This window comes from Oryzias latipes, chromosome 7 (assembly GCF_002234675.1).
Source record: "Oryzias latipes chromosome 7, ASM223467v1".
Lineage (NCBI taxonomy): Eukaryota > Metazoa > Chordata > Actinopteri > Beloniformes > Adrianichthyidae > Oryzias > Oryzias latipes.
Genome location: NC_019865.2, coordinates 30,414,610 through 30,485,308, shown reverse-complemented (window position 1 = coordinate 30,485,308; position 70,699 = coordinate 30,414,610). Strand labels below are relative to the sequence as shown.

Below are 70,699 nucleotides of genomic sequence, written 5' to 3'. Positions count from 1 at the left end.
GTGCTGTACTGTATCAAAAGCTTTTTGCAGATATTTAACAGCAGTGGTAGGGGGTGGGTCAAAGCAGTAAATAATTGTGTCATCGGCATAGAAATGCATATTTGCATGAGACACATTTTGATCTATATTATTTATATACATGAAAAATAGGAGGGGTCCTAATACAGAACCCTGTGGCACCCCCTTGTGTACATTTAAGAATTCAGAACACAAACCGTCCTGTCTAACACATTGGGTTCTGTTCTTCATGTAATTTGTGAGCCAGGAGACTGCATGATCTGAAAGGCCAAAACTGATAAGTCTTTGTTTTAACACAATGTGATCCACAGTGTCAAATGCTTTTGATAAATCAATAAAGAGTGCAGCACAGTACTGTTTATTGTCAAGAGCAACAAGAATGTCATTTATCACTTTTGTAGCAGCAGTAATTGTACTGTGCTTTTTCCTGAAACCCGACTGTAATGTTGAGAGAAGCTCATTTGAGTATAAAAACTCTTTGAGTTGCTCGCACACAAGAGATTAAAGAATTTTTGACGAGACACACAAATTGGAGATTGGCCTGTAGTTGGTTAAAACTGCTGGGTCACCTCCTTTTAAGTGGGGAGTAACAAAAGCTGACTTCCAAATGGAAGGAATTTCTTGAGTTTCAATTGACAGAATAAAAAGTGTTGTAAGAGGCTGAGCAATAAAATCAGCAGCCATTTTTAAAAAGAAAGGCTCTATCAGATCTGCCCCGGGAGGTTTTCTGTGGTTCAGAGTTTTAAGAGCTTTATGAACTTGATTTACAGTAAAAGGTACAAATGTAAAGGGTTCACCAGAAAGCATAGAAGAGTTTACACTGTGGGGCACTGAGGCAGCTCCTTTGTAGTCAGAGCAGGAGCCAGATGAAATAAATGATTATTGAAACAATTTAAAACCTCAGTTCGGTCATAAACTGGGACTGAGTTTTTTAAAACAAACGAAGGAAGATCATGTGAACTTTGGTTCACAGAGATGGATTTTATCACCTTCCAAAATTTCTGCGGATTGTTGAGATGCTCAGCTGTGACAGATAGATAATATTCTGATTAAGCTTTTTTAATGAATGAAGTGCATTTGTTTCTCAGTCTAAAGGTGGACCAGTCCCTGGCTAAGTCTGTTTTTCTGGCTTTGGCCCAAGCCCTATTCCGAAGGTGAATGATGTCCGATGTAGCTTTCGGGTGAAACAAGGATTATCTCGTCCTTTCACTCTAAATTTCTTTATTGGAGCATGTTTATTTATAATCTTTTCAAAGTTGCCCTTAAAAAATGACCAAGCTAACTCAACATTGGGCGTTAGGCCTATGCGCTCCCAGTTAACCAAGGATAAATCATGACGTTAGGCTTGTTCATTAAATGTCTTGAAATTTCTCCTAAAGACGATGCGTGGTTTACATTTGGGGATTTTTGCGTCTCTGCATGCAGCAACAACACAGTGATCACTCAAATCATTACAGAAAACACCCGCAGATGAAAATTTGTGTGGAGCATTTGTTAGAATTAAATCAATCAAAGTAGACTTTTCTGGACATTTAGTATTTGTCCTAGTTGGCTGACTAATCAACTGGCTAAGATTTATAGAGTCACAGAGGGATTTAAATTCTTCAGAGGCCGTACTTGACCAGTCCCAGTTGAGATCTCCGACCATTAACAGTTCACCATAATCTATTCTGGAGAGAAGATCTTTTAAAGATGATAGTGCCTCCTTGGTGGCAGATGGGGGCCTATAGCATCCCACTACTGTTATGGACAGGGATTTGGCTAATTTCACATTCAAGACTAAAAGCTCCAACTGTTTAGGGATGGACTTGGACATGACTGTTGATGCTTCAAATCTAGATTTAACATAGATGGCTACACCACCACCTTTTATTGGCCTGTCTGTTCGATACACATTGTATCCATTTACATTTATGTCTTCATTTGTGATAGATTTAGTCAGCCACGTCTCAGAGATAATCACAATGTCCGCCTCAGTTGATGTAAACCAAATTTTAACCATGTCCATTTTGGGAGCCAAGCTGCGCACATTAAGATGAATAATTTTGAGACCAGATATCAACTTTAAATCAGTAGGTGTCTGAATACATTGCACTTCAGGCCCTGGATTTGGCTGCACATTTCCAGATAAAAGTAAAAGTAGAATTATCACCAATCTTTGTCTTACATTACATTTCAAGACAGTATTATTATATGTTGAGGCCAGGTCATACAAAGTAAGAACATTTTGGAGTTTAGGTAACACTGTAGATTTATCTGTCCAAAAGTTTTGGTCCATGACCAGATGAGGCTGTGGTAGCCCATACACAGCATTAGAAGTGCCGCTATTGAAAGAGTCCCAGAACCACATTCTGTTGTTATGGGTACTCACCCAGGGAGAATTGTTAGGCCTCAAGTCCCAGACTCCCAACAAACATATCAAGATAATGACGAGTGCCATTTTGTCCACTTGCAGTGCAGATTTGCAGTTTAGGTCAGACTGCACCTGGAGGTAAGCATTGACAGCCGAGCTGGAGCTGGAGATTGGCCGTGTAGGCCTAGCTGGAGCTGTTTTATGGAACAACAGATTTATAACTGTAAACAAGAAATCCTTGTTTATGTCTGAATGGTATGATAATGGTGTGTGTTTTGTTCATGACTTGATGCGTACTGATGGAAGGCTGTTATCATACAATGAGTTTGTAGCTAAATACAAAATTAAGGATTCTAGTAACTGTTATAACAAAGCAATTCCCATCCCTTACTTAATCTTATTCATAACATACTACAATACAATGAAATCAAACCACAATTTTCAGAGCTGAAAATTAACAATATTCCCCTAGAAGATAAAAAAAATGCAACAATAAATTAGTAACTCTAACCTTTAAACAAATAATTTTCTGCAAATTTAGTATAAACAATAGACGTGATTTAGAAACCTCCCAAATTAACAAATCTTTTTCTTTACACACAAAGTACCCACTTCCACCTAAGATGAAAGAAACTCATTTTAAAATAATATCTTAAATTTACCCTGTTGGAGATTTTTTACATAAAAGATTGAAATTTGAATCGGAACCATGCATATTCTGTTCATCTGAAACTGAAACATTAGAACATATCTTTTACAGTTGCAACCAGGTTAAAATATTTTGGACTGATATTCATAATTGGTTGTCACTCAAAGTTTTAAATATTCCCATTTTTTCCTTATGTGATGTTCTTTTCTATATGGAAAATCTGGACCCGGGAATTTCTGATGTCATTAATTCATTCATTTTTCATTCATTCATTTTCTTAACCGTTTTTCCCTTTCGGGGTCACGGGGTTGCTGGAGCCTATCCCGGCCACTTCTGGGCAAAGGCAGGGGACAGCCTGGACAGGTTGCCAGTCTGTCGCAGGGTAGAATGTCCACAAACACACACCCATTCACTCACACTCACACCTAGGGACAATTTAGAGTTGCTAATTAACCCATGAAGCATGTTTTTGGACGGTGGGAGGAAGCCAGAGATCCCGGAGAAAACCCACGCATGCACGGGGAGAACATGCAAACTCCACGCAGAAAGGTCCCCATTGATGTTGTTTTTCATGTCCCCCAGCCAAGAAGGAGGCCTCCTTGCTGTGAGGCAAGAGCGCTAACCACTGCGCCACCATGCAAACATTTCGTTTATTTATGTAAGGGGAAAAATACATGCCTTTTGCTTAGTATATTTTTGAATTATTTTTCTGATTATTATAAGTATCTTAAATACATTCCAAACAAAAACAAGAAAACTACAGTAATTTATCAAAATATATCAAAAGTATTGTTATTTTGAATTGTTTTTGCCTTGCCTTTGCCTATTATTCTAATTTTATTTTTTTTTTTTTATATGTGCATTTATTACATTTGTTCACCCTAACTTGGTTTGTATATGAGCAATTAAAAAAATAAATAAATAGAGGTACACACATTATTAAAAATATTACTGTTTTTGTTTTTTTCGGTCTTATATGTGTGTTTGATATTAACAATTGTTTATTGTGCAAGTGACTGAATTTCTGTAAATTGAAAAATGTACAATAAAGTTTGTTGGAGGAAAAAAAAACAGCTGTTAGCTCACGTCTGCCCCCTGCTGGCCTGGCGAAGCTCGCCTCACCAGCAGCTTTTTCTCCGCCCTCCGCAGCTTTCTGACGGCACACAGTAGCGGTTTTAGGCACGGGCCATACGGGCGATCGCCCGGGGCGGAAAAATGACGGAGGGGCGGCGCCAGCGGCTCAGCCCTTGTAAAATACTTTATGCACCACTATTGGTTTTTTTATATCACAGAGTTTGTAACAGCCTGAAACCTGGCGGCGCCCCCGCCCCGCCCTGCGCTCCCTCCTGTCTTTGAGAAGTACACGCAAATGTGTGTGAGAAGGAGAAGGGAGGGGGCGCGGGGTGAAGAGGGAGAAGGGAGGGGGCGCGGGGTGAAGAAGGAGAAGGGAGGGGGCGCGGGGTGAAGAAGGAGAAGGGAGGGGGCGCGGGGTGAAGGGTGCAGGTTGAGAGGCGAGCAGGGAGCGCAAAACCTGGCTGGATCTTCTTCCAGGGGTGCGACGGTCACAGGCCAGGGCTCAGTGCTTGCTGAAAACATAAAAACTGCGCCGCCATGTAGCGAATTGGTGCCCCTGGGTGCAGCTGCACGCGCTCCTGCTGGAAATGTGTGACGAAGGGGGGGGGGGGGGGGGCTTCGGGTATAAAAAAGGTATAAAAAAATCATGCTTTTTTGGTTATTTTTGTGTGAAATGCCCAAATAAAAATGGGAAAACAAAACAATGTTTTCACTAAGATGACAGTTGGTTTAGTCGACAGACTTGATACCTATGTCAGGACATTTATGCTAAATGCAGAAACATCTGAAATATGGAGAAAAAAAGGTCAAAGCTGGTGCCCAATTTAGAAAGAAAAGAGAAGAAGAGGAGAAAAGAGACAAAGAAAAGGGTATTATCACATAGCTAGATGCACGTTTTCTAAATTCGAATGCTACCTGCCCTCCAACAACAACAACGTTGCAGAGGAAAAATCTCTTGTTTGGTCTATCATGACCAAAACTGAAGTAGGCCCACATATTGTAAATAACGTCATTTTTAAGATTTTCTTCTTAAGTGTTTGCTCTGCCTTAACTTGTAACATTAGTTATGATTCGTGTGTCTGTCTGCTCTGCTTATCAAAGTTTTTGTTGTGTTTTACTGTTGTATATTAGTTCATAATGTTAAATAAGCTGTGATGGTAGCATGCTGCTGCTGCTGCAGCTGCTGCTGCAGCTGCTGCTGCTGCTGCTGCTGCTGCTGCTGCTGCTGCTGCTGCTGCTGCTGCTGCTGCTGCTGCTGCTGCTGCTGCTGCTGCTGCTGTTAGCTTTTCAAAACTCCAGTTGATCAAGTCATACCTGAGGTCACCAAAGTCTCAGGAGCAACTCACTAACCTGCTGTTGTTAGTATCAATCATTCAGGGGGGGAGCAGATTTCATATGATGACGTTATTGACAAGCTTGCATCAGGAAGGCCACAAAGGTTAGGTTTTAGTTAGTGTTTTCTGTTCTTAGTGCTGCAGTTACATTTATTCTAGTGTATTATTAGTGTGATTTGTAGTTTATAATATTTATTTTAGATTATTTATTTGTGTTTGATTAAATATTTCCTAACTGTATTTTTGCCATGCTGGTAGCCTTTTTTTTTTATTTTTATGTTCCGATAACTGTTATAATGCAGTGCAGAATTCTGATAAACATCTTTTTTTTATATCAATTTCTTAGTTTCAGTTACAATAAACGGACAAAGTGACTTTATTGGGGGGGGGGGGGGGGGGGAGAGGAGGGTCTCGCCCGGGGAGTAATTCAGGGTAGAACCGCCACTGACGGCACATCACTGTTACAATAGAGTCCTGCAGTCAGACATGAGGTGAAGCACTCCAGAGCCTCACCCGGAGTTTCCGCTCCCTGTGTGATCGCGCAACACTCAAATTCGGCAATTGTAATCTCAAGAACTGTGGAAAATGTGTCCAGTCAACTGAAAATGTATCTTTAACACAGATCAGTGGAACATAATATTTACTTAATGTGCTTTTTTTCTATTTTATTACAATGACCTCACTTGACCGTCACGTCACTGGTACAGGGGCTAAAAACATGACTCGGGATCATACCATCAACCCTGAACGTTCTGACAATGATGTAACACTAACTGATCATGAAACATTTCTATTTTTTCTTTCTCTATCTTCTGTTCTTTCCACAAGGAATTCTGAAACCAACCCATACGAGTTCTGCAGAAGCGTTGTATGTAAGAGCGGTTGCATCTCAAGAGGAGTGCAGGTGTGTCTTTCAGTTCTCATGGACGCCCATAGGATGTCTATACAAACTACCCTCTGATTGTCTAGCACAGTGTTTTTCAACCAGTGTGCCGCAGCACATTAGTGTGCCATGGGAGATGGTCAGGTGTACCTTGGGAAATTCACTGATCTAAAAGCATTTTCCATCTCCAAGATATCAGCTCTGTGTTCATCCAAACAGGCCCAGATAAAACAATGAGTAGTTAGGAATATGAAAGATCCTAAAATACTTTTTTCTTTGTGTTTATTTAATTCTTTTAAAGACACACACACAAGAATGACGGTACCGTGATTTAGCTGCAGCTTCAGCTCTGTTTTTGGAATAGTCCCGCCCTTTAACTGTCTCCTCCAATCATTCTTGGAGGTTTAATCATGCCTCATCAGTCTGACCAATCAGAAGTGGTTAAAGTCTTCACTTCCTTGTTCTGATTCTGCTCATAGAGTCTCTCAGTTCCAACATAAATACCAGCTAAAGCTCGTCTTTAGTGGTGTAGCTTTTCACAGAATCCGGTGTCAGACCGTGGAACAAGTGAACAAAACCATGAAGCTCAGAGAAGAGAGTCTGTCTGCGATATGCGGCCATTTTCGCACTACATCTCCCATGATGCATTGTGTTAAAGTGACAGCATCTCTGTGCTACAATGAGTCTTCCCTGTTAAACGTCTTGAAACCTCAACGAACACACATCCAACAGTTTTCCAATCTTCTTGATGAAATCAGAAATCAACAGTTTATTTCTCCTTCAAGGTTTGTGTTTCTTAACAGCCAAACATCCCAGAGTTTGGTCCAAGTCATCTTTACAACTGAAACACTTTTCTAATAACGTCTGGATTATTTTATATGTTAAACTAAAGAAGAAATAAAAACAACATTTAAGAAACAGGATTAAGATGAAGTGGCCAACAGACACAATTAAACTAAATTGAAACAATTTAATCATCTAAAAGAAATAAAACATTTTTGTTAAAGTGTTCAAAGACTTGATCTTTGATTAAGACAAAAGAAAAACTAATAAAACTTCATCATGTTTACTTTTTGTGTAGCTACAGAAAATATAAATATGTTAGTCTTCTTGTATAAAATGTATCAAACATATTGTGATATATTGTTCAAAAATTACAGTTGACTTTGCACCAACATTGAAAAATAACTTAAAAAAATAAATCACTATTTAGAAAGAATATATTTGGATTTTTTGAGGTTACATAAAATTGCATGTTAATAAACTGGAGGGAAAAACAAATAACAGGGTAAAATGTCAAATAATTTAGTTGAAAATTATTACTGAAAACTAACTTACCTTTTATGACATCTTTTAGAAAAAACAGCTGCAACTTCCAGCTTTTTCTGCCACAATTATCACAAAATCCACGTGAGATCATGGAGGGACTGTACATCAATACAGAATATGAGTTTCTCATTTTTGAATTTTTTGATGCTGGTGTGCCGCAGGATTTTTTGTCAAGGATAAAGTGTGCCTTGGCTCAAACAAGGTTGAAAAACGCTGGTGTAGCTTACTGGTGTAACGTACTTCCCCTTATATTTGGTTTAACCCTTGTGCTATCTTAGATGACCCCCCCCTTCCATTGACGTGTTCTCCCTACCATGACAAAGGTGGATAAAGGTGGAAAGATTTCATGTAATCCATGGACACCAGTGAAGATCACAAATCACTGAAGAAAAAAGGTTCAGAGCACTGTCTAGTGGGTCTAGATGACCCAACTCCCAATGTTAAAGTGCCTAGGATAGCACAAGGGTTAAAGTAGTGGCAAAAAGGTGTGTCCAAACAAAAAGGTAGAGATGGGGAGACACTAACACGAGCCAGTGCTATAAATACAAGTTTGGATTTTTATTAACAGGATCAACCATTGAGTCACCCGATTTCAGAAGCAGTTCAGACTGGTATAAAAAACATGGAGATGGGCTCTGGGTTTGATTTGTATATGACTTCCATGGAATCCAAGGCGACCCACAACCTCACTCTGACTGGTTGGAGCTGAAAATCTTGCACAACAGCGACACGTTTGACTGGCTCTTCTGCTGAATGAGCTGCACTTTTTCCCGATTCTTCTGGTTAACGTAGTCATTGTGCTTCTTCTTCTTCTTATTCTGGATCTCCTCCTCTGTCTGACGCTGTGTAAACTCCCACAGCTTAGTGTCCACCTGACAAGAAAAACATTTTGAAGAAGGCTGTTTCCACCAGCGCCGAACGCCCCTCTGTGTCCCCTGTACCTGTTCTGCTTGGCTCCGCCTCTTCCGTCCCCTGTCATCCATGCGAGTGCTCTTCTCCACGTTGTTCAGGTAGAAGTTGGTCTCCCTCTTCGCCTGAGAAACTTCTGTCCTCAGTCGCTGCTGCAACACTGTCTGCTCATAGGCCAATCGCTCGCTCAGGTGAGTCCACTGAAACCTGTGCAAGTACTGCAAACACAGACAGGGGGGGGGGTTACCTTGACCACATGCTTGGTTGATTCCCGCATAAACTAAAAGAAAGGAGGAGCTGAGGTAAACGCTGCACACCTGGGCCAGCCCAGAATGCGACACAACCTTCATCAGGAAATATAACACCAACAGGTGAATACGATGGAGGCAAGAGAAGGCGACCAACATCACAAGTCATGGAGGACATACGGAGTAAACACACTTCTCTGCTGGAAAACACAAACACCTGTTTATGCTGCTCTGCAGACAGAAACATCCACAAATGGTTGTGTAGCTGTTTGACAGGTGAGTGTCTTTGTCTGTTCTACATTTTCCTTTGTTGTGTTTTGCGTGAACAACTGACTTACTAGCAATTTTTATGCTAGGTTCACAAGCTATGTTCAAGAACGCGCTAAACCCGGGTTCTTGAACATACATTAAGCATATGGTGTTCACGCTGGACAAGCAGGATGGGGCGAATTTGATCATTTTGATGACTGGGATGGAGCCGCAGAGAAAGACAGACAAGAAGATAAAAAGGGGGAGATGAGACACAAAGAAGTGACACTGGAAGAAGGGAACTCTTTAGAGCAGTGTTTTTTAACCAGAGTGCCGCAGCACACTAGTGTGCCGTGGGAGATGGTCAAGTGTGCCGTAGGAAATTGCCATCATTAACTGATCTAAAAACATTTCCCATCTCCAGGATTTCAGCTCTCTGTTCATCCAAACAGGCCCTGATAAAACACTGAGGAGTTAGGAATATAAAAGATCGTAAAATACTTTTTCTTTGCGTTTATTTTATTTTATTAAAGACATTTTGATAAGAATGACGGTACCACGATTTAGCTGCACCTTGGGCTGTATTTTGAAAAAGTCCCGTCCCTTTAACTGTCTCCACCAATCATTCCTGGAGTCTTAATCACATGTCATCAGTCTGACCAATCAGAAGTGCTTAAAGTCTTCACTTCCTTGTCCCGATTTAGCTCGTACAGTCGCTCAGTTCTAACAAAAATACTAGCTAAAGCTCGTCTTTAGCGGTGTAGCTTTCCACAGAATCTGGTGTCAGACCGTGGAACAAGTGAACAAAACAATGAAGCTCCGAAAAGCGATCTTCGGCCGTTTTATGCACTACATCTCCCATGATGCATTGGGTTGTGAGAGTGACAGCGCACAAGGAGATCTGTTGTTAAACGTCTTGAAACTAACAAACACACATCGAACTGTTTTTAAATCTTCTAACTTAACTTTTATTGCATCTTTTAGAGAGAAAAACAGCTGCAGTTTCCAGCTTTTTCTGTAACAATTATCTCAAAAATGCATGTGAGATTGTGGAGGGGCTGTAGATCAATACAGACCATGAGTTTCTCCTTTTTTTTTAATTTTTGGATGCTGGTTTGCCGCGGGATTTTTTTTAAGGTTAAAGTGTGCCGTGGCTCAGAAAAGGTTGAAAAACACTGCTTTAGAGGTTGACAAGGACGAGGTATACACAAAGAAAATCACGAAAATGGCCTCCGCTTCGCGTCGGATGGTTCAGGCTTCCACGTCGTTAATTACTGATAATGCATATTTGTCGGCCATTAAGACCTTACATAATGCACACCTAAAAAAGTAGTTCTGGTCACATCGCTATAATGTTCTGTATCACTGTGCTGGCTTCCTTAAAACAAACTTTAGCTTTATCATCAGGACAAAAACAAGCAGTAAGAGGTGAACTTTCTCTTTGAACTGATGCTTTACTAAATGTATTGTGACGATCAGCATATATATCGCTTTCCTTTGCTGCTGCAGTCGAGGTTGGTGCCAGGTCAGCCATTACCATGACAATGGGCCACACCTAGGGCTGGGCGATGTGGCCCAATTTATTGTGAATAATAAATGAATAATAAATAAATAAACACACTCTTGGAATCAAAGTCCCAGCTGTGTTTTCTGTCACACTTTGTAGTCTAGACTAAAAGGAGACAAACATTCACCTGAGAGTAGCAGCATTTTCTAAAGGATTAACAATACAGCTCATATCTGGGGTCTAAGGTTTCAATTCAATCAATAAACCCCGTTTTCTCCACGGTATACATGGGTACCATGTCTCTGACTATTTGCAAAGCGACCACTTCTGTGATTGTTCTCCACCGTGCCCCTTTCCTAGGGATGGGTACCGAGCCCCGGTATTGAACGAGCCCCAGGGCAACATTCAAGGCACCAGTATCCGTAAGATCTGACCTAAACGGCTCTGCTATCGGTACTGGAGAAGTTGCATTTTCTGTGTCCCACAAAATATAAACCAGAGCTGTGACGGTGTGGGATTTTTGATCCCTGCGCTGATGAAGCAGCAGGAGTCGCGGTTTGTATTGATCATATGGAACATACACGACTGAAAGGATTCGGGCGAGAGACTATGAAGAGAGAGAGCTATGCGCCTCTCTGCCACTGGAAGGAGGAAGAAGAAGACAGCGTTCGAAATAAGCGGTTATCCTGTTGTCCGAGACAACCAGAGTTCACGGAGGACAACCAAAAATGATCCTGATGGTTGTCCTGGTCTTTTATTCAACATTTTGGTATTTTTCGACTATTTTTTAAAGTTTTTGGGAAACCGACGTCCGACTTTTTAAGATAAAACTGAGTGTACCCGAACAATTTCACGTGACTTCCGAACGAACCGAGTACGCCTGAAGACATCGCAGAATTGTAACCGAAAGTAAAGACAAGGCTGTTTTGACGCGCACTTCAATATTTAGTAAAACGTTTGTTTTTAATATTAAAAGGTTTTTTAAATGTCCACCATAAGAGGCAGTTGATATTAGATGTATAGAAGAAATAAAGATGTAAGTACTGACATCTGAGTAGGTTTTGTTGCTGTTGAATATTGGTATCGAAGGACAACCAAAAATTGGGGAGGACAACCAAATATTATTTGCCAGGTTGTCCAGAGGTCAACCATTTTCTTCCCCTTATTTCTAACGCTGGAGGACCTTACCTTGATACACCACAGGTCTGAGGAGAAGCGCTGGCGTTTTCTGGTTCCCATCGGCGTGTTGTGAAGAGACGCCGCCACCCTTTTAGCCACTCGTTTGTCCCTGAACTCCACCCAGCCTTCAGTGAAGTCACACCTTCGCAGCCCAGACTTCTTCTTCTTCCTCCTCACTTGGTGGTCTTTGGGAGCACAAAGCAATGCAACAAAGATTACACATTTGCCCCCATGTTCCTCACCCTTCCCTCCATACTAGAGAAGTGGCCATGTCAGTGGAGTTCAGGGGCTTCAGGCAGACGTGCATCACCTTCATTCAACGGCTCCCAATGAAGTACGGAGAACAGAACTTTCATGACATGTTGCTCGACTTTTCTGATCCAAGTCCAGAAAAGTCCAGCCTCATATGTTTGTCCGTTTCCTGAAGGAAGTGTTTCATCCAGCAGATTTTGGGACGGATGACACTGCTCTACCTTCACGTCAGCCCTCAGACCAGTTCTGGTTATGAGGGCTCACCTGAAATCTTCTGACACGCCCCTCATGTGCGAGTCTTCACAGCCTCACGGCTCCACCTGTGTGTGAAGATCCTACCCATTGTCTCATCGTCTTTGATCTTCCACTGTTGCTCAAAGATGCAGCTCTGTGGGGTTTTACTCAGGCTGTGGGCTTGATACCAACTTATACTTGTGTGTGAACAAGTGCTCATGTGTGTCCATGTTTGTGTGCAAGAGCATGTGTGTGTCATTTGTGTGTTTGTACCTTCAGGCTGCAGGAAGATCCGTCCGATCTCTCCGTACACGGACAGCATGTTCCTCAGGTGTTTGGGGCGGAGCCTTGGCGGGATGTGACCCAGGTAAACAATACCTGGAACGCACTTCCTGCCCTGACAGGAAGTTGTGGTTTTCTTTACTGCAGCCTTTTCTTCTGAAGCCTGATCTCTGGAGGCGTCATCCTCGACCAGATCTGAGCTCATCCTGTCCTCCTCCACCATCATCTCACTACACAGAAACAAGCTCAGGTCAGAAACTCGCCTCCTGCACTAACCTGTGAGGAGCTTCATGAGAACAAGGAGACAACACTCCCACAGCTTCTGAGGACATAGGCAGCACTGGAATACGACACCCCTCCCCAAAAAGCTTCACCCGCCCATCGGCATGTGTAAGGGCTAATGCCGGACGAGTTGTGCATTCTCAGAAATTAATGGACGATGCGGCATTAAATCATACTAACCCACACATACAGGCCGATGCATTGGTTTATGCAAACACTGCTTTCTAAAAAAAAAAAAGCTGTAGTTTAAGAGAGACTGCGGTTGGTGTTAAGTTCTGATGTTCTTTCTAGAATGAACATCACAACAGAAAGGGATCGAAGGCTGAACTTTCTGGCAGTGAAAGCCGCTCGTACCTCTGTGTCTGTGGCTCTGCAGAGCTGACGATGACCTCATCTGCATCCATGATGTGCTGAAGCGGTTCTCCCCTCGCCCTGCAGACCACAGAAGCTGGCTCACACACTGGACTCTGTTCCTGCAGCGGCACTGCACAAAAACAGACAACCTGAAAAGCTTGAATGGTTTTCCTAAACCCGGTTCTGATCAGATTTTTGACTGGAGTCAGTCTCCTCGTCATGCAGAGATCATGATATTTACATATGAAACGCTGTGCTGGTGGTGCAACACATAAAAGACTTGCAGACGGTGCAGTGATGCCTTTACTCTGACTGTTTGTTAACATGACGAAGATAGTCAATTCAGCGCTTGAAAAAAATAACCCTCCGTACCTGAAATATAATCCAGGTGAGATGACACACGCGGACTCCGCCCTCCACAGACCCTTCTGTGTTTGTCTCATAAACCGGTTTAGACCCAAAAAGACACGTACGCGCACTAAACACAACTCGTGTGATTTAGCTGAGACCTCCGGCTCCCCATGCTTCAATCTGTCGCCGTTGAATGACGCTCATGGACGTCATCAAACAAAGCCCAAGGGTACTTTCAAAATAAAATTGATTCTATGCTTAAAAAAACGACAGTACGCGATAATGTATTTGTTTACGTAAACTAAATCGTTAGTTTTCTCTATTTTTCGTACCTCGTTATATTACTTTTGCTCTTTTTGTTGTTAGTAAATGGAAAACAGGTCTCAATCATGAATCAAATTCATTTATTTTATGCTAACTAGAAATAATAATAAACTGGACTGAATTATTTTTTTACAAATATAAAATATTTATAAATTTACAGGTCAGGCACAGTCCCCCCCCTCCCCCCTCGGAAGTTCGCCCAAGTGAAAGGCATTGTGGGAGTTCCGTTTCACAGCGCTGTCACGGCGGGAAGTTGGAAGCTTCTGGTTCTGTCCGAGTCTAGTTTTAACTGCACCGAGGGTCCAATAGCTCTGTCTGTCCCGCTCCGGTTCTAAATCGGTCCCGCACTGGGGCCTGCACGGCGCGGATTAGACCGGACCCAGGCAGGTGAGGATAACTTTAAAAATGAAAAACTTTATTAACAACTAGAAGAACAAATTATGCATGACAAGAACAAGAAAAGTCATAACAATGAGAATGGCGGGGGATGGTTCATGTATTACAAAATAAGAATTTCATTTTTTGTTTAAGCTATAATGTTCAAATAAGATTGTAATTCTTTAATTAGGGAAAAATAGTTGTGATGAAGAAATTTTGATTTGTGAATATGAAACTTACCAAGTATTATTATTAGATTAATTGCCAATTTTATGTTTGTTTTTATTTTATTTTTGTGTCGGCCTAATATGATATATTCAAATTTCCTCTGAAATTGTGAGTATAATTTGTGATTTATAAAACGTGTACATTCTTTCCAAAAATTTTAGTAGTGTTACAATTCCAAAATAGGTGACTGATAGTTTGTGGGTGTTCTTTACATCTCTCTTCTTGTTATTAAGTAGTAATTTCTGATGCAGGATCCAAATATTTTTCCAGGGCAAGTCGAAAAAATGTTGTTTAAAAAAAAGGGGAAGCTGTGATGGAGAAGCTACAATCGGTGAGCCACAAGCTCTGCTCCATTCTGATCATCCACCGTCAGACAAATAGATCCATGAACGTCTTTATTTTCCTCATCTGAGCTGGGATCTGGATCTAAACTGAACGACTGGATAGCTCTGAAATTGCTCACCATTTTTGTTGCACTGCTAATGTTAGGTTTGTGTTTGTGAGGGTCTGCAAGCTAGCGGGAGAGAGTGGAAACAATGGGATGATGGGAAGTAGGGGCGTGCTTACCACGTGCCAACAGTTCACTCAGGGGTGAATTTCTGATAAACTTCTGCTCTGCAGAAACTGTCACAAGTTTTTTTTATTTTTGTCCAAAAACGACATCATATAATTAAAAGACCACTGGGAAGGATTGTCCCATAAATCAAAGGACGATCGGAGTGGGACTAAATGCAACTTATTTATTTTCAAAGTAGGAAAACTTGAGAAGTTTTGCTTGTGCACACATAGAAGAGCTGCATAGTCTGACTTCACTGGACATGTGCATTGTTGTTGCAGAGGCTGTTTGTAAACAGTAGGTGGCGCTGGAGGCTGCAAACCATGAAGCAGGTGAAGCTGTCACGGCTCTTGAGCTCCTCCAGCGGGAGAGAGAGTGTGGAAGCATCACAACCTTCTCCTCACAGCTGGACCACGCCCTTAAAGGAGGACTCCCTGTGGGGAAGGTGACAGAAATCTGTGGAGCTCCAGGAGTCGGGAAAACACATCTGTGGTGAGGACAGCATGACAAAAAAGAAACACAATGCACAGGTTTCCGTGTGGTCAACAACAATGTGAGTGACAACATATGACAAAACCCAGATACAATGACATCACAGGGTTACACACAGACTCACAAACAGGACAAGTGAGCCGCAGTGATGCAGCAGCTGTCATCTTTCTCTTGCAAGACAGTTCAAGATAGAACAGTGTGAGCACACAGCGTGTGTACTTTGTGTTTGTGTGTGAAATGCTAAATCCACTGTTTTACTGCTCTGGCTCATGGGAACTAAGGCTGTGTTCAGACTGGACACATCAGTGACACTCAGAGTTTGTTTCCCCCTATTATAATCTTGAGCAAATTTTCAGTCTGAATACCCCCAAACAGACTCTGGTCTGGGACCAGGAACCATCTCGGACCCATCTTTAAAGGTGGTCTTGGTTCGTTTCCAATGGGGCTGAACTTCGGTTCGCTCTGAGTTTCCTCAGTCTGAATACGATCCGTTCCCGGGGCAGAACAACTGAACCAAAACAGCCGACGTAAACAGAGTAGGAATGTAGCAACAGTTGAGCGGCGGACAAATGTAAAGGAACTATTGTGGTGTTATCAAACAGAAAAAAGGGTCCAACTGTTTATTTGTTAGAATGCTTATTTTACCTCCGCTAAATCACTTCTTACATGCTTTCTGTGTCTCGCTCGACAGGTGCTGTTGTGATGTCGTCCTAAAAGCTACATTGTAATTCATAAACAGAATTCTCTTATAATAATACTATTACACCACAACAATGAGACACAGCGATCATTGAAATTTGATCGGATGAATTTGGGCTCATTAAAACAAATTTTAATGTGATCCACATTTCTTTTCACCGTTTTCCCAACAATCTATATGTCATAAAAACGTATCAGCGTACCTTAATACCAGACATCTCCTCATCACTGCAGTTGCTAGCACTCTCTGAGTTAAAGCTCACACGCCGCGTCACCTGTCAGTAACCAAAGTAACAAGTAAAAAGTTTGAATAAGTTAACTCTCACGATAAAGATTGTAAAGTGCAGCACGTCCGTCTTTCTCTCGATGTTTATGGCCAATGACTGAAGTCGTGGTTTTTCACAGGATTTTATTTAGTCTGAATCGCCTAACATAAAAGTGAGCCTGATCACAGTAATTAGGAAAAGCAGCATTTAAAATCAGACCGTAAAGCTTCTGATGATCTGAACTTTTATCAATTGGTGCAGCCAGTCAAGCCGAATAACCGGTGGGCCAGCTCCAGCAGAAAGGCAGAGAGGGTAACGGTTTGCTCCAGGTGTGTAAACACTGCCTTCAGGTCTGGCGATAGGGTTCTTTACAGCTCAACCCGAGCCAACCTGTAGAGAGGCATCAGGAAGGCCAAAATGGATTACAACAGGAGGATTGAAGGCTGGTTGGACAGCAACAACAGCAGGGAGGTGTGGAAAGGGGTCCAGCATCTTACCAACTACAGGACCACCCTTCGTGCTGCCGAAGCTGACTCCTCGCTGGCAGAGGAGCTGAATCTCTTCTTCACTCGCTTCGAGGTAGAAAACTCTGACACACCCACACACCCTCACCCAGTGGCACACAGCAGCCTCAGCTTCACCGTGAAGGAGCAAGAGGTGAGAAGCATACTGAGGACCGTCAACCCCAGGAAAGCTGCTGGACCCGATGGTGTCTCTGGACGCGTTCTGAAGGACTGCGCGGACCAGCTGGCTGGAGTCCTACCAGGATTTTCAACCAGTCTCTTGCCCAGTCTACTGTCCCACCATGCCTGAAGTCCTCCATTATAGTCCCCCTGCCCAAGAAGACACACATCACCAGTCTCAATGACTACCGGCCAGTTGCACTCACCCCAGTGGTGATGAAGTGCTTCGAAAAACTGGTACGGAGTCACATGACATCACCACTTCCAACATCCCTGGACCCACACCAGTTTGCGTACAGGGCAAAGAGATCCACAGAGGACGCCATAGTCACAGCCCTCCACACTGCATTGTCCCACCTGGAGAAACAGGGAAGCTATGTGCGGATGCTCTTTGTGGATTACAGCTCGGCGTTTAATACCATTCTCCCTCACAAACTGGTAAATAAACTGATGGAACTAGGACTTCCACACTCCACCTGCTCTTGGATCAAGAGCTTTCTTACTGATCGCAGTCAGAGAGTGAGAGTGGGCCCACACACATCCAAGGCCCTCACACTCAGCACTGGCTCCCCACAGGGCTGCGTGCTAAGCCCCCTGCTCTACAACCTGTACACCCATGACTGCATTCCTGCTCACCACAGCAACACCACTGTCAAATTCGCAGACGATACGACAGTGGTGGGACTCATTTCGGGGGGAGATGAGTCTGCTTATAGAGACGAGGTGGATCAGCTGACGATGTGGAGTAGGGAGAACAATCTGCTCCTCAATACCACAAAGACCAAGGAGGTCATTATTGACTTCAGGAGGAAGAAAACTGCTGTTTCTCCACTGTTCATCAGCGGGGTCTGTGTGGAGAGAGTGCCAGACTTCCGCTTCTTGGGGGTCCACATAGAGGAGGATCTAACCTGGGGAGTAAACACCTCTGAGCTGCTAAAAAAGGCCCAGCAGAGACTGCACTTCCTAAGGGTGCTCAGGAAGAACAACATCTCCCAGAGACTGCTGGTGTCCTTTTATCGATGCTCTATTGAGAGCATCCTCACGTACTGTGTCTGTGTGTGGTTCAGCAGATGCACAGTGGCTCAGAGGAAAGCTCTTCAGAGGGTCATTAACACGGCACAGAAGATCACTGGCTGCCCTCTCCCCCCTCTGGAAGAACTCCACAACTCGTGCTGCCTCAAAAAAGCCCAGGACATTCTTAAGGACATTTCACACCCTGGACACTCCCTCTTTGAACTGTTGCCATCAGGGAGAAGGTTCAGGTCAATCAAAACAAGGACTGACAGATTCAAGGAAAGTTTTTATCCCGTAGCAATAACTACATTAAACGCTGTAAAGAACAAGTCATAAATGGAAAAATGACAGAATGTTCACGCGTGTGTGGGTTATGTCTGCTGTATTTTATATTGTTTTTATACTATTTATTGTGATTTTATTTTTTACTATTTTTACTATTTGACTATTTTTGCACCTTAATCTCGTTGTACAATGTTGCAATGACAATAAAGACTATCTATATCTATCTATCTATATCTAACCGAGTTGAAGGTGTCCTCAGATCATTACTCTGTACTTGTAAACAGACGGATAGCCTTGCAAAGGGTGTTTGGGGTGGCCCCTGCACCCGTGACCTCTGGGCAAATCTCTTGGGCGAGCGGGTCTTAACGTTGGCGGGTCACTAAGTGTGCATTTCTTGAACTTGCGGTTGACCTGTTGATCGTCTGACCTTTTGTTTTTTACTCTCAGCCTGCAGCTGTCTGTGGACATCCAGATCCCTCGGAGCTTCGGGGGTCTGGAGGCTCAGGTGATCTTCATGGACACAGAGGGAAGCTTTGTTCTTCAGAGAGTTGTGGACATTGCAGCTGCCGTTGTCAGACATTTCTCGCTTTTGGCTGTGGACGGCGAGCAGAAAGACACCATGCAGACCTTCAACATGGAGTCCATTTTGTCCAACATTTTCCTGGTATGAACATGGGTGACCTGTAGTGATCATGACAATAAGCAGATTAGGAAGATTGCTGACTCATGCTGTGTCATCTCCCTCAGGTGCGTTGCCATGATTACGTGGAGCTGCAGGCTGAGCTCCTCCTGCTGCCAGACTTCCTGCGAGACAAGCCAAGGGTACGTCTCCTTGTCATTGACAGCGTGGCCTTCCCCTTCCGGCAGCACCTTGATGACTTGTCGCAAAGGACACGGCTACTCCAAGGTCTTGCCCAGCAGGTCATCTCCATGGCAACACGTCACAACATCGCTGTGGTAATCACCAATCAGATGACAACCAGGCTGCAGGACAGCCAATCACATCTGGTACCAGCCCTTGGGGAGATCTGGGGCCATGCCTCCACCACCAGGATCATTCTGCAGTGGGAGGGGTCACAGCAAGTGGCGGCCATTGTTAAATCTCCCTGTTGCATCGACACGGCCATTCAATACCAGATCACCTCTGAGGGTTTCAGAGACGCGAACCAACCAGAGATCACTCTGACCAACCGAAGATAACTCTGATCAACCAGAGATCACTCTGACCAACCGAAGATAACTCTGATCAACCAGAGATCACTCTGATCAACCAGAGATCACTCTGATCAACCAGAGATCACTCTGATCAACCAGAGATCACTCTGATCAACCAGAGATCACTCTGATCAACCAGAGATCACTCTGATCAACCAGAGATCACTCTGACCAACCGAAGATAACTCTGATCAACCAGAGATCACTCTGATCAACCAGAGATCACTCTGATCAACCAGAGATCACTCTGATCAACCAGAGATCACTCTGACCAACCAGAGATCACTCTGACCAACCAGAGATCACTCTGACCAACCAGAGATCACTCTGACCAACCAAAGATCACTCTGACCAACCAGAGATCACTCTGACCAACCAGAGATCCCTCTGATCAACCAGAGATCACTCTGATGATCACATCCTTAAACCACACAGACTATCCATCAGGCTCAGAAAGTCTGTAGTCAATCAGAAGTTGGTCTTTCAAATTTCTGTTGTTGCATTGACCTGCTGAAGCTTCACAGGGTGCTAACGTGATCTCAGGTGTGTCTCAGGTGTTCTCTGTTGTTGGTCAAATGTGTCAGAAATATGGGTCAGTCACAATCAAACCTGTAAAAATGTTGGACTTTGGTGGATTTCCTAAATAAAAAGCTTCTGCCTTCAGTTTGGGGTCTGGAATTTTTCAGTAGGCCTTCAGCCGTTCTCAGATTTATTTTTTGAGAAAAATCCTGTTCTGTTTGGACTCACCTGGTTCAGGTAACAAGTGGACAGCCCACTGGACAGGTGAGCCCATAGAAAAGCCAGCGGGCGTGGGGTCGCCTCGGCCGGGCAGAGAGAATTTCTGACAGAGATGATCCACTCAGACAATAAAAGCCTCATTAACTTAATGAATTCTGTCACATTAACCTGATTCCCAGGGAAGGCTCAGAGGCACACGGGAAGCCCATGGAACTGGTCCTCACAGAGACACAAACCTGTGCAGATGTGCAGCAGAGTATGCTCAATTAAACACAGAGGTGGGATGAAGCCGTCAGTCCCCCATGGAGCATAAGCAGTAGGTGAAGCAGAGTTTTTCCTGGAACAGCACACGTCTATCAGCAGGTCTGTAAACCAACAGAAACGGGAAGAACCAGGTCGACTTTGGTGAGTTCTGACCAGTTTATTCAGAATATCTGTTTAGTTTTACTCTAAAAAACAGTGAGGAAAAAAGATTTGATGAATATACGTGTTTTCTGTGTTAAAACTTAGGTTTATGGATAAGGTCAAAGTCTGGAGCCGTAGCTTTAGCAGAAATGTTTGGGAATGTAAAATCCTAAAACCAAATGAATCCATCTGGAGTTCAGAATTTTCTGTGCTGCTTCCTCTCACATTCTTCACCAGAAAGACTCTATAATGACACACAGAAGCAAAAAAAAAAAAAAGGAAATATTCTAAATATATTTAGGGAAAATAAAAGTCACCATTTATTGTCTGATCTGTGACATAAATGCCGTTTCTGTGAGATCAAGAGAATTCGAAACATTTTTTCGCTTAAACTTGTTGAATTTGCATATTTCCCAAACTAAAGATAGAAACTCCAGGTAAAGCTTAAACATTCTTTGTGTGTCTGTGAGTGTGTGCTAGTGTGTGCATGTATGTGTCCAGTACAGACCAAAAGTTTGGACACACCTTCCCATTCATTTGAATGAGACAGTCTGTCCAAACTTTAGGTCTTTACTGTATGTGTGTTGAAGTGTGTGTGTTTTTGTATGCACCCATGTGTAGTTCTGTGGGAATTTATTGATGCATGTTTCTGTGTGTGTGTGTACGTGACAATGTGTGCTAGACTGATTAATGTAGACCACAATGCATTTGAACAATTTGTCATTTGAAAAAATTTATGACAATTTGTTTTTTATAAACTATGCAACTTTTCATCGTAGGAACATAGTGAAGGCTTTGTATTTATTAGGTTTTTACTTTGGGGAAATGGGTGATGTCATATTTGCTGTTAAAACAAAGGAGTGGACATGTGTAGGAAAAGCATTGAAATCGAGGGATAGTCCCGCACTATATCGTATTTTAGGGGTTAGGCAGTAAATTTAGACACAGCCACTGAGTTTAATGTCTGTGTTATGCACCCTATGCCTAGGGGTGTGGGGCATAACATAAAGAAGAATAAAATAAGAAAAATGACCCAAAATACAAAAAGTAAGCCCTCAAAACTCACCTAATTTAATAAAGCTGCCAAAACCAATTTCTGTACAAATGAGGGTTTATTGTCCCAAATGTAATGGTGAGAGAAGGAAAGAAAAAGAAGCATCAAACTTCAGGGTGAACCCAGGCCAAAATAATAAACAAAACAGAACTAACTCAAATGTCAAATGTCTACCCGACCTTCCAGAAACCAAAGTAAAAATAAATGACAGAGTCTGACCCGTTTCCCTGAACCTCAACCAAAACAGGAGAAAACAGTCAAACAAAATGGCAGTTCACCCCTACTGCTCTACAAACAACAAAAATCCTAACACAAGTTACCAAGAATCTAAGCTTTACAAAGGAGTTTACACAGCCAAAAGGCCTCACACAAACATGTACGGTTTGTCAATGGGGGGACGGACGGACGGACAGAAACTTCTTCCCCCATGGAGCAGTGGAGATGCCAGGTTTTTAAAGTCCCATCCTCCAATCACGTGCAGCCATCAATCTTCCTCCCTCCAATCCTGAGCACCAGCACCAGTCACTCATCTTCCAATCCTGGGCAGCCACAAGGCCTTAGTGCAGCAATCCAGGTCACCTGAAAAAAAGAACAGAACCTACACACATACAAAAGTACTTTCACCCCCCTACACAAACACTCAATATACAAAAGATTAAATACGAAAAAAAAAAACATACACAAATACGACGAGGGTCGTAACAGTCTGATAGAAACTGTAATTAATTCCTGTTAAGCTAATGAATGTCAGCAAACAGATGATGGAACTATTCATGAAAAATTAATGGGCTGTGATTCACTGAATAGCCAGAGTTTCAATTACAAATCAGTGGTTTACAGCATCTAGCTGTAGAAACCGTTGACTGTATAAGAGAACTGGACAGAGCGGCTGTGACGTCACCTGTAGAAAATGCCTTACCTCTGGCTCCAGTGAAATGAAGCCGATTACGATTTTTACGTAATACGGACATGTCGCCATTTGGAGCCAGTTGACACTGATTGGTCCGAGTCGGTCTGAGTCAACATCAAGCTTGTTCGAAGTCCACACCTCCTCCACTGTCGATCAAATGTTTAAGGTGGGGGCCATATTATTTACTGAGGTCAGTTTATAACTTGAATAACTTGCGATAAAGAAAAAAATGAGGATTATCAAGAACTTGTTTAAAAGGTACCAGATCCAGAATGGTTATCCTGACCAATAGAATGACTGAGTAACCACTGTTTATTTCTCTGTAGACGTCTATGGGATTTTGGGATTCTTGAAGCCAGCAGGTACTTCCTGTTTGGAACGCCAAGGGGGAGGAGTCACTCTTTCCAGTTCTCATATACAGTCAGTGGTCATTCAAGACTGAGCTCATACACTGTACATGCAGATCATATAAATGTATGTGGTCAGCCAATCCTTCAAAGCTTTAACTGCATGTACGTAACTGACCACACATTTAGATGTTAGTGACCTGTTTTCATGGTAGCCACCAATGTTGAACACTGACTGCATGGGGGATGGGTGTGATACCTGTAGTAATTCATCTTCTTCTTACAATTGCTGTAGTGATGGTCAAATGTGAGCTTAGGAATGTGACCACCTTTTACAAATCAGGAGCAAAAGGACAATTAAACTGCAATCAAGAGGTTCTGGCCCAGACTTTGGCATGCCTTCAGATCCTGGGCTGTGAGGTCCTTCTGACCTTCTTTGTTCTTTTCCTGAATCATCTTTAAAGCAAATATTGCATCTTTGGTTTCACGCAGAACCAAATGTTCTCTTTTGTCCTCAGTCTAACTTCCTCTACTCTTTCTAATAACTTTATTGTGGTTCATCATCTTTATTTTTCTGTAGTTTCCACATCTCTGCATGTCTATCTTCTTTAGAAGTCTTCTTCTTCAATATCTTCCTCACTTCATTCCCCATGATTTATGCTACATCCTGCTCCACAACAGCCACCTCTTCCACGCTCTCTAACATTTCCAGATGTTCAGAGTTCTGCTTATAGCTGGTTTGATAACTGATAATCACATTGATCTATCCTGTCTGACAATAACCTGGTTGCAGAGGGACGATTACGTTAGCACCTCCTTAATCTCCATAATCCTCTGATTATCAAGCATCTTCTCCCAGTTATTTGAATCTTAACAATCCCAGAAACTGTCAGAGGAAGGTTGCAGCTGTTTATCTCTCAGATCTCCTCCTCCTCCTCAGAGCAGCTTTAGGTGAATTGAATGACTGACATTCGGTGTTTCTCAAAGTGTCAATAACTTTTGTTGTTGTGTTTCATCTTCTTGGATTTCTGTGTGAATTCTCTGATTTTTATCAGATGTTTGAAAAACACAGATAAAATCATTGAACTGGATGAATTTAATATTCATGTAGATGTTGACAGCATAAACAAAACCATTACGGTACTTTCGTTTTAGACTCACTGGGATTTTCTTATAAGTGTATTGACCTGCTCATCCACAGCATGTGCTTGGTTTATTTTTGACATCTTATGCAGAGAAACAGAAAGTTTGTTTGATCATCTGTTTTTTTAACTTGTCCTGCCCAGCAGCTGAGCAAACAGATGAGAGCTGAAGGCTTCTTGTGTTGAAAAAATTTTACGGTCACAATAGGGGTTTATGGATCTTCTGACACACAAGATGTATACTTGTGTAAACCCCTTTTGTATTTGAGGCTGAACCTCATTCATATTATTTATGTTTGTATACATTTTGTTTATTGGAAGAGAGTTGGATGTTAGAGATGGGCGATAAGAATACAACACAAAGGGGGGAGAGAGAAAAAAAGGGGGGGGGGGGTGAAGTTTTGGGGATAATTGAAGATATAGAGGGAGGGGTATAAACAAAAAGCAACAAGATGCTGGAGATTTGTCATTATTACTCAGGTGTAGATGTTAGCCAAAGGGGTGGGGCCTGCCACAGACACAAAGATCTTCACACACAAATGTGTCAACATGTACACAATACCACGACAGCTCACACGCACATACTTATACAAACACACACATGTCAAACAAATCATCCCATCATGACAATTTGTGCAAAGGGAGGGGTCCCATCTTTGTGTGATTGTCCTTTGTTTGCTGTTTTTAACAATTTTCGGTTTTCATGACTGTTTTATCTGCTTTTATGTTAAGCGCTTTGTGTTTTTAACTGAAATGAAAGGCGGTATATAAATAAATAAAGTTTGAGTTTGAGTTTGACTTCTCCACAGAATTGACCTTTGAGGAGTTTTAGTCAGGATTTAGACCCACCATAGCACTGAAACAAATCTGCTAAAAGTAACAAGGATCTGCTCATGGCTGCAGATGCTAGACTTGTGTCTGTTCTTGTTGTTTTTGATTTGGTAGCAAGTAACACAGATTAAGCTCTTTGGAGATGAGTGATGCTGAGAATTGTGCACCTCATGAATTCCTTATTGATTATCTAATGTTTCCTCAGGTATCAACCTTAAAATGAGAGCTGGGTGGTAAACATCAGCACACGATGACATCATCCGGCTCTGGGATTTCTTTCATGTCCTTTCACCAAATTAAGTGTCTCCATGTTTACTTCAATGGCTTCCAATCTGCCCTGTGGCTCCGCCTCCTACTTTGGATTTGGATTGGTGAGCAGGTGGATCAGGTGTACACTTCCCACCAGAATTTCCACCCCCACTCCATAAAGATACCAGGAGATATCACACTAGGGGGGTTGTTCCCTATTCACTCCCGCGGCCCACATGGTGTGAACTGTGGTGAGCTGAAGAAGGAGAAAGGGATCCACCGCATGGAGGCCATGCTGTATGCTCTGGACCAGATCAACGGTGACCCTGAACTGCTGCCTAACATCACTCTGGGTGCCCGGGTTCTGGACACCTGCTCCAGGGACACCTATGCTCTGGAGCAGTCCCTCACCTTTGTCCAGGCACTGATCCAGAAAGATACGTCTGATATCCGATGCACCAACGGTGAGCCTCCCATCATCCGCAAACCTGAGAGGGTGGTGGCAGTGATCGGGGCGTCAGCCAGCTCTGTGTCAATCATGGTGGCCAACATCCTGCGTCTGTTTGAGGTGAAGAGACGAGCCCAAAACCCTTTGGGAAAAAAATGTATTATTGTTTAAACTGTTCCGCGGTTTGGGCTGTCTGGGGTTGTGGAAAATGTCTCTTATGATTAAAAATAATTCTAGTGAGCAGAAAGACTGGTGGCACAAACAAGAGACACATAAACATGTAACGCACAGAGACAGGTGTTGCACACAGGTGACCTCAGACTGGTGAGCATCCATTTTTCTTCTGTGTAGTTCTTCCTTTGATAAGAAAAAGAGCCTTTGACAAAGCAAACTAAAACCTGACGAAGGTGAAGGACCCCCTTCATCCTCATGGATGTCTGCTGTTGTAGCACAGAGTCCTGCTTTAATCTGCAGGCAGACTCACCATTAGGCATTAATGTGATTGTTAGTTTATTATAGGACTGACACATTTTAGCAAGGCTGTTACACAACCCTAATCCTCTGTGTGCGTGTGTATATTTCTGCGTATTTGTGTCTTTGTGCGTGCATGTTTGTGTATTTCTTTTTAACTGTGTCTTAGTTTCTGTGTTTGTGTCTTTCTGTTTCACTTGTGTGTTTGTCTGTTCGTGGGTTTTTTGCTGTAAAAAGTAGTTCAGTAAATTATTGTCTAAAAAAAGCATTACAAACTTTTAGGATTTACAATAGTTTGTCATAATTGTTCTAAAAACGAGCTGCACAGTTGTGTAGTGGTTTGCACCCTTGCCTCTCAGCAGGCGGACCCCAATTCAAATCTCAGCTGCTTCCCTTTTTGTGTGTAGTTTGCATGTTCCCATTGTGCACGTGTGGGTTTCCTGAGGGCTCTTCGGCTTCCACCAAAATCATGCCTCCATGCTTCATAGGTTGATTGATGATTCTAAAATTGCTCCTTATAGTGTGAGTTTGAGTGTGTGGTTGTTGTCTCTTCCTTGCTAAAATGGACCGGTGAACTCTGTGGACGCACCCCCCCTTCACCCAGCAGTGGCTAGTTAGGCTCCAGCAACCCCATGACCCCAAACAGGAACATAGCGGGCTTAGAAGGTTTAACCAGGTTTGGTTCATCGATCATGGAGCTTCAAGTGTTAACCACACCAAGTTTTGTTTTTCTCGACCAGCCAGGTTTTCTTAGAAAAGCTTTGACTGCACTCAAACAGGACCTGCAAAATGACAGGGAGGCAAAAGAGTATGATACAATTTATGCAGAATCAGCTCAATTGTGGTTTTGTAAAACATAACCTTTCATCTGGGCTGCACGGTGGCGCAGTGGTTAGTGCTTTTGCCTCACAAGTTCAAGTCCCGGCTGGGGGAGCTGAAAACAGAACATCAATGGGGGACCTTTCTGTGTGGAGTTTGCATGTCCTCCCCATGCATGCGTGGGTTTTCTCCGGGATCTCCGACTTCCTCCCACTGTCCAAAAACATGCTTCATAGGTCAATTGGTCACTCTGAATTGTCCATAGGTGTGAATGTGCGTGTGCATGGATGTGTGATATGTGTGACCCTGTGACAGACTGGTGACCTGTCCAGGGTGTCCCCTGCATTTGCCCATAAGTGGCCGGGATAGGCTCCAGCAGCCCTGTGACCCCGAGAGGGATAAATGGAAGAAAATGAATGATTGAGTAATAACCGGAAAATATATTTTAAATGCTACCTAGTCAGAGCTGTTTCAACAATACAGCAGACCTGAATAAATACACCAGAAATAGCTAGTGAAAATAAAAGGCATCAACCATTAACGTATAGATTAGAAATTAACACAATTCTGTTAAAAATAGGTATTTAGACTGTATTAGGTATTTAGGTGTTGTTCCCTACTCCCTGCAGGGGTCGCTGCTGCAAAAATTCCCCATGTTTTGCACTTATTTTGGCTTATTGGCTTCTGACCCAGCCCTCTGCATTTAGCTAGACTTTGGACGAGCACATAACTGGCTGGAAAGGGCTCGTTCATGGTTGAACACTGTACCATTTAAAGAAGTGTACATTTTTTGCAGTTCGGTTCTTTGCTGTTTGCGTTTCAGCGCTCAGAGCTGTGCAAAAAGAGATTCTGTCAACAAAATGACTGAAAGAGTCAATCAGAGTTGGTCAAAATATGTGCAGATGTTTAGTTAGTCATTCAAGTTTACAAAATATAGTTACAAATAATTTGACCTTAGTTAGAATCATGCTGAAGGAATTATACTTGAAGGAAATGGCTTTAGGTCTTTTTGATTGGCCAGGTTTGCCTTAAGCAGTTGAGGCTCCATCCCATGCTAATGACCCCCTCTGAAGGGTGAAGGGGCATGTGCGAGACCAGCTTTAGCCGACGTTACATGTGCAAAATATATTTGATTGGATCAAACATCGGATTAGAATTCAACAGTGTTCATGGGCCCAGAAAAACATTTACCGATTATAACAAACGTTTACATGGGCCACACTTTCGGTCAGAATAAATCATTTGGAAACGCACATAACTCCCTAAAGCACCGGAAACGATCATAGAAGAAGAAATATTGAATTCCGTTGTAAACAAACCAAGCTGCCACATAGAGCGAGATGATCTTCTAAACGTGCTTTTAATATTGTGATGATTTTTATGAAGCGCCAGTTTGCTCATCATTTTATCTTTGGCCCGTGTGGTCAGTGCTTTTCTTTGTGGCGGAACAGAGCTGGAAGAAGGTTTAGGCTAACAGGTGCTTACAACATTTAGCCTTGGGTGAACATAAAGTCAATGCTGCGATCTGCATCCTGGCTCTACATAAATATGTGGGAATAACATCAGCCTTTATTTTGTCCGGACAGCACTGGAAAAACAAACCCACGTGATTGTTTGAACAGTTTCTAAGGACTGGGCGGCATTTCTGCTTTGAAAAGCTGCCTTTGCCAGCCCCCCCCCCCCCCCCCCCCCCCCAAAAGCCGGAGTGTGAGCTGGTGGTCCGAGATCTGCTCTGAGACACAGTTCTACCGGGATACATGGTTTTCCTGAGTTCGCCATCTCGCTAACGCGGAGCGGTGAGACGGATTGCGATCCCAAGCCTCCCCCTGAGCGCACTGTAAAAAAGCACCCTCCTCTGCCCGCCAACACAAAGCTACGAGTCCACTGTCCATGCATGACGTAAAACCAGAGCAGTAGTGACCGACAATCGGAATGAACTGTTTACATGCACAACGATCGGATCAACAATCGGCATTACCCACCTATCTCGATCAGAAAGAAATTTTGATCCGAATGAGTCTGATCGGGGCAGAGTATTCCGAACGGCGTGTTTACATGACGCATTTTTCTTCTGATCAGGCGCTCATTCCGATTACTTTTGTCCGTGTAACCGCAGCTACTGAGATATCCCCCGTTTGACCCCTTTCACTGTGGAGCACTGATAGTTTCATGTTATTGATCGTGCCCTTCAGATCCCTCAGGTGAGCTATGCCTCCACGGCTCCAGAACTTAGTGACAACAACCGCTACGACTTCTTCTCCCGAGTGGTGCCTCCAGACTCGTACCAGGCCCAGGCCATGCTCGACATCGTGAAAGCTTTGGGCTGGAACTACGTGTCCACACTGGCCTCTGAAGGAAACTATGGAGAGAGCGGTGTTGAAGCCTTCATGCAGATCTCCAGAGAAGCTGGTACTTTAACCCTTGTGACATAGTCTGACTTATGAGCTCTCACTAACTCAACATGTCTTAGTAACTAGTAAACTTAAGATTTGTTGCTAAGAGAATATTCCTTTTCCCAGATGGTTGTCTGTCAGTGACCTGTGGTTCTTGGTGTTAGGTGGTGTGTGCATTGCCCAGTCAGTGAAGATTCCCCGTGAGCCGACAGCTGGAGAGTTTGATAAGATTATTAAACGTCTGATGGAAACCAGTAATGCCAGAGGAGTTATTATCTTCGCCAATGAAGATGACATCAGGTAAATGAAGAAAGGTTTCACTCAAAAAAGCTCTTCATCATCATTGGCTGACAACATGATCTTCCTATGCTGAACTTCCATCCCTTTCTATATTGCAGGCGTGTTCTTGAGGCAGCACAGCGTGCTAACCTGACGGGACACTTCTTGTTTGTGGGGTCAGACAGTTGGGGTGCAAAGAGTTCTCCAATCACAGAGCTTGAAGATGTGGCAGAGGGCGCAGTGACCATTCTGCCAAAGCGTGCTTCTATTGATGGTATGACCGGACAAACTGCAAAAACCTAAACTTAATATTCTTGGTCTATGAAGTTCCAGAATCATGTGCAAGTGCGGGGTCCATTATCTAGTGCCTTTGAGTAATCTGTTGTTGTGGGTTCAATTGTGTTTGCATTTTTCATAAAAGTGTTGCTTTGTCACTATCATGTAAGTAGTCGTTCTTGAAAAGGTTTCTGTTTTCGTTGGGGTTTATGTGATTGTTGCGTGATAAAGTGTTAGTTGCAGTGCCATCATTTTATCCATCAAGGTTTTGTTGTTGTGCCCAGGGTTCGATCAGTACTTCACGTCTCGCTGCCTGGAGAACAACCGCAGGAATATCTGGTTTGCTGAGTTTTGGGAAGATGACTTTCGGTGCAAACTGACCCGACCTGGAGTTAAGTTGGACCCTGAAAAGAAGAAATGTACAGGTAAACACATACCTGTTGGTTACCAAAACGTAGACCCCCAGCTTTGGTAACACTTGAGGTATCCGTTAAGGTGATGAGAGGATTGGTCAGGACTCATCATACGAGCAGGAGGGAAAGGTCCAGTTTGTGATTGACGCCGTGTACGCCGTCGCTCACGCCCTGCACAACATGCACCAGGACCTGTGTCCTGGCAGCCATGGCGTCTGCAGCAATATGGATCCTGTGGAGGGGCGCCTACTGCTCGACTACATCAGAGCGGTCAACTTTAACGGTAAGACAGGACAAACGTGTCTCGTGACAACGATTTCAGATCTTTGGGCATTTTCCAGGATTCCCGGAAAAACTGTCAGATCAGCAGCACGAAGATGCTTTGCAGGCTAGCGCTCAGAGATGAATGAAGAGCTTGCAGAATGTCTCAACAGGTCTGTCAGAATCACACCTGCCAGCATTGTTACCCGTCCTCTGTCATTTTGAAAACTGTGGTTAACCACTTTGTAATGAGAGAGGACTGGGAGGGAGCGGGGACAATGTGATGCAAAGGTGAGAAATGTTAGTAAACACCTGCGTGTCCCACCTGCCAGTCAGTGGCTCTTATTGGAGTTACAACAGCCAATGATAGATAACTTTACAGTTTCTCCTGTTACATTTGTGCCAGAAAGCAAAACCTCCTGGAGAGCGAACAAAACTGTACCAGTGAGAACAGGGCTGCAGAAATTCCAGTAAGTATCAGAGCAGTGAGAACTGAGGGGAGCTGAGAGATGGAAATGTATTGTCAAGCAAGCAAAACACCAACATGTAATGCTGTGGCTCAATATTTTCTTTGCAAATTTAAGTTTTAAAAAGAAAAAAGTGGGTTCATGTCCTAAAACTATCTCTGGACCAATCTTTTGTGGGGTTGAATGATTGGCATGTGCGGATGTCTTTTCCATCAGCTGAGGTGCGTATCCATCCTCAGGGGTGATGAGGCTCTCTGCTTGGACGGTGAAGGACGACAGCCAGGAGCATGAGAGATGTCACTCCTACATCTTTCTCTACAGACATCATTCAGTCTTTGGCTTCCCACCAAGATGGTTGCATGCTGGACAACAATTCAGCTAACGCCATCAAAATTCAGTCGCCTTCCTTCTATCTGTACTCCTCTGTGAGGGGGTGTTTGGGCGGGGCAAGAAACTTGAAGCATAAGTTTGTTTGAGCAGACTCTGTGGTTATCAAACACAGTCCATTTACTATCAGTCCATGAATTCAGTTCCAGCATTGTGATCTCCTGAAGAAGACTGTGCTGCTGAAGACGGCTTCAGACCGTCTCTGGTGGGTTTACAGCTTACTTCAAAGTTTGGCCAAAACTTGGCTGTGTTGAAAAAAGAGAAAACGGTTGGATAATGGAGAGACGTGTCAGCACTCGAGATAAAAAGAAGGAGCTTTGAGGTGACTCTAGGCCCCTCCAACATGTGCTCCTAAAATTTTTGCTGTTGGCTAAGCTAATATCCATCATGGATAACCCCTCCCACCCCCTGCACCAAACTGTAGAGGTGCTGACCAGCTCCTTCAGCACCAGACTGTTGCCCCCACAGTGCAAGAAGGAGCTACCACAGGTCATCCCTCCCCACAGCCATCAGACTGTACAACACCGTGTTACAGTGACACTCCACGGTCCCACTGGTGTTTTTTTCATTCACTCATTTATTCATTTACTTTTGTTGCAGTTGTTGTTGTTTTCAGTTGTTTTTGTTCCTTAGCGGTTGTTTATTTGGTGTGTACTTTTTTACTCATTTGTTTATGTATAAAATAACAATTAAAAAGTGGATCACATGTTTGCAGTGGATCACGTCATTTTTGCAGCTGTATTTATTTAATTCGAATGTCATTTCTGATGTTTTTTTTTTTGCTTTCATTTCTGAATGTCCTTGCTGCCGCAGATAAGTGAATTTCCCCATCGTGGGATAAATAAAGTTAATCTAATCTATTATAATATAATCTAAAAACGTGGGACTAGATAAGATCCTGGAATTCCTGCTGCATGCATTCTCTGACAGTTGTGCTCCTCATTCTTCTAGCTCACACTGATTTTCCAGAATAAAAGCAAATGCAAATGAAGCAGAAGAACCTGGAAGAACATGCATGTCTGTTTCTCCTTTGTCACAGGTGATGTGGGGAAAAAGAGCTGAGATTTAACCAGACATGTTTGTGTCTTACAGGAAGTGCAGGTACGAGTGTTTTGTTCAATGAAAATGGAGACGCTCCCGGGCGATACGACATCTTTCAGTTTCAGATGACTAATCACAGCCACCCTGGTTACCATGTGATTGGGCAGTGGACAAACAACTTGAGGCTTAATGTAAGAGCTGGAGGTTGATGATGATGATGATGGTGGATCACAGAGTCTGAGCTCTGGCCTAATGACTGATTTTGCCGCTGTTTTCTGCCTGCCTGTAGCTGGAGGAGATGCAGTGGTCTGGAGGAGACAGATCAGTCCCAGAGTCCATCTGCAGCTTCCCCTGTAAGCCTGGAGAAAGAAAGAAGATGGTGAAGGGTGTCCCCTGCTGCTGGCACTGCGAGGTATGAGATTCAGATTCAGTTTGCAAACACAACAGACTTTTCAGTTATGTTGTGACTTTCAGTTGGGGATGTTCATTTTCAGAATCAGAATCTGAATAGCTTTATTGTAGTTGTAGAGGGACAACAAAATCTAGCACGACTCCCTTGTGTAAAACAGAACAAGTTAGGTAAAAACAAGCAGTAAACTTAAAGTGCTACTTTCTGTCCACATTTAGGGCTGAGACAGCTCTGGGGTAGCAGCTGTCTCTTAAGTCTGTTTGTTTTTGTTCGTAATGACCCGTATCGCTTCCCAGAGGGCAACAGGTTGAAGAGGTGATGTCAAGGGTAGGACCTGTCTTTGATGCTTAGGGCTTTGCTGAGGGAGATGCCAAGCAGAGATCAGCCAAATGATCTTCTCTTCTGTCTTTACAACCCTCTGCAAACTCTTTTTCTCTGCTTCAGTGCAGCCACAGCCACACTGTGATGGTGTAGGTCAGCAGACTCTCTATACTGGAGCAGTAAAAGGTCACCAGTAGCTGGGTGTTCAGGTTTTCTCGTTTCAGTGGCCTCAGAAAGTGTACCTGCTGCTGAGCCCTTTGTTACCACTGCCAGTATTCTCAGTCGTGATGTGGACTGGAAAGAATTCGCTTTCTCCATCCGCTCGCAAGACAAAGTATGAGCTCTTTTGTCTTGGTCATGTTAAGAGTCAAGTTGTTGGCTGAGGACCAAGCCAAAGACCTCATCCTAGTAAGCTGTGAACTCCTCTCCTGTTACCCGTTCCACTACCTGTGTGTCGTCTGTAAACTTGACAATGATGCTCTTTGGTGGATTTGGAGTTCGATGTGTAGAGTGAGTGGAGGAGTGGACTCCGAACGCAGCCCTGACGAGAGATGGGAGCCAAGTTTCACACGCTGGGGGCAGTTGGTTAGGAAGTCCTTATCCAGGCACAGGTGGAAGGGTGGGATCTCCAGATCGGATAACTCCATGATCAGGAGGCCAGGGATGATGGTTTTAAAAGCAGAGCAGTCTCATGAAGTCGTTCTGGTGTGCCAGCTGGCTGAGTGCTAAATGGAGTGGGATGGCTATGGCGTCCTCTATGGCTATGAATTTATTTTTTTAATAAATTCAGGACTTTTTCATATTTTTTCCCACTTAGAAACTGCTTGTTGGAGAACACAGGTATTTCTCTTCGATTCTCGATTCATTTTAGGTCAATCAGATCGTTCAAAACAAACCAATATTGAATATGAAATGTGTCGACAACCACAAATTATGATAAGGTTCGTGATGAGGAATTGTTACACCTTTACTGTAAAGACTAAACAGAATTGGACCATGCACAGAGCCTTGGGGTGCACCTTGATCCACTCTGCCATGTGCGGAAGACTCATCGTTTACTATGCATAATGTAAAGGAGCTTAAGCCTATAATGCCAATGGCGTGTTTGTGTCTCTTACATGCAGCTCTGTGATGGATATCAGTACCAGCTGGATGAGTTTACCTGTGAGACCTGCCCACTGGACAAACGACCTGCACCCAACAGAACCGCCTGCCGTCCAACCCCAATCATCAAACTAGAGTGGAACTCCCTCTGGGCCTTAGTGCCCGCCTCCATCGCTATGCTGGGTATCCTAACAACTAGTGCTGTGGTGATAACCTTCATCCGCTTCAATGACACACCCATTGTCAGGGCGTCGGGCAGAGAGCTCAGCTATGTTCTACTGACCGGTGAGTTTGGCAGCAGCCTGACATCACCGTGGATGCTGGCATCACATGTGCTGTCTCTACAGGCATCTTCATCATCTACCTGATCACCTTCCTGATGATCGCTGAGCCTGGTGTAGTGGTGTGTGCTTTACGGCGACTCTTGCTGGGTCTTGGCATGGCCATCACTTACTCTTCCATGTTAACCAAAACCAACCGCATCTACCGCATCTTTGAGCAAGGCAAGAAGTCAGTAACCCCGCCCAAATTCATTAGTCCCACCTCCCAGCTTCTCATCACCTTCGTCCTCATCTCTGTTCAGGTGAGTGTTCCAATGTCACACAACACCCCTCCCTCACACAAATACATGTACACACACAAAGCACACTGAAACATAAACATAGACACACACACACACACACACACACACACACACAGGAACTACTGCTGCACCAGTTTCTTTAATCCAGGTCTCTGTGTTATTGTCAGGTCTTTGGTGTGTTTGTATGGTTTGCCGTCATTCCTCCTCACACCATCATTGACTATGAAGAACTCCGCCCCCCAAACCCAGACCTGGCACGCGGCATCCTGAAGTGTGACATGTCAGATATGTCGATCATCTGTTGTCTGAGCTACAGCATCGTTCTCATGGTAACGTGGTGGTCTTGACTTCATGAACCTGTCATGGCATGCTTTTAGGAGGGTGGGGTTATCACAATGCTACATAGCACATACCACATGGAAGCATCTGAACCAACAACACATGATATTTTGCATTAAAAACCCACAGGTAACCTGTACCGTGTATGCGGTGAAGAGCCGCGGCGTTCCAGAGACCTTCAACGAAGCAAAGCCCATCGGCTTTACAATGTACACGACCTGCATTGTCTGGTTGGCCTTTGTGCCCATTTTCTTTGGCACGGCCCAATCCACTGAAAAGGTAAAAACTGACTCAGCACTTCCTGTTTAACAGGAACTTCTTTGTGACATGGGTCAGAACATTCAGCCAATTTTGTGCTTTCCTGCTAGTTTGAATGAATCTTTCACTGCTATTTGATAGCTCTTGGAGGCCCATGGGAAGTTCTGATGCATTTTTGGGAATTATGCAAAGCAGAGTGAATTTTAGTTGAACGTACAAGTCAGCTTTTCTCTGCATGTCTCTGTTTATGTAGATGTTTATCCAGACAGCTACGCTGACCATCTCCATGTCTCTGAGCGCCTCTGTCTCCCTTGGGATGCTCTACATGCCCAAAGTCTATGTGATTATTTTCCACCCAGAGCAGAACGTTCAGAAGAGGAAGAGGAGCTTCAAGGTCCTCCTGGCAGTTGTTGTGTTGCTTTTGTTGCAACACCTCACAGTTGCCAAGCTGCATTGTTTCGGTGTTGCCTCAAAGATGCCATGTTTCTGTTCCAGGCTGTGGTTCAGGCTGCAAAGTCCCTGACAGAGAAGCAGAACGGGGACATGAAGATTGAACCGGACAGATCACAGTGATGCAGGTTCTCCTGCTCCCAGAGGTACTGACTCTGGTTCTAGGGCCACTGGGGGTGGGGGTTGTCTGATAGGTGTTAACTTATAGACATCCTAAAAATGCTTGTGTGGGGGAACTTAAAGCCAAGTGCGCAGAGCTCCCACGACCGAAGATCAGATCATTGGATGTCCAATGGATGTCCTGATGTCACCTGCACTGATGGACACTTTTGTGCCCAAACGCGGTGTTAGTTATGGACAAACAATGACTGGCACAGAAGTCTAGTAATAAAATATCACATTCAGATCAGGGAGGCCTTTCCTCCTGATCACATCCTTGCAGGTGTCATTGTTGTTATCTATGTGTGCATTGAAGTCTTGCAGTAGAGCAATGAAAGACCCACTCAGAGCACTTTTTATTACCCCCGGAGGGGAGTGGGAAAGGGGGACAGTACATGAATCGCACTGCACCAAACAGAGGCATGCAGAACTAAATGATAAATAATGATTAAGAATGGAGAAGAGAAACCCAGTGCACCATAGTTTCCCCAGTTTCAAACTTCTCGCAGCCTACTAACAACTTTGTTATTGTTAAGTTTAATTTAAACACATTAACATTAAGTTAAATTATCTCTGAATACTTACTAGTCTGACAATAAGCCTGTCCAAAGAGGAATGTTTTCAGTCTAACTTTGAATGTAGAAACTGAATCGGCCTCTCTTCCATGAGCTGGGAGTTTATTCCATAAGACAGGGGCTTGGTGGCTAAACGCTCTACCTCCAACCGTACTTTTACTAATTCTAGGAACCACAAGCAGTCCTGCATTTAGTGAGTGAAATGTTCTTATTGGATGGTAAGGGACTATGAGGTCCTTAATATAGGACGGGGCCATTCCATGTAAGGCCTTATAGGTTAACAGGAGGATTTTAAACTTGAATCAACTAGGAGCCAATGGAGTGAAACCAACACAGGAGTGATGTGATCTCTTCTGCTAGTTCCTGCTAACAATCTAGCTGCTGCGTTCTGAACAAGCTGGAGACTTCTTAAGGAACTCTTAGGACACGCTGCTAACAAGGGGTTACAGTAATCCAGTCTAGATGGAACAAATGCATGGATGAGTTATTCAGCATCACTCTTAGAAAGTATATTTCTGATCTTAGCTTTATCGCGCAGGTGAAAAAAATGCTGTTCTACACGCCTGAGATATGTGAGCCTTAAATGATAAATCTTGGTCAGATAAAACTCCTAGTTTTCTAACTGTGGAATTGGGGGCTATACTTATACCATCCAGGGAGACTATCTGAGCAGACAGAGTATCTCTGAGGTTTTTAGGACCTAGTATAATGACCTCAGTTTTTTCTGGGTTCAAGAGGAGGTAATTAATTGTCATCCAGGTCTTGATGTCTCTGATGCAGACATTCAGTTTCTCTATAAATTAATTCTGGTCAGGTTTAATAGATAAAAACAACTGCCTATCATCTGTAAAACATTGAAAATTAATGCTGTGTTTCCTGATTATGTTTTCTTAGTGTAGCATGTAAGGCATAAACAGGATGGGTCCTAAAACTGAGCCCTGTGGGACTCCTTAGTTAACTCAAGTGCACTGAGAGGAATGTCCATTTACATTAACAAACTGATACCGATCGGATAAATGGGATTCAAACCACTGGAGGGCAGATCCTCTGATCCCTATGTCTATACCTTTGGAGTAAAATACTGTAGTCGATAGTGTCAAAGGCTGCATTGACATCTAACAGGACCAGAATAGAGAGTAGTACCTTTTCTGAGGCCAATAACAAGTCATTAGAGACTCTAACTAGTGCAGTTTCCGTGATGTGGTGGGGTCTAAACCCCGACTGAAAGTCTTCAAAGTGGCTGTTGTCCTGTAGGTGGCAGTAAAGCTGCTTAACTACAACTCTTTCTAGGTTTTTAGAAATAAAGGGGAGGTTTGATATTAGTCTATAGTTGGCCAAGATGCTAGGATCCAAACTGGGCTTTTTCGGAAGAGGTTTAACAACTGCATATTTAAAAGACTGTGGCACGTAACCCGTTTCCAGAGAGGTATTTATCATTGTTAATATGGAATCATTAATTAGGGGAAAAGTTTCTTTAAAAATTCTAGTGGGAATTGGGTCTAACAGACAGGTTGATGATTTGGAGGACATAATAACTGATGTTATTTCCGGTTGATCCACAGCAGTGAAGCAGTCTAATGTTACAGAGGTTTCTATGGATGCCTCCATTTCTACCGCTTCAGCCTGTTCTGGGCTGATAGTAGGAATAACTTGATTCAACTTATGTCTAATATTTGAGATTTTACTTTTGAAAAATGTAAGAAAATCATCAGAGCTGAGAGAAAGAGTTGGGATTCAAACCAGCTTGCTAACCACAGTGCCACCATAAAGGCTTCTCTCGAAAATCATTTGCAGGAACAAGAGGCTCAGCAGGTCATTTTTCACCCCTTGAAAAATAGCTAAACCAAGTCTTGAGTAAACTATACTATCTAGATTCTGCTTCTTTTATTAAGTTAATATTATTAAGTAAAATATTATTTTATTAAGTTATTAAGTCTTTTATTAATGTATTTTATATTTTTTTAAATCTTAAATATATGTAAAATTCTTTATTTGGAGTAACTTTCTTCTCAAATCATCATTTCATCTAAAAATCTGTAAAATGTCAGTTTCTAAAGAACTCTAATCTTAACAGAGTCATATCTTCTACTTCAGAGGGTTGTGAGGACACTGGAGGTTGTGGGGTTGTGAGAGCCTCAAGGATGAGCAGACCTGCAGAGTACTTGAAGGTTACACAAGAATCTGACTCATTCTTTGAAGGGAGGAGACATGACCTATACTCCTCCCAAAGAAACCAAATCCTTATTCTGCCTCAAAAAGTCAAAAACGCAAAAACTGTCTCAGGCAGAGGAAAATCTGGAGGACGGAACCAAACAGTAAGGTTCATGTCAGGATGGCTAGAGGTGCAAACAGATGTGTAATGATGCTGCGGGCGGGGGAAAGGACCAGATCAGGATGTTTGATAAACAGATCTCTATATGACGGTGGCCCTGAAGTGCAAATCAACAAATCACTCAACGCAGAAATATTTTAAAGATCACAATGAAAAAGCTAAACAAATTTTTTTTTAAAAACCCTAGCATTACTTTGTATAAAATAAAATTTCAGATTTGATGATGTTCATTATCACTTAATGTCAAATAACTTTCAGTTGAAATGATGGACAAATGTCCTCATCCAATCAGCGATGTCCCATAGGACCTACTTTTTCTGGTTTCTCATTGTGTTTCCTTTCTTTTTTAATATTTCATTTGGATTTCTATAAATTACTTTTGCTTTCCAAAACGTTTTTATAATGGAAAATGGAAAAGGTAGGTAGGTACTATAGGACTTGCTGATTGGATCCAATCAGTGAAGTCCCAAAGTGCCTTCCTTTTTTCAGTTTCTCATTAGATGTGTTTCCATTGACTATGAAATTGCGCAGATTGGAAATAAAAAAATTTGCCTAATGGAAACACAACTATTTGAATAAATGCGCATTTATCAACAACCAAAAAACTTTTTGTGCTTGGAGGAGTTAGTTTTTGAGGCGTGCAGAAATTGACATACTTGACAAAACTGCTATGGAAAAACTTAGTCATGTGACCAACAACCGGAAGACAGTATTGTTCTTGGTAGGAATGGCGGCCTAGAGCGCTGCACAGTGGGCGCCACCAGAGGTCCCACAGCGTCACACAGCTCATCAAAAGTTGAGCGTGTCATGTGGAATTGTTGGATCCACAGCTCCTCTGGAAAATCACCAACCACCATTTCCCAAAATGGCTTCATCCGTAAGTCCTCCCACGTTGTAATAAGTTTGCAACTCCATGGCCTGAGTAAGACGCCGACGTCTCCTTTGATAGATGATGATGAGCGCTAGAGCTGTGGCAGAAATCTGAATGTATCTGCTGTCAATCAAAGTACTGTTCACATCCGTCGCTGTGTTTTTGAATGACTTATTGCATGAATTGGTTTGTTTATTCGCATAATTATGATTTAAAGGGCCTATAAATGCAAAATCCATTTTTTGAGCCTTTTAGTGTATCATAATGTTCAATCCTCACTATAAACAACCCCAAAGGGGTATTTTGATCCATACTAAAAACCAGGTTCTAAAAACAGGTTCTAAAAACCTGCCCTCTGAGCAACACCCCCTGCCAACCCATGAAAACAAGCGGGTTCTCACATTGTGATGTCACAAAGTAGGGAACCGCCCCTTCCAGGAAGAGTTTGTGCTCCCAACCCCCTTGACTAACACACACGCCCACTTTCTCCACGGAGTTAGCGGTGATCGGCTAAACAGTTTCTTTTTATATGAACTATGCGAACATCCACCTTTACAAACGTTTGAATGTTATTTGTTTTGGACAGCGAGACGACACGCTGCTGCAGCCGACTCTAGCATGATGTCATGAAATGGGCGAAACCCACAAGGATAAAAAGGCAGAGCCTCAGTGATTGAGGCGTCTTAATTCCGGGTTGGAAAAGTCTGAGCTCAGGAAAATAACCAATATGTCATTTAAAAAAATCATGCTTCAGGGTGTCAGAGGTAAAAAATTATCATATACATGGATATAGTTTACTATAAAAGGCTTATGAATAGCATAATATAGACCCTTTAATGGAGACTGTGTAATTGTGAAATTGTGTTTTTTTTTACATTTCTAGAATTTCGCATATATGTAATGGAAACGCAGTTAATGTGTTTCATTTTTTAACACTTTATTTTGTTTTTTGAAATGGTTTTTTGTTTTAAGTTTTGGAATTGTGTTTCGTTTTCTAAAACTTAATGCTGTTTTTTCAAATATTTGTTTTTCCTTTTTTAATTGTTGTGATCTTTGAAAATGTTTTTGCATTGTTGATGTAATTTGCACTTCTGGGCCACCGTAGATCTTAGTTGAAAGCTTGATCTTCATCACATTTTAGAGGGTTGTGTTAACTTTATGGGTGTGAGGTTTGGGACATCTTGGGGGAGTGGTGGGAGGGTGGGAGATTCCAGGTCAAAGCTGGGTTTAATGTCTGCCTGGACCTTTACATGGAAGTTGACCAGCAATGTTCACGGGTCAATACTTTTTTCCTCTCCCTAGGAATCTGCTGGCATCAATGGCAAAAAGGATCGTGTGGTCAAAATCACAGCAAGATGATGGTATCCCCTGAGATTTTACTGTAAAAGGCAGACGGTCTGGTGGTCCAGACAGGAGGTCCTCTGTGGGAAGGGGGGCCGTAATGCTGTCACAACAAGCTAAACCTCTGCCTAAGCATGAGGTGGTTAGATGCACCTGAGCACTTCCTGTCTGGACACTTCAAACTTTAGGCTAATCTGCACTTCACGACAGCCTTGAAGGATGGGACCCCCTGAACCCACCTAAGACCTGGTGAAACCCAGCTCAGGGGAGAGGTTTGAGCCAAAGGCTGAAGAAAAACCCTCTACTCCCACCAAATGTCTGCAGATGCTCAAGCTGGAGGATGGAGTGATCACTGCACATGCTCAGTTCTGCTGCAAACACACAACATGCAGCCCCTTCATTGGTTCCACTTGTGTTTTAAAAGTACAATGTCAATTCAGTAATCAGTACTTTTTTAAGGGACATCAATAATAAAACATAAACCTAATGAACCTTGAAGATGCTGTTCAAGTGCAACCCTCCCAACTTCAAGAACCCAGCAGAAACCACTGTCTCTGCAGACCATGGCTCTGGTGTTATTTAGCGCTCATGTGTTGCAGGCCTTGGTTTGGGTAGAGCCTAACCTCCTCCAGAGTTTAAAAATTAGGTTTGGAAAACCATCTCCATCTCTCCATCCAGTACTGCGTCGTCCTTTTTTTGTTCTAAAGTATTTACTTTCTGCTCATTGTACACTCAACATTTCCTCCATCACCATGCACATCTGCAGAGTATGCCGACATTTCATTTCTATCATTCTGAGTAAAATTAATTTACTTAAATAAAAATTTTATTTACCCGGTTGTCTCTTTTTTTTCCATGAATAAACTAGCTTAATCTAATTTATGTATGTCAAAGAGAAAATACATGAGAACCTTTAATGAGCCAGGACCACAGAGGCAGCTCTACCTATTGGTTGCTTTAAGCTCCTCCCACAGCTTGACGAGGTCAAGGTCAACCGCCAAGCTATTTTTTATTTCTTTAGAAATTTAGAAGAATTTGTCTGTACCCATGTTTTAACCCATAAAAACATCAAAGTGTGAAAACCACATATTTGTGGTCATAATCTGAACAGCTCTTCTGATTATCCTATCATTATCATACACACCGTTTTGGACACAAACGGTTTGTTTATAACGTTTCACACATTGTGCCTCAATGTGTGACTGTAAAATCTGTGGCTGTTGATGATCAGCAGTTGGTTTGTAATCTACGGTGGCCGACAGGGCTCACACTACATACAAATGGAAAAACGCAACGGCATTACCCGAAGCAAGACGAAATTACCCGAAGCACAACGGCATTAAGAGACAGCGCAACGGCATTACCCGAAGCGCGACGACATAACCGCAGCATTAGCATTAAGCTCAGCACAACGGAAGTGAGGACTTTTTTTCCGGGGAAAAATAAAAGCCTGGCAGATTCAAACTATTCGGTACGACAGAATTTTAGGGCCACCAAAAAAAGTAAAATTATGAAATTTTAAACCGTAAATTTATGAGAAAAAAATTGTATTTTTACGAGATTAAAGTGGAAGTGAGCATACAGGGCAGCAGCAGCAACAAGTGAACGCTGCAAAGCAGCAGAGCAGACTGACTAAACTTAGTTGAACAGGTGAGCTGAATGTTTATTGATAACGTTCCAAATGTCTGGAAGTTTAGTTGTTTGATTTATGATTTATTAATGTTTTATTTTTTGATTGGTGGTTTGGAGGATCTCTGCAGCCCGATGAAGCCGACGGCGACAGTTATGGAGTGTGAAAAATAAAATAAAAGCTGCAGCGGTTCTCTACACCCAAATGTTTCTCTGAGCTCCTTATTTTATATATGAAACTCCGCTTTACTGACACCGAACCCCGGAAAACCGGTTTACACTGAAAATTATCTGATTTGTGTGTAACATTTGGGTGTAGAGAACCGCTGCAGCTTTTATTTTTCCTTTTCATTCACATATCCTGAAGTTCATCTGTCACCTTATGACATGAACCTGTCATCAGAACACCAATGCAGAAGTAAACAGTGTTACATACGCCACCTCCTCCAGATGAAACGTCCCGTTATAACATATAACAATAAAGAGGAATGAAAATAGTCTGTTATATTAGCATTAGAACGTTGAAAATGCCAGAAAGTGCTCCTCCTCAGACGGAAGTGTCACACAAACGTAGAGATCTGATCTTTAATGGAGGAAGAAAGGATTCAGGTGGACAGCTGCAGGGATACTGTTGAACCTGCGAAATAACTTCTCTTTTTTTCTCTCTGACTGTGGTCGGAAACGCAGGGGAGATTTTCTCCAGGGCCGAAGGCGGATCCTCGTTTGGGATTCACTTTCCCGCTCGGATCGTCAGCCTCCAGAGCGAGTTAATAAGACAAAATACTTCTTCTGGGGAGGGACATCATCTTTTTATTAAGGTTCTCAGTCTCGATCACACAATATAGACGCAAACTCTCCCGCTCCGCGCTCTCACCCCCCTCTTTCGCCCGTGCTCTCACACATGCACGCGGGGTCTCCAACACACACACAGGCACGCACACACACGCGCGCGCGCGCACACTCCATAACTGTCGCCGTCGGCTTCATCGGGCTGCAGAGATCCTCCAAACCACCAATCAAAAAATAAAACATTAATAAATCATAAATCAAACAACTAAACTTCCAGACATTTGGAACGTTATCAATAAACATTCAGCTCACCTGTTCAACTAAGTTTAGTCAGTCTGCTCTGCTGCTTTGCAGCGTTCACTTGTTGCTGCTGCTGCCCTGTATGCTCACTTCCACTTTAATCTCGTAAAAATACAATTTTTTTCTCATAAATTTACGGTTTAAAATTTCATAATTTTACTTTTTTTGGTGGCCCTAAAATTCTGTCGTACCGAATAGTTTGAATCTGCCAGGCTTTTATTTTTTCCCCGGAAAAAAAGTCCTCACTTCCGTTGTGCTGAGCTTAATGCTAATGCTGCGGTTATGTCGTCGCGCTTCGGGTAATGCCGTTGCGCTGTCTCTTAATGCCGTTGTGCTTCGGGTAATGCCGTTGCGCTGTCTCTTAATGCCGTTGTGCTTCGGGTAATTTCGTCTTGCTTCGGGTAATGCCGTTGCGTTTTTCCATTTGTATGTAGTGTGAGCCCTGTCGGCCACCGTAGTAATCATGTGAAACGATACATTCACAAACAAAAGCCACAACGAAAGTCTGAGATGAAAATGGGATGACTGGAAGTGACAATTTTCCATCTACCAAACTGAACCTTTCTTCTTTTGCAGATAAATAAATTCTCATACACCCTAGGCTTTAATCATATGTGTTTTAAATATGTTCTTGTAGTATTTTTCTGATGATGGAGAACATATATATACATGTATATAAAGAAAGTTAAGCTCACAATTGCATTGCTGAGTATTTCTTTATGCAAATCATTGTGAATCAGGGGCAGTCGAAAAAAATGCTGTTGGAAGAAGGTCTTCATGTGATGTAGAAAATATGCTGTCACAGTCTCCCAGCTCTGCTCCATTCTGATCATCCACTGTCAGACAAATAGATCCGTGAACGTCTGTTTTCTTCGTCTGAGCTGGAATCTGGATCTAAACTGTAAACGATAATGCTGCCAATTTTGTTGCACCGCTAATGTTAGGATGGGATTGTGAAGGGCTGGAAGCTAGTGGGACAGTGTATAAACAGATGGGCCTACTACTCAGGAGTAAATTTCTAATGAACTCCTGCCGCTCTCTGCAGAAACTGTTCTAGAAAACGACAGATTGTTTTGATGTTTTATTTTATTTTTTTGTGCCTAAAAATGGCATAATCATGATTAAAAGACCACTGGGAACGCTTTGGAAAAAGATCAAAAGATGAATAAAGTGGGTCTTAAATGACCAAACATTGATGCAGTCAGAATAAATTAGGTTCGACTTGCCAGACATTTCTGTTGATTTTGGCGAATGAAACTCAGAATTGTATTTTCCGATTTTAAATTCGTAAGTGAATTCTGGGATATTAGATTACATAACGTTTTATTACACAGACATTTTCTGTAAAACTAATATTAACTTTCTCTCAAAATCGACCATCGAAACCTCGTCCTGGATCGATTGGTTACGTCTGTTTATGATGACGTCTCGTCGCATTCGAAGTGACGTCAGACTATTATGGCGGCCTCGGTGGCTTCACGTGAGCTTTTCACAGACGCGGTTCGGGCGGTTCTTCACAGCTGGCCGGTACTACAGGTGAGCTTCGAACCGGGTGAGGATTCAGATCCACAGAACCTGTCCCGGTTCTCCGCTGCGGTCCAGATGAGTCAACTTTATCTTGACCCGGTTTGGGGTGTTCCGCTGGGAAGGTGGACCTATTGTTTGGATCTGGTCCCAGTCGGGTTCGACAAATCCTCCGTTTGTTTGTTAGATTGCGGTGGAGAACGGGTTCGGGGGCGCGTTCGGCCCACAGAAGGCGGACTGGATGGTGGACGTGGTGCAGCAGTATTTCCATGACAACGGTTAGTAACCATGGCAATGTTTTTGTGCCTACATTTGTTTGTTTTTCTGTTTGTTTGTTTTTGTGTGTGTCTGTGTATCTGTTTGTGTGTACATTTGTTTGTGTGTACATCTGTTTGTGTGTGTGTGTACCTGTGTTTGCTGTGTGCCCACATTTGTTTGTGTGTTTCTAGCTGACCTGCAGCAGTATGAGGTGGAGGACTACCTGGCTGTGCTCCTTGATCAAGAGTTTGATACTGTCGTGGATGACGGGAGCTTGCCTCAGGTACCACGTGCACGCTCACGTGGACACACACATGCATGTCCTGGGGGTCATTCCAGGGGGGTATTCCAGGAAGCATGTTTAAATTAGCCAGACTTTAAGCCTGAACTCTGGCTGAAATCCGCCTGAACTTCCTTACTCTGGATATGTCGGTTCCAAAAGACCAGATATGAGTTAGCGTAATTACGCTCCACTTGGTAACCCTGGGTTAATGCACGCGCACAGCAGGTACATAAAGACATTCTCAATAGATCGCCGATTTCTGGAGTCACCATGGAAACGCGTGGAGAAAAAAAAGAAAGAAAAGAAAGCGCTATACTTCAGTGAGACGGAGTCTGAGGTTTTAATGATGGCGTATGAAGATTATACGTCCATCAAAAAAGTAATACGGCTGCAACATCAAAAGAGTTTCTGCTTGTAGTAGAAGAACAGACAAAGTAAACGCACGAGTTTCTGATCTTATTTCCATTTTCCTTGTGACGCATATATATATATATATATATATAAAACCTATCCAATTTTGCCAACATAAAGGAATTACTTCTATTGGTAACAAATAATTGAGTTAAATTTATTCAACCTAATTTCTTACATCTATAAAACTCAATAATTTTTTATACAACTCAGATTTACGTATTTATCCAACTAAATTTCATATTACTCCAATTCAATCAATCTTTTTTCCATCTAAATTAATTATATTTCTTGAACTCTCAAATGTCTAAGTTTGAGCCGGCAGATATGCTCATTTGTATAACATTAAAAAGGACGGGGGGAAAAATGCGCGGAGTGCAAAAATTGTTTAAATAATTTTCCGTCATTGTCATTACAACGCTAGACCGTAGGGCTGCTATATAAACTCATTATCCTCTCCTTCACTCTCACTCATGGTGCAAAGACGTAAGCTTAGTAGGACAAAATAACTCGGCAAAACACAGTAAAACAACTAAACACATTCTGTCAAAAACACACACTTAAACCCAAATCCGTCCAGAGAGGCAAAGGGAATGATATCCCACAATCCCTTGCGGTGCCGATCTAACAGCAGCACCAAAGTTACACCTACTTAATAGAATTAATTTGAATGAAAGGAAAATAACTGTATGAAAACTATGTGTTATTTTTAATCTGTCTTAAAAAAAAAAGCTTTATCTTAACTGAAGCAAATAATTAAGTTAGCTCAAAGTAAAAAAGTTTATTTTTCCAACATCCATATGTGGTCTTATCACCCTCTCATGGTGGAAAAAGTATTATCTGAGCTTCTTCATCCACTAAATCATCTTCAAATGAACACGCCATGCTGCTTCACCTTTCTGAAAACAAACTAACCTTCAACTAAACCTGCTCCAGACCAGGTTATGTTCAGAGCATGAGTTCCCATGGCAACTTGACATACCCTGAAACATACCTCCATTTCCGGAACCGAAAGCTGAGGTTATCAACTTCCTTAGCCTCAAACTTACCGTGAGAGCTAGAATAACCTGCTTTCTGGAATACCCCCCAGATATGAGTTGGCGTAATTACGTTTGACTTGGTAACCCTGGGTTAATGCACGTGCACGTCAAGTACATAAAGACATTCTCAATGGATCGCCGATTTTTGGAGTCACCATGGAAATGCGTGGAGAAAAAAAGAGAGAGAGCTATACTTCAGTGAGACGGAGTCTGAGATTTAAATGACGGCGTATGAAGATTATGCTTCCATCAAAAAAGTAACACAGCTGCATCATCATCAAAAGAGAGAGTTTTTGCTTGTTGTAGAAGAACAGAGAAAGTAAACGCACGAGTTTCTGATCTTATTTCCATTTTCCTTGTGACGCATATATACAGTGAGGTCAATAAGTATTTGATCACCCTGTGATTTAGCAATTTCTCCCACTTAGAAAACATGGAGGGGTCTAAAAGTTTCATCATGTACGATTTTTTTAAACGATTTATTTGTATATTACTGTGACAAATAAGTATTTGATCACTTGAGTTGAATAACCTTATTATTTGGTGCAGAAGCCTTTGTTAACAATTACAGAGGTCAAACGGTTCCTGTAGTTCTTCACTAGGTCTCTACATACTTCAGCAGCTATTTTGGCCCACTCCTCCATACAGATCTTCTCTAGATCTGTCAGGGTTCGGGGCTGTCGCTGAGCAACACAGAGTTTCAGCTCCCTCCAAAGATTCTCTATTAGATTTAGGTCTGGAGACTGGCTAGGCCACTCCAGAACCTTGATATGCTTCTTACAGAGCCACTCCTTGGTTTTCTTGGCTGTGTGCTTCGGGTCATTGTCACGCTGAAAGACCCAGCCACGACCCATCTTCAACGCTCTGACAGAGGTCAGGAGGTTTTTGCCCAAAATCTCACAATACAAATCCCCCTTCATCCTCTCCTTAATACAGTGCAGTCGTCCTGTCCCTTGCGCAGAAAAACACCCCCAGAGCATGAAGCTTCCACCCCCGTGCTTCACTGTAGGTATGGTGTTCTTGGGATGATGCTCCTCCTTCTTCCTCCTCCAAACACACCGAATGGAGTTAAGACCAAAAAGTTCTATTTTGTTCTCATCTGACCACAAGTCTTTCTCCCAAGACTCCTCTGGCTCATCAAGATGGTCATTGGCAAACTTCAGACGGGCCTTGACATGGGCTGACTTCAGCAGGGGAACCTTCTGTGCGATACATGATTTTAAACCAAGACGTTTTAATGCATTGACCAGCTCCTCCCTTGTGGTCCTGGGCTGATTCTTCACCTTCCTTAGCATCATCGATACCCCACGAGCTGAGATCTTGCGAGGGGCCCCAGTCCGAGGGACATTGACAGTCATCATTAGCCTCTTCCATTTTCTGACAATTGCTCCAACATTTGTTCTTTTCTCACCAAGCTGCTTGGCAATTGCCCCATAGCGACTTCCAGCTTTGTGAAGGTCTACAATTTTGTCTCTTGTGTCTTTTGACAGCTCTTTGGTTTTGCCCATGTTAGTAGTTAGACTTCTGACTGATTGTGGGGGGGGCACAGGTGCCTTTATGCAAGCTAACGCCCTCAAACTGGTGCCACTAATTTAGAATCCTGAGCAGTGGAGTTGAACTATTTAAAAGCAGAACAGCATGACTTTGCTGGTCAGAAATCTATCTGATAATCAAGTGATCAAATACTTATTTTTCACAGTAATATACAAATAAATAGTTTTAAAAAATCCTACAACGTGATTTCTGAATGTTTCTTCCCATTCTGTCTCTCACTGTGGAAATGCACCTATGATGAAAATTTTAGACCCCTCCATGTTTTCTAAGTGGGAGAACTTGCTAAATCACAGTGGGATCAAATACTTATTTACCTCATATATATATTAGGCCTGCACAATATACTGCAAATTTATCGTTATCGCGACATCAAGCTGTGCAATATGCATACCGCAAAAGACGGCGAAAATCGCAATAAATGGTTACCTTGACCCTTGTGCTTATGTTTGATGTTTGCCTCCTATGTCGACGAGGGTCATTTGGAGTATAATTTTTATACTGTTGCATTGAAATGGAAATGATGTTTTTGTTTGGTTTGATATTTGTTTATATACCGCAAATTATATCGTTATCGCAATATTAATCACCAATATCGCATAATGCGAGTTTTCCTCATATCGTGCAGCCCTAATATATATATATATATATATATATATATATATATATATATATATATATATATATATATATATATATATATATATATATATATATAAAAACCTTTCCAATTTTGCCACCTTAAATGAATTACTTCTATTGATAACAAGTATTTGAGTTAAATTTATTCAACCTAATTTCCTATGTCTACAAAACTCAATTGTTTTTTACAACTCAAATTTACATATTTATCTAACTAAATGTCATATTACTCCAATTCAATTAATATTTTTTCCATCTTAATTGATTATGATTCTTGAACTCTCATATGTCTAAGTTTGAGCCGGCAGATATACTCATTTGTGTAACAATAAAAAAAACAAAGCAATATACACAGAGTGCATTCATTCACCTGACTGTAGGGGTGCTATATAAACTCATCATCCTCTCCTTCCCTCTCACTCATGGTTGCAGAGACTAAGCATAGTAGGACAAAATAACTCTGCAAAACACAGTAAAACAGCTAAACAATTAAAACACATTTGGTCAAAAAGCCACACTTAAACCCAAATCCGTCCAGACAGCCAAAGGGAATGGTATCCCACAATCCCTTGCGGTGCCGATCTAAGAGCAGCACCAAATTTACACCTACTTAATTGAATTAATTTGAATGAAAGTAAAATGACTGTCTGAAAACTGTTATTTTTAAGTTGACTCAACTAAAAAAGTGATTTATCTTAACTAAAGCAAATAATTAAGTTAGATCAACAAAGTAAAAAAGTTCATCTTTCCTACATCCGTATGTGGTCTTATCACCCTCTCATGGTGGAAAAAGTATTATCTGAGCTTCTTCATCCACTAAATCATCTTCAAATGGACACGCCATGCAGGTTCACCTCCATGTAAACAAACTAACCTTCAACTAAACCTGCTCCCTGCAAGGAAGGTGGGACCTGATGCAAGGAAGGTGGGACCTGGGTCCATCTGTCCCCTACCCCCTCCCTGGTGGGGGGTGCGGGCCCCTTAGCGACAGCGGCCGTGTCCCTTGGGTGCCGGCTCCCTTGGCCCGGCGGTGCTCTCTCCGCACGGTGGGGGGTTCATATTACACCTGAGCCGGGGGTGTTCGTGTCCCTGGGGGGTGGGTCCTGGTCCTTGCCCCTGAGCGCTGGGCCCCGCCAAACTTCCAACATGGCCGAGCCTGGTCGGGCCATATTTATAACACCCCTTGTGGGCCACCCTTTTTTTTCCCGGGGTTCCCCCCTCCTGGGCGGGGGCGGCGGGCCCCTGCCTTGCTCCTCCCTTGACCAACCGTGGGCCGGGTGGGTGGCTGCCTGGAGTGCGGAGCGGGTCTCCCTTGGGGGGTCCTGGCTCGTACCTGGGGTTGGGGCGGGGGGATGCCCGGAACTCCTGGGAGGTGGTGGGGTGCTCGTCTGGGGCTGTAGGCGTCCTTCTCCGGTGGGGCCCTGCGTTGGGCTCTTCCGGCGCGGCGGGGGGGCTGCTTTCCTGGCTGGGCTGGGGCGGCGCTCTCTTTCCCTCCGCGCCTCCCTGCTCTCTGGCTCTGGGGGCCTCGCGGCGGTCCTGCTGGCCCTGGCCTGGGTGGCGGTCTTGGTTGCCCGGGGGGCGGTTGTTCCCTGCCTGTTCCTGTGTGGCGTTGGGGGAATTCCGGCTGCCGCTGCTGCTGCGGCGGGGGTCTGGGTGTGGGGGTGGCTGGGCGCTCCTCCTCCTTCTTTACACATTCCACCATCCATTTTAGAAGAACATAAACACTCACCTGAGCACCGGTGTTAGCTCACCTTTGCACTAATAGTTTGCATGATTGAATGAATGAAAGATTTCACACTAGTTGGTTTAAAGGCATAGGTATGCGTTCGTGACCACTATCTGTTTTGTGTACATGTTGACATGTGAACATTTTTTGCAGCTAGCAGGTGTGTTGATAATATTTGAGTGTGTGTGAACAGGCCCCGCCCTTTTTGTACTACATTTGAACCGTACCGTAATGATAAACAACCAGTAAACCTGTCTGCTCTATGCTGCTTCAAGGTCTTACCCCCCCTCTCACTATCACCCCCCCCCCCCCCCACCCCCTCTGACATCCCTCCCTCTTCTTCCCTTCTTTCCTTTTCCGTCCGGTCCAACACCAAAGATTTTCAATCATGGTTGAAATGAATAAAGTTTGGCCTCAATTACTAAAGGGGTTTATTCAGACATACCTTTGGTTTGTCTGAAGATTAATAACCCCTCTTGTTAAAGTAAAATATGTCCAACACAAGAGGCCCTCAGTTCTCATCTGCCTGCCTAGCTGTTGGACAGGACAAGTAAAGAAAAAAAAAAAAAAAAAAAAAAAAAAAAACCTGCTCCCGACCAGGTTATGTTCAGAGCATGAGTTGCTATGGCAACTTGACATATCCTGAAACATACCTCCATTTCTGGAACCGAAAGCTGAGGTTATCAACTTCCTTAGCCTCAAACTTACCGTGGGAGCTAGCATAACCTGCTTTTTGGAACCCCCCCCTGTCTTGCCACGTGAGGATCTGGAGCCACATGATACTCCTTCACTGCTCTGTTGCGAGCCTCTGGCTGAAAAAAAAAAATGTTGTCCTTTTCAGCTGACTTTAAGGGTGCGGCGGATAAAAACTACAAAATAAAATGATACACCTGGAATAAAACTAGCATTTTCAACATGTAAAATACTAAAAATAAACGTGAATTGACTGTGAATGCAACTTTATTAGCAGCATATTTGTAACATTAGAAAGTTGGTTGAAGCTGACTCTGCAGTGCAGCCTGGTATGTGGGGAACAAATGTCACAATAAATCCATATTTGTAGTATGATTCATGTTAAATGTGGATTTATTTTTTTGAAGTTAGGGACTTCTCCTCAGTTTCCTCTCTAGCTCCTTTTTACCAAAGAAATTTTGCAAGACGTTTGTTTTAATATTAACTAGCTTTGGGCTTTTAATGTAATAGTTGGGGCAGATGCTGTAACCCTAGAACACTTTCGCTACGAAAAGTTTCGCCATCACTTTTGCCGGGTAATTTCTACTCGATATAATATACCCAACAAAAAGTACTTGTTATAAAAAATAGATCACAACATGACAACACATGATGAATTAGTGGTTTTGTTTTATTTTCAACTGTGGTAGGTGTAACAAAATGAAAGAGAAAAACATAGGAAGTTCCTAAAAACATGCTTAAGTAATTAGGAATATTGGAACAAAAAATTATTTAATTAAATAAAATGATACTGGAAACTTGGTCTTACTCATAGGACACGTAAGACTTCTCTGGTGAAGGCGCAGACTCCTGGACACGCGACATGTTGAAATTCATGTAACCGTTTTGCTCGGTGAAAAATCACCCGGCAATAGTGCTCTAGGGTTAAAAAGGTAACAAATGTTTTCTAGGGCAGAGACGAACAATTAGACATTCGTCAACACTAAGGTTGTGTTTAATTTCCTTGTACTCACACAACATAGTGCGTTCACCATGTTGTAGTGCTGCACAAATCTAGGCTATGTCTGAATTCCCTCCCTTCTCCCTACTAACTAAAAACCTTTTTATTTTTTTATTTTATTTTTTTTCGCAAAATTGATGTCACTGATTTCCCGAAGTACAAACCTAATAAATGTGAATATTTTGTGAAGACTATTTTTTAGTCCACTGTGCTCTGATGATAAAAAACTTGGATGACTTTTTTATTTTTTAAACCTTTTTTCTCCTCAAAGACTAAAGAACTCTAAATAGTCGACAGTGAGAAAAACAGACATTTTTTTCTCCACTGTTCATCAGCGGGACCCCGGTCCCCTCCTGTTCGAGCTGTCACCTTCAGACAGGCGTTATAGCTTGGGCAAAGCAAGAACAAAATGACTCCAGAGCAGTTTTTAATGCCAGTGTAATAAGTAATTTAAACCTTTGAAGTCAAATCTGCGGCTGCTGGATCTGTGCAGTGTTGGATGATATTAAAACTTGACCGTAAATACATTTTCCTGTAAGAATGATTTTAACACTTTTCATCAGTTGTAAATTCTGTGGTTTTATTGAATGAGTAATACTTTGACCAAAAAGCACTTTTGAAAAATTTTCATCATACCTGTGACGATATGTTTCATTTTTTTTGAGGCAGACCATGGGGGGTATTCCAGAAAGCTTGTTTAAACTACCTTGACCTTAACCCTGAACTCTGGCTGAAATCCGCCTGAACTTGCTTACTCTGGGGACGTTGGTTTCAAAAAGACCAGATATGAGTTGGCGTAATTACCCTCGACTTGGTAACCCTAGGTTAATGCACGTGCACGGCAAGTACGTAAAGACATTCTCAATAGATCGCCGATTTCTGGAGTCGCCATGGAAACGCGTGGATAAAACAAAAGAGAAAGCTATACTTCAGTGAGACGAAGTCTGAGATTTCAATGACGTCGTATGAAGATATACGTCCATCAAAAAAGTAACACGGCTGCATCATCAGCAAAAGAAATAGTTTCTGCTTGGAGAAAAATAACGGACAAAGTAAACGCAGGAGTTTCTGATCTTATTTTCATTGTGACGCAGATATATATATACATACACAACTTATCCAACTTAAATGAATGACTTCAATTGGTAACAAGTAATTGAGTTAAATTTATTCAACCTAATTTCTTACGTCTACCCAACTCAATAATTTTTTTTACAACTCAAATATATATTTATCTAACTAAATGTCATATAACTCCAATTAAATTAAATGTTTTTCCATCTTAATTTATTGTACTTCTTGAACTCTCATATGTCTAAGTTTAAGGCTGCAGATTTTCTCATTTTTATAACAATAAAATGAATAATTCAATGTGGATTTGGAGCATGAAGCCCATATTCTTTTAACCTGAATCTGACTTTAACTTCAGTTCTTGTAACATTTAGCAGGTCTAGTGGTACTTAATAACCTCATCATCCTGTCCCAACCTGTCACTCATGGTGCAGAAAGAATTACCGTAAATTCTGGGCTATAGAGCACACCTGATTACAAGCCGCACCCTTTACATTTTTAAAGAGTAAACTATTTTATTCACACTCAAGCCGCACCTGTATAATAGCTGCATGCGTCAAAGTTTAAATATGTTGTAATATGTTCTGCGCATCTCCCACAGTCTCAGAGTGAGAGGTTAATGCAGTTTGGAATTTTCTCATTTCAGGCACCATAGCCTGTTTATTTGAGCAAACTCAGAAACAGCCAAACAGCATGGATCTCACTTCTGCTTAGAGCCCCCTCAGTCATGGTGAGGAACTTTACACCCACAGTTCCCCACTTCCCATGAGTCTTAGGGGCTTAAGGCGACGCTTACCCCCAGGTCGCCACACTGTGTTGTAGATTGAGGATGTGAATGTGCTGAAACCGCGCGCGTGTCTAAGAAGAAGGAAGGAGCTGCAGCGGAAGGAGGGGAGAACGCGAGTGCAGCACAAGAGGGAGTGACAGCACGAGCAGTGAAAGTGTGTTGAGGGTGTGTGTTTATGTTTGTTATACAGAATGAAAGAGAACTGTAATAAAAGAAGGTTTCCCCCAGAAGAAGATGAATGATTCTTTACTAACCAGCTCTGGAGGCTCTGGGGGTCCAAACGGGGAAGTGAACAACCGAAGGAAGATCCCCGAAGGTGGAGAGGAAAGAAAGAAAAAAGTATGGTAGTAAAAGGCTGTTTTAAAAAATATCAATGTAAAAGTCACTGAGCTTTCTTCATCCTTCTCCTGTGCACTCAAACCATGGAATTCTTCCTCCTCAGTGTGGGATTGGATTAGCGTCAGACATTCTTCACCACACTCTCTCTCTGTCTCTCCTTCACACTGCTTTTAACATTGCTTTTAACTTGAGAGCTGCGTCATATTGTAGTGGCGGTCACGTGCACGTTGGGTCTAATAGCAGCCAGGGATTGTGGGATGCGGCCAAAATAGGGCTGAGCGTGGGTGTTTCTTTTTGTTGCACCATGACTGAGGGGTCTAAGAGCAGAAGTGAGGTCCACGCCGTTTGGCTGCTTGTGGGTATGAAAAAATAAATGGACTTGATGTCAGAAATGACACTATGCATTCAGCTTCACGCATAGCCTCCTCCTGAAACTGTTTGGAGTCGAGAGGTGTATGGTTTACGGATGGTTTACCAATTCACTCAGCTGTTTGAATGACAGCACAGCTTAAGTTAGATCAAAGTAAAAAAGTTTATCTTTCCAACATCCATATGTGGTCTTATCACCCTCTCACGGTGGAAAAACTATTATCTGAGCTTCTTCATCCACTAAATCATCTTCAAATGGACACGCCATGCTGCTTTACCTCTCTGAAAACAAACTAACCTTCAACTAAACCTGCTCCAGACCAGGTTATGTTCAGAGCACGAGTTGCTATGGCAACTTGACATACACTGAATCATACCTCTGTTTTTGGAACTGAAAGCTGAGCTTATCCACTTCCTTAGCCTCAAACTTACCGTGGGGGCTAGCATAACCTGCTTTTTGGAATACCCCCCTGTTCAGGTTCTCCTGTGTTTATGTGAACAGGTATCACTCAGCCTGCTGCAGATGTACGCTCACTGGCAGCAGGGGGCGCTGGAGTTACTGAAAAACTCCATCCAGTCTCTGAGCCTGAAGAAGACACAGCGGGCTAAGGTACAGGCTCCTCCCACATCGTCAGACGAGGACAGTGGCACTGAAACACAGGTAAGACTTAAAGTAAATAGAACTGCTCCACAGAAGTACTATAACTCTTCGAATCTGGTTAGCATGACAACAAAGCAGAGGTGATTTCATATTTTGTGTACAGGAAATGGAGTTTGGGGAGTCCCAGCAATCCGACAGATATCCTCCTCCTCCTCCTCCTCCTCAAGAGGAAGATGGTTGGACCGTGGTCAGGAGGAAGAAATGATGAGGATAAACAGCAGCCAGCCCACTGACTGTGCCCTCGAGGATTTGCTCTGTCAGATGAGCCCTTCAGAGACTGCCGTTCAGAAAGAACAACCCTTCAGGAAGCAACCAATCGGAAGAGCTCTTCAGAAAACGTCCTGCAGGAGGCGCCTTTGAGAAAGCAGTTGATGGTTGGATTTCTTTCACTCCAGACTTTTCCTGGTGGATAATTTGTTCCATCTAATCACAGGACAAACCTTCAAAAGAAGTCACATTTAAAAAAAAAAATGTTTTTTAACACAGGTCCATTACAGGCTACAGTACAACACGAGAGCAGAGCATGGGGGCTTCAATTCGAATAAAGCCGCAGGAGCAGAAAGCCTTAAATGAAAAAATATTTATTTTGAAACGGGTGTTTCAATAAATCAAATTACACAATTAAAAATGAGCAAAAGTGTTTTGTTTTTAATATATTTAAACTAAATCTGATCACAAAATGTACATAGTTTCAATAAAGCTTGTTTCCAAGATGTAAAATCCTTCAAGATCATAAGACAAAGAAAAACCTTCAAAGATTAAAAAAATGGCTAAACAGATTTTTCTGGACTCCTCGAGCCTACATATTGAACTTAAGAATATTTAGGTTTGGAAATAATTGCAGAAATGTGATTACGTGAGGAGAAATGAGGGCTTTGACACGCAGAAAAACAAATTCCAAGTCCAATAAATCCAGAAACAAAGACTCAGAAACGGAAAACTGAACATAAAAATCACTGATCCAGTTTTTTACGGTGAAGACCTTTGTTAAACATTCCAGCTGTTCTGGAAAAGGAATCAACATTTCTGCAAACCAAAAGAAACTTTAAGACATTTATTCCCCCTTAGAGGTCACAGGGTTGCTGGAGCCTGTCCCAGGTTTGGATTGAGGGTGGGGTACTCCCTGAAGAGGTTGTCAGTCTTATGCAGGTTGGAGGAAGACTGTTTTATGCTTTCCTGAGGGACGTGAACGCAGCATGGTGCTAGTGCTGCCAGACCTTGAGGGGCGGTGTTCTGTTTAATCTAATCTGTTCACACAGATTTTCACATTCTTTTGGTAAAAACAGTTTTATTCAATCCTTTTGAAGTATTGCTTTTGCATTTGTTAATGTTTTTATTTTTACCAAGCAGTTACAATAATCATAAACTCCTCCCTCTTCTTCCAAATCTTCAGATTAGAGAAAGGCTTGAGTGGTGGTCACGGCCGTCCATCACGGAGACTGTTTGATCTGGAGGTCAGGGGATGAAGTCTGTAACTAATAAGGCTGTACTCTGCCATTACTTTTTCTACTTAAACGTCTTTTTTAAATAAATGACCATTACAAATTGCAGAGATTAGGGTCTTTCATGTTTCCGACTATATACATTTTTGTACAATTTTCACATATTCTATATTGCTTGGATAAATTCCATTTTAAATACTTCACTATGAACGGATCTATCCATTATCCTTTGCCTTTTGGTGCAGACTGCTCCCAGAGCTTCTGCCCATCATGGTTCTCTGTGGAACAGCTGCCTGACTGTAGTTAAGTCTCAATCTAACTGTCACGTTAATATTCTATACTGTTTCTTTGAAAAGTTTACTTTAAAAGTATTATTTGAAGTTGTAAAATCAAGAAAAAGTAAGTCTCCTTTTTCATAGGAGCTCAGACATTTTAGTGTGAAGTGACCCTGACTGTTGAAGTGAGAGTGAGCACAATGGTGAGATCCAAAGAGCCGTCTAACAAGGTTATAGTAAGGAATCTAAAAGAATATCGCCATTCCACTATTCGGAAACTTGTTTACAAGTGGAGGATGGTCAAAATTGTTGCCACCATGCCATGGGGGGTATTCCAGAAAGCATGTTTATCCCTTGTGCTATCTTGGATGCCCCCCCACCCCCACCCTTACATTGACGTGTTCTCCCTACCATGATAAAGGTGGAAAGATTTCATGTAATCCATGGACACCAGTGAAGATCACAAATCATTGAAGAAAAAAGGTTCAGAGCACTGTCTAGTGGGTCTAGATGACCCAACTCCCAACGTCAAAGTGCCTAAGATAGCACAAGGGGTTACAGGAGTAAGACAAGAAAGGATAAATAATAAAATAAAGTTCTATAAGGTAGATATAGGAATATGTAAACATAACTAAATAAAAAAATGCAACAGTAAAAATGCTACAGTAGTTCTGGTGTGACCAGTGATGAAAGTCTTCCGGGAATTCCCGGAAATCCGGGTTTTTGAGCAAACCGAACGTACTTTCCGGGAAATAAAGACCTGATCTCTACGGACAAATCGCTTTCCGGATTAAAAAATGGTCTGAAATCAGCTAATTTTAGCTTTATTTTCTATATTTCTCCGCAGATCGCTTCCTCTATGGTCGTGGCCATCTCTCGTCTTCCCGGCCTAATTGACCAATGACGGGACGTTTTAGTTGCTTTCGGATGCGTCGACGGGTCTGATTGGCTCTGTCTGCACCACGTGGTCAGCGTGACTTGCTTCCCTAGAGACCAAAACTGGCGGACCCACGCTAAACTTTCACAAACACATCTGAAGAGTTTGCGATCAAATTTGTGTTAAAATAATGGCAGGCATCGTCATTATTGAGCGTGGTCACGACCTCAGTTATGAGAAGACGATAAAAAACAAATTGAAGTGGTCTTGGCTGGAAGAAAAATATTTTTAAGGTAGTGTAGGTCAAATACTTTTTTGTGTAAAATAATCTCAAAACCACATTTTGAAATAATTTCAATTTTAGTTTTGAGTTTCAGTTTTTATTTTGAATACATTTCTCTATCTAATTTATTTGTATTTCCTAATTACCATGATTTAGTTCAGTATAGTTGACATTAATTATAAGTATTTGATGGTTTGGACCCGCACTCCCTTAAAAAATAATGTTTACAATGTTTAGTTTAGTTTGTATGTTTGTTTTGATATTTCCCAGATTACTTAGTATTGGTGTTAAAGAATTGATGTATTATGTTATAGAATTATAGTTTAAAGCAGATCCCATATTTTGATGTAATTATAGTTTGAGAAAACAGTGCAAGTGGATGTTGTACATCAGTCATTTCTAAAGCAGAAATAATGTATAAATAACTGAGGTATTTTCATAGAATATCATAGTTACTGGTGTTCTTTTTGCCATTTGGGGCTTTGATGTTACTATATTTTAGCAATTGTATGTTTTGCAGCTTTAAGGAAAAGCGTAGATTGTAGGATTGTGTTACTTTGAGCAATTTTCCAAATTCTTTTTTGGGACCAGCAAGTCCTTAATGGAGAGTCAAACTAGGGGTTTGAATGACAAATCATGATGCTCCAATTAGTCTTAGTTTCTTGATAAAGAAGTGAATAACTAGCTGCCAGAATGCACCAGAATGCATCTAAGACCACGTATTTTTCCAAAATTTCGCTCTGTGCCCGCCATATCGCTCAAAGAAAAGTTCAGGGATTTTTTCCTTGCCTGACTTTCATCACTGTGTGACAGTTTCTGTGGTTTTGTTCCGTGTTCTTGAGTGGTCTGCATTCAGGCGTTCATTAGAGTGAAAGCTCGGAGGAAGAATCTGTCCTTGTGGCGAGTGGTTTTGGTGCGCATTGTCCCAAAGCGCCGCCCTGACGGGACAAGGCTGAAAAGGCAATGTCCAGGATGAGAGGTGTCCTTTGCAACTCTGCCAGCCCGCTTCCTGACCCTGGACCGGTACAGGTCCTGAATGGAGGGAAGAGTGGAACCAATAATCCTCTCAGCAGATCTGATGATTCTCTGCAGTCTGTTCCTGTCGTGTCTGGTAGCTGATCCAAACCAGACCGTGATAGATGTGGTCAGGACAGCTTGAAATATTGCCGTGTAGAAGATGGTCAGCAGCTCCTGAGGCAGGTTGAACTTCTTGAGTTGTCGCAGGAAGTACAACCTCTGCTGAGTCTTTTTCCGGAGTGAGTCAATGTGAGAGGTCCACTTAAGGTCCAGTGAGATGGTGGTCCTTAGGAATACAGCATTTTAGCTAATCAACAACATCTGCTTGAGCCTCCCTGGGGGGCGCCAGTGTTAAGGATCCGGGTGCTGGATGTGAAGCGTCCAAGTTTCACCTGCTGCCTCCTGTCAGTCAGGAAACTGGTGATCCACTGATAGGTGGGGAGAGGCACAGTGAGCTGGGACATTTTGTGGTGGAGAAGCTCTGGGACGATGGTATTAAATGCAGAGCTAAAGTCCACAAATAGGACCCGTGCATACGTGTCTGCAGAGTCAAGGTGGTGCAGGATGTAGTGGAGAGCCATGTTGACTGCATCCTCCCCTGACTTGTTTGCTCTGTAGGCAAACTGAGTTTTGAATTTTCCTCTGGTGCGGTGTTCAAACTGTCCCTTTCAGAGAGTCCCTCCTCTCTTGGCTGAAGAGAACCTCCATGATCCGTGTGAATGGGTGAAGATGAGTGAGTGGTTCCGTCAGACATAGCAGGCATTGGCAAAGTGTAAGGCTTTAGTCTATCATGATGTACCACAAGGGCCTTATCCAGGGGGTCGAACGGGTTCATGATACGGTAATTCAGAGCAACTTCCCCCCCTTGAAGTCAACACCTGTTCCACTCAGTAAGGGCCTTTCCAATGGGGAGCCAGCTTTGTGCGGCTTTCAACTGGATTGCTGAGCCACAATAGAGCACTCAGCACCCACTACTAAAGGACGGTGGCGGAAATCCTCGTCATGATAGAACCGTATTTTCCGGACTATAAGTCACTCCGGAGTATAAGTCGCACCAGCCCAAAAATGCATTATAAAGTAGAAAAAAACACAGTTAAGTCGCACTGGACAATAAGTCGCATTTTGATGGGAAATTTATTTGACAAAGAACTAATATCTTGCTCAACCTCATATGACACAATCATAGCAGACTGTTTATCTCATAATTTCACAGTAATTCTTTCTCATATTTATTTATTCCTTTCATGAAGCATCATTGGCCAACTAATACTCTGTTTTTATCCTGTATTTGTAGAAACAGTTTTCATTTTTATTGCATTTCTGAATCTATGAAATCATTGGAAAATAGAATATAAAACCTTCAAGATCTTACTGTAAAAAAAAGTTTGCTGATTCTCCGAGTCACTTAACATACTCTTAACACTTAACATACCTCATACATCAAATTGATCCAGGAACATCATCTCTGTTCCTCACAAATGAACATAACAGGATGGTTAACAATGTATTTATTTCAATTTATTTCTAATATAAGTCGCTGCGGAGTATAAGTCGCACCCCTTGCTAAACAATGAAAAAAAGGGCCACTTATAGTCCGGAAAATACGGAACTTTTGTTTTTTGTGCGCCTCTTCTGCATGGAGTCTGGCTGCACTGAGATGAGCCACCTACTGAGCCCGTGTCCTGACATTAAGATATAAAAATATATCTTGTTCCCACAAATTAATATCTTGTTCCCACGGGTTATTATGTTGTTCGCACGAAATACTATTCCGTTCCCACAAGATACTATTCCGTTCCCTCAAGATACTATTGCGTTCCCTCAAGATACTATTGCGTTCCCTCAAAATACTATTCCGTTCCCTCGAAATGATTAACTCGTGCGAACGCAATAATTATGTCGTTCGAACGCAATAATTAATCCGTTCGAACGCAATAATTATTCACGTCATAAGTCATACACGCGGATATGCTCTCCTGTATCCTTATAGCCTGTATCCTTATAGCCTTATAGCACCAGGAATGGACTTCCTGGTGCTTGACCAGGAAGTCAAGCACCAGGAAGTCAAGCACCACCTCTCACATAGTGCCCAGAGTGTCTAACATTTGTCCATTAACTGTCCATGAATCTCTCTTCAGGGGTCGACTCTTCAATGAAGGGACTGACATGCTGCACTCTTCACTTATGGGTGACACTGAAGCCCCAAATCAATCAAGATGGGAACCTTAGCACCTTCAATCACCCCTCTCACATAAGACACAGGGGGTCTGTGTACCAACTCCCACCTCAGAAACATCCCCGCGATGTTCGCTGTCGTCACGAGGTCTCTGAGGCAGAAAACACACTTCTCATATCTGGGAGTTGAATCCTGAGAGGCTTCCCATCCTGAGCTGGGGCTCGGCGCTCTCCACCATCTTGAGTCAGAAGGTGATGAGTACCGTTGGCGCCTGGGAGCCTCGTAGTCCCATTGTGAGCGAGATGGCTCCCTGTCTGGAGAGCGGCCTCGATGGCTTTCAGGGGTTGGCCTGGGCTGGCAGCCCCTCTCCTCACAGGCACAGCGGGACACGGATGGAGGAAAAGCCCTGGCACATCCCTCAGTCTCCTGTTCTCATCCGAGAGTTCTATCATTTGCATCCTCATGTGAAACATGTCCTCCGTCAGTTTGTCTATGGCTTTATGCAGGCCCTCAGCAGTAGACACAGACTGGACCTGCAGCTGACCCCCAGGGCAGGAAGCGCAGCCATAGGGAGCTACACAGTCCGTCTGCAGAGCCTCTCTGGCATTTTCACACCTCTCTGCAATCGTCAAGGCCTCCTCCAAATCAGTGGCCCCCCTGCTCCAAACACGTGGCTCCAGACCAGAGACGAAACGCCGGAATTTCTCCTCTCGTTGTGCCACGTCTCCGTACTGCGGGAACGCTGCCATGCCGAGCCGACTCACGTCAGTGGCGAACACCTGCAGGCTCTCCCCATGCAGCCCGCCCGGGTCCGCGCTGCCAGGCTGGTCCCGAAGCGCTCCAGCGCCTGCCTGTGACCGAACGCCTCTTCCAGCTCCTCCTTCGTGGCCTCATGGTCCGACTTCACAAAGTCCGGGACGCTGTCCCACAGCAGGAACGCGGCTCCGCAAAACCCGCGCGAGCTCACCTCTACAAGGTCCTCCGGCTCCCGCCGTTGCGCCCCCCGAACACAGAACACTGCATGGGCTGCTGCGATATCATTGAAAAATGTGTCAAAGTTGAACTGTCAATCAAATCAGGACGTTATAAATAAAGGATGATTAATTACTGCTAAATGTGGTTAATTAATTACTAATTCATAGTTTAGATAAGTAATGACGCAGCTGTTTGCAATCTCCGCTGCAGCTGGGGCGCGCGCGCCAATCTGTTGTGGCACGCGGGAACTGTCCAGTGCTGAAAACCATCCAAAGCCTTTGGGAAAGATCTGCTCGTGGATTTCTCGTGTCTCCAGGCTGAGCTTTGTCCTGTTGCTCCATAGGAACATGTCAGACAACTCCAGTAGATGTTCAGGCTTGAAATGCAAAAATAAAGTCAAAGAAAATGCTGCTCCAAACGAAAAGAGACAGAGAAATAGAAAGAATCTCTCAGACTTGTCCGGAAAGGTTGACTTCAGACGGACAGACAGACAGATAACAGCCTCATGTGTGTCGTTTCTCTGCATGACTGCAGCCTAAAGTAGTCTGGAAACAGTCTTGGAAAGGGATCTTCTAGAATTAGTTGTCAGATGGGATTCGGAACCACGCAAAGTCCGTCTGATTTAGCGCACTTTAACTCTTTAAGTACCGGAGAAAATGTGGCGGCTCAATTCAGCGCATGCTCATTTTATCCTGACTGCTTCTGGCACGTGGACTTCACGCGATAAACCCAAGACGTGCAACAATGACATCACCTTCATACTTACGTAAGATGATGTCTTAAAGTCAGACGGTCTTCTTAAGTCAGATGATGTCATTGTCGCACATCTCACGTCAATACGTGCCACAATAACGTAATCTTCTAAGTAATCTTACAAAGACGTCATATTTCGTGCAGCCAAAACATACGTCACTCTTTGATCTGTTGTCCGTGAATACAGGCTGATTTCTGACAGACAAACCACTTCAGAGATTTAGTGCAGACATTCAAAGAACACGGTGGAAACTGACAACCAGCAGTAAACCAACATTTCTGCAGCCTGGTCAGAAAAACTTTCCATTTGGATTCTTTGAAAGAGTTGAACACTGAGCCTCAGCAGTTTCTACTGACAAATAGAGATTTCCTGAAAAACGGTCCCTTTTCTCCCAAACACATTCCAAGATGTGTGACGTGCAAACAGGCCATTTTCTGATGGGCTCCCTGGGACTTTATCAGGTGGGTAAATTCCTGGGACGAGGAAGTTATGGCAGAGTGGCAGAATGCACCAAGATGGGGAGCAATGAGACTTTTGCCATCAAGATTGTAGATGATTTGAGAGCAGGCAGTGAAGAGATGGAAGCCATGAAGATCATCCGCAGTCTAAATCCAGATCAAAACAACCTGATCAAGATTCATGAATGCTTTCAGTACAAAGACTACATGTGCCTGGTGTACGAAATGCTGGATGAAAGCTTGGAGGACTTTATAGGGAAGAGGTCTTTCCATCCGGCTCACCTGTGTCAGATCAGAGCTATCGCTCAGCAGATGCTGGTAGCTCTGAGCGGCCTTGAAAGCATCAACGTCCTACATGGAGACATCAAACCAGATAACATCATGTTTGTTGACCAGATCACCAACCCCCTGAAATTAAAACTCATTGACTTTGGTTTGGCCGTCAACCCCCAAGAACTAAACGTTGGAACCCAGATGCAAATTAACCCCTTCAGAGCCCCAGAGGTCATTCTGGGTCTCCCTCTGGACGTCAGCGTTGACATGTGGTCCCTGGCTGTGGTTCTGGCCACGTTGTACATTGGAGATGTTCCATTTTCATACAACAGTGACTATGAAACAATCAGAGGCCTGGTGCAGCTGCTGGGTTTACCTGAGGACGACCTTCTCCACTATGGAAAGTTCTCATATGACTTTTTCACCTATGAGGAGGAATCCAGTCAACCCGGCTGGAGGCTCAACACGCCATTTGAATACAGCGAAGCCACAGGGGAGGTAGTGAAAGGACTGAATGAAATCCCAGACCTTGATGCCATGGCTGAGTTTCATCATGACACCTTTCCTCTGTACGAGGAGGACGACCATCGCGCCTTCTTAGACCTTCTAAGGAGCATGCTAGCCATCGACCCTCGACAAAGAATGACACCGAGCTCAGCCCTCGCTCATGACTTCATAACCATGAATCACCTGTCAGGAGAAAGAAAGGCCTCCTATGCTGCCTCAGCAAAACATGCAATGAGGGAAGCTGGGATCAAAGACATGGAAGAGAGGTTTCCAACAACTTCTACTGATGTTGTGAGTGTGAGGGAAACGCGGGAGGAGGAACGCTGTGACCACATCTCAAACAGTTCAATGACAGACACCAGAGACATCTGTGATGCGCCTCCTGCTGGAATAAAAGAGGAACCAGCAACTCAGCCTGGTCACAACAGCCAACCTGCCAACAGCTGTGAGAAAGCCTTTGTCTACAAAACAGAAGACGACTTCCTCTGGGACAAAGAAGCTCCTCATGAACCAGACGCTGCAGCAAGACCAAATGGGATCACAAATCAGAGTCATCATTTTCAAGAATCCCCCAAGAAAATGGAGGCCCAGCTTCAGGAAGAAGCACAAAACTCTCCTGCTTCTTCCTGCAGCATTCTCCCTGCAGGTGATGGATCTGTGGTTAAAATGGTTTCCATCTATCTGCTTCTGGAAGCAAGACATCCAGAACAAAGTCCAAGCAGCTACAAGGAACAAGGAAAGCCGGAAAAGTTCAAAGATCGATTCAAGCCAAAACCAAAGCTCTTCAGAGGAATTAGGAGCTTCTTTTCAAGACTAATTCAATTCTTCACATCACACAAATTTTAAAGGATTCAAGAAGAAGATGAAGAAAAAGAATTAGAAAAGAGGAAGAGGAAAAGTACACTGTAACAGATTTCTGTACACTGGGCAGTATTTTACTGCAATGTCAGCAGTAAAATACTGTAAAAAGGCTTCACTGTGTTTTACTGTAAACACAGATGGATTGTGGGAGTTGACTGTAAAAAGCAAAGGATTGTGGGAATTATCCTTGTCACCACTGTACAGCACAAATGTATCCCCTGATACCACATATTTTAGTTTTGGTTTTATATCATTTTTATAGTTTTTTTACATTTCATATTTTTATATTATGATAATTTGATACTTGGTAGAAAGATTTTTTTTAATGAAACTACTTATTGGATACTTTTCTTAAAATTACAAAAAATCTATTTGTGAAAATAAAACAGCCAACTGGATACCATCTTAAAGAACCGGGTGCAACCCCCACCCCCACCCCCAAAATTAGTGATAGGGGAAGAGTACGCCTACATTGAAAAATCTTTAGGCGTACCTACAGATTATACAATCCAAAGTTCCTTTAACAATTCGGCCCCTGACTGCCAGGTCTGTACCTCTGAACCCAAGGAGAAAATCTTCCTCCTAAAAGTTTATCTACACTCTGTGGAAAAATCCCCAAAATAAGCTTCAAAAACAGGGGCAGCACGTTGGTCTGTTGGTTAACATCGTTGGCTGGCAGAAGCGCGTCTGTGTGGGTTTTCTCCGAGGGCTTCGGTTACCCCCCACTTTTACAAATGTAATTGTAAATATTTGGGGACCTTGTCACAGGTGTAGACCAAAAACTAAAAATTCAGCTTCCAGCTTTTCCATGTAGCTGTGAAGTTTCACTCAGCAAAGAGGTACAGCTCAAATCATTACCCCCCTCCAAATAGATAAATATAAAAACACAAATAAACAAACCACTTAAATATTTAAAAGTAATACAATACTTGAAATTCAATCCAATAAAGTAAATAAAAAAACAACAATCCCCAAAATGAGCTTCAAAAACAGGGGCAGCACGTTGGTCTGTTGGTTAACATCGTTGGCTGGCAGAAGCGCGTCTGCGTGGGTTTTCTCCGAGGGCTTCGGTTACCCCCCACTTTTACAAACGTATTAGTAAATATTTAGGGACCTTTATAACAACAATAAATAATTGATGCAAATAAAATCATTCAATTTAATCCAATAAAATAAATGATCAGTCACCAAATTTATAGGGAAATAAGTCAAACAAATCCTGGTAGTCCTGTGGGTTTTCTCCGAGCACTTCGGTTTCCCCACAGTAATTGTTAGTAATTGGCTAGTGACTGATGAATTCCCCTCCCTGAATCGCCACCTTATCGTGGTGGAGGGGTTTGCGTGCCCAGATGACCCCGGGAGTTGTGTTGCTAGAAGCATTTGCCCTGTTGGGCTGTTTCATGTTAAACTGCTTCTGGGGGACGGGCCAGACAAAGGGCGATTCAACCAAAAAAATCCTTTTATTACAGGATACAATTATTCCTGATTTACTGGGGCCTCAGTCTGGAGCCAGAACTGGAGGAGGGATTCATGAACAAATTTGTAAGGGCTGTTACTTCCACCATGTTTTCTCTTGGGCTCAGTCCAAATGAGCTCCATGACTTCCCCTTTGATTCTGTTTGTAATTTTGATGGACAAAACTGCTTTGGCCAGCCAGAGACAGAGGTTTGACTTCAGCAACCTTAGAAAGGCATCTGGACTGTTATGGAGTGCGTGGTGCTCGGAGAGTGGGTCCTTTTCACAACAGAAAAAACTCAGAGGAGGAGCTATGCAGCTTTCTGAAACGGTTCAGTTTGAATTTTCTTTTTTTTTTTTACTTGTTCTGTCCAACAGCTGAGCTGAAGGCTTTTTGTGTTGGACAGGTTTTACTATCACAAAAAGAGGTTATATAGCTTTGAGAAACCAGGGTGTAGATTTGTATAAACCCCTTTTTGTTGTATTATTTTTTATTTATTTGTTACATTTAGTGTGTGTGGGGAGGGAAAGGGGAAGAATGTGAGGGGGGAGGAGGGAAGACAGTAAAAGGAAAAGAGGTGAGTAAGTGGGGGATACAAGTACTGGTTTGAATAAGTTATTATTTTAAGCTGTAACAATTATACCAGATCTGCTGGAAAGACAAATATTGCATCAAAGGTGAAACTCTGACTCTAAGATGAGTGGAAAACATCTGTCCATCAACACACTGTGGGTTAAGACGAGGGATGAAGCAGACAGGGAGCAGTGTGGCAGTGTGCACGTGCACGTGGGGGTGGAGATATATGCATGCTGCCGAAGTGAACCGTGTGTTCATAAGGCGAACCAGATCCTACCCAGCCAGACCAGGAGAGGGGAGGAGAGACCCCCAGGTCAGGAACCCCCACGGCACCGGACCCAGGCAGCCCGGGAGGGGGGGGGGGGGGGGGGGGATCGCCCACCCACCCAGCCAGGCGCAGAGAATGCCCCCCTACAGGGCCCCCCCCCGACGCCGAAAGGCATTAGCGAACCCGGCGTCCGACCCTAAGGCCACAGGACAGGAGCGCTTGGCCGTACCAGGCGGCAGCCATGGGGGCCACCGGGCGCCGGACACCGAGACAGGGGCCAGGGACGACGCCAGGGCCCCGAAAATCCTTGGGCCGCCGATCACCCAACCGACGCCCCGCCTCTGCGAGCCAGCCTCGGCACCCGGCCCGAGCATCCCAGAGATCGCCGCGCACCCATAGTCACCCCCCATGACCCTACCCTCTACAACCCTCCTCCCCCGCCATATTATCTAAGCCCCCCTCCCCAACCCCCTTGATGCCCTCTCCCCTCTGTGATGGGGAGGGAGAGCCCCGAGGATCCCAGATAGCCAGCCCCCAGGTCCGTCCCACCCATGCACTCTCGCACACATACTCACCATCTTCTGGTTACCCCCAGCCGCCACGCAGTAACTCCCTCTGGCCGACCGACCCCCCAGCGCCGCATGCCCGACCAATTACCTCAGCCTACAGGATACCCACAAGCCCGGCCGCCCTGAGAGGACCAGGCGGGTGAAGACCGGCCGCCCCTCCCTGACCCCACCTATGTATGGAGGTGTGGGTGCGCTGTGAGTGTGCTTCAGGTAAAATAGGAGGTCTCCAGTGTGGGGGGCCCCACCGCTGCCAAGCCACAGAGCCCCACCTCTCCGGGGTCCCTCTGTGTGTGGTGTGTATTTGCTGTTTGTGTGCTGCTAACATGCAGTGTGTGTGTCTAAAGTGGAAGTTAAAATTGTGGGGGGGACCAGTGAAAGATGGGGAAAGATGGGGAAAGAGCGGCTGGGTAGCTCGGTTGGTAAGGTGGGAAGCTATCATGCAGGAAACCAGGGTTCGATTCCCGGAGGGGAGCTGGGGGCAATTACCATATCAATGGAGAGCAGTTAACATCACCCAGTGAGGTTCCTTAGGCAAGACCCTTAACGCTACCGCCTCCCGAGCGCGGTTTCGGCTGCAGCTCACCGCTCCCCAAGGGGATGGGTCAAATGCGGAGAAAGAATTTCCCTTCGTGGGATAAAATACAGTGTATTAAAAAAAAAAAAAAAAAAAAAAAAAAAAAAAAAAAAAAAAAGATGAGCACGGATGTTTCACTGTGCCCTCCTCCACCAGACCCTCCCCACAAGGCCCTAGATGAATCAGGGTGTCTAATATGCAAGTAAAACCGGGATGGAGGGCGGGCGCCGACGCGACCCCAGAGAGAAACACCCCAGTGAGCCCCGCCAGCGTACCCCACCCATCCAGTTCCCAGAGCCCCATGTGACTGTGTGCAACATTTGTTTGGGCGAGAGCGGGGAGGAGCAGGCGGATGGGCACAACCGGGAGAAGAAGGCTCCCCCGAGCGACCGGCCCCCCAGCCGGCCGCGGTAGGCGCCCCCCCTCCCAGGGCGGCCAGGCAGTCAGGAGGCGGCAAGCCAGCCGCAGATGGAGGCCAGAGCCTCGTAGCGCCGAGAGACAGCGAGCAAGGAAAGGTGCCCGGTGCCAAAACGGTGTGGCAGGAGGTCCAGCCCCACCATTCATGCCCTGACCTCCCACCCAAATGAGCCCCTTAACCCCTGCTGTGAATGCAACGTCGACCCCCGGGAGGCCAGGCCATGCGGCAACTACTGGCCATGGGCGAAACACCGGCCGCGGGCAGACGACCCCAGGCCCCAGAACCCCAAGCCCCCCCCCCGAGCAACCAGAGCCCAAGTCGGGAGAGCAGTGGGCCCGGCAGAGCCCACCACACCAAACCCAGTTTGAATTTTCACTATTTCAGTCTGGACTCGGGGGAGGAAGTGGAGGGGGCGGAGACAGTCCAGTAAGCTGAAACTCGGTTGAAGCATAAGGCTATCCTAGGCTCTATTCATGTTTGGTCTAAAAACATAAAGACACTGATAATGGTATGCCTGCTTTAGCAGGTTAGGGTTCGATTCCCTATGGTGCTCTGCCAAATATTTGG

General features: G+C 43.4%; 4 protein-coding genes across 7 annotated transcripts; 3 read left to right on the top strand and 1 right to left on the bottom strand.

The window, feature by feature from the left end:
- Positions 1-8,174: 8,174 nt before the first annotated feature.
- Positions 8,175-13,696, bottom strand: abt1 (activator of basal transcription 1). 2 transcript variants are annotated; one of them, XM_011473005.3, is made up of 6 exons: positions 13,509-13,696; positions 13,137-13,266; positions 12,492-12,730; positions 11,742-11,917; positions 8,582-8,767; positions 8,175-8,512 (listed from the first exon to the last, which is right to left on the bottom strand). In XM_011473005.3, the coding sequence occupies exons 2-6, from the start codon at positions 13,184-13,186 to the stop codon at positions 8,327-8,329; spliced, it is 837 nt and encodes a 278-aa protein (XP_011471307.1). In that variant the 5' UTR covers positions 13,187-13,266; positions 13,509-13,696; the 3' UTR covers positions 8,175-8,326. The 2 variants fall into 2 exon arrangements, with proteins under 2 accessions (XP_011471307.1, XP_004086406.1); XM_004086358.4 differs by having other exon boundaries at positions 13,137-13,214; positions 13,509-13,693.
- Positions 13,697-14,012: 316 nt separating this feature from the next.
- Positions 14,013-20,290, top strand: rad51c (RAD51 paralog C). 2 transcript variants are annotated; one of them, XM_023957038.1, is made up of 5 exons: positions 14,013-14,198; positions 15,255-15,465; positions 18,860-19,076; positions 19,160-19,588; positions 19,629-20,290. In XM_023957038.1, the coding sequence occupies exons 3-5, from the start codon at positions 18,927-18,929 to the stop codon at positions 19,650-19,652; spliced, it is 603 nt and encodes a 200-aa protein (XP_023812806.1). In that variant the 5' UTR covers positions 14,013-14,198; positions 15,255-15,465; positions 18,860-18,926; the 3' UTR covers positions 19,653-20,290. The 2 variants fall into 2 exon arrangements, with proteins under 2 accessions (XP_023812806.1, XP_023812805.1); XM_023957037.1 differs by having other exon boundaries at positions 14,016-14,198; positions 19,160-20,290.
- Positions 20,291-25,120: 4,830 nt separating this feature from the next.
- On the top strand, positions 25,121-42,136 carry LOC101165214 (metabotropic glutamate receptor 6-like). The gene is made up of 15 exons (XM_004086389.4): positions 25,121-25,871; positions 29,234-29,450; positions 29,599-29,734; positions 29,833-29,987; positions 30,274-30,414; positions 30,485-30,685; positions 32,610-32,749; positions 32,848-32,970; positions 34,413-34,677; positions 34,740-34,975; positions 35,143-35,304; positions 35,444-35,593; positions 35,826-35,966; positions 36,068-36,168; positions 41,262-42,136. Exons 1-14 carry the CDS (start codon positions 25,305-25,307, stop codon positions 36,143-36,145), a joined length of 2,712 nt encoding a protein of 903 aa, XP_004086437.1. The 5' UTR covers positions 25,121-25,304; the 3' UTR covers positions 36,146-36,168; positions 41,262-42,136.
- Positions 42,137-45,430: 3,294 nt separating this feature from the next.
- On the top strand, positions 45,431-57,923 carry tsr2 (TSR2, ribosome maturation factor). Of its 2 annotated transcripts, XR_002289704.1 has the most exons (6): positions 45,431-45,554; positions 45,730-45,820; positions 45,992-46,083; positions 56,215-56,373; positions 56,477-56,747; positions 56,860-57,923. XR_002289704.1 is itself a non-coding variant. In XM_004086359.3 (5 exons), the coding sequence occupies exons 1-5, from the start codon at positions 45,477-45,479 to the stop codon at positions 56,576-56,578; spliced, it is 522 nt and encodes a 173-aa protein (XP_004086407.1). In that variant the 5' UTR covers positions 45,431-45,476; the 3' UTR covers positions 56,579-57,923. The 2 variants fall into 2 exon arrangements, 1 of the variants encoding a protein (XP_004086407.1); XM_004086359.3 differs by having other exon boundaries at positions 56,477-57,923.
- The last annotated feature ends 12,776 nt before the right edge of the window (positions 57,924-70,699 follow it).

Coding starts and splice junctions, on each gene's coding strand:
- LOC101165214 (XM_004086389.4), top strand. CDS start 25,305: ATGACATCATCCGGCTCTGGGATTTCTTTCATGTCCTTTCACCAAATT. Junction 30,415..30,484: donor TGAAAAGAAGAAATGTACAG/GTAAACACATAC, acceptor GTATCCGTTAAG/GTGATGAGAGGATTGGTCAG. Junction 35,967..36,067: donor AGAGGAAGAGGAGCTTCAAG/GTCCTCCTGGCA, acceptor TTTCTGTTCCAG/GCTGTGGTTCAGGCTGCAAA.
- rad51c (XM_023957038.1), top strand. CDS start 18,927: ATGGACACAGAGGGAAGCTTTGTTCTTCAGAGAGTTGTGGACATTGCA. Junction 19,077..19,159: donor TTTTGTCCAACATTTTCCTG/GTATGAACATGG, acceptor CATCTCCCTCAG/GTGCGTTGCCATGATTACGT. Junction 19,589..19,628: donor GAGACGCGAACCAACCAGAG/ATCACTCTGACC, acceptor GATCAACCAGAG/ATCACTCTGACCAACCGAAG.
- abt1 (XM_004086358.4), bottom strand. CDS start 13,579: ATGAGACAAACACAGAAGGGTCTGTGGAGGGCGGAGTCCGCGTGTGTC. Junction 13,215..13,508: donor TCACCTGGATTATATTTCAG/GTACGGAGGGTT, acceptor TGTGGTCTGCAG/GGCGAGGGGAGAACCGCTTC. Junction 8,513..8,581: donor GGCGGAGCCAAGCAGAACAG/GTACAGGGGACA, acceptor TTTTCTTGTCAG/GTGGACACTAAGCTGTGGGA.
- tsr2 (XM_004086359.3), top strand. CDS start 45,477: ATGGCGGCCTCGGTGGCTTCACGTGAGCTTTTCACAGACGCGGTTCGG. Junction 45,821..45,991: donor GCAGTATTTCCATGACAACG/GTTAGTAACCAT, acceptor GTGTGTTTCTAG/CTGACCTGCAGCAGTATGAG. Junction 56,374..56,476: donor ACAGTGGCACTGAAACACAG/GTAAGACTTAAA, acceptor TTTTGTGTACAG/GAAATGGAGTTTGGGGAGTC.